Raw genomic sequence first — 72,089 nt, forward strand, 5'->3', positions numbered from 1 at the left:
GTTTAATCCTTAAAACACTACAATGTAGACTTTTTTATAAACAAAAATATAATAGATTTTATTTTTCGGCGGTTTTAGGTTTGCAGAAAATTGTGCAGTAAGTACACAGAATTCCCATATACCGCCTCTCTATCCTACCCCCAAATTTCCTCCTATAATCGACAACTTGCGCTAAAGTGGTATGTTTGCTACAATGTGATAAACTACTATTAAGACGTTATTATTAACTAAAGTTTATACTTCACATTAGGCTTAATACTTTGTGTTGTAAATTCTATGGGTTTTGACAAATGCATAGTGTGATTTCTCCACCATTACAACATCATACAAAATAATTTCCCTGCTCTAAAAGTGCTCCGTGCTCTTCCAGTCCATCTCTCTACCCACCCCTTCGAGCTCCAGGTAGCCAGTGATCCCTCTATTTTCTCTATAGGTTTGCCTTTTTCAGCATATCACATAGTCGGAATCATCCAATATGTAGCCTTTTCAGATTTGTTCCTCCTACTTAACAACATGCAGTTTAACTCCCTCCAAGTTTTTTCCTGGCTTGATGGCTCATTTCCTTTTATCACTGCCTAATATTTCATTGAATGCACGTACCACCATTTGTTCATTTGTTCATCCATTCACTTATTGAAGCACATTTTAATTGCTTTCAACTTTGGCAATTATGAATAAAGCTAATATAAGCATTCATGCTCAGTGGTTTGTGTGCCCGTAAGTTTTCAACTCACTTGGAGTGTGATTGCTGGATCCTGGGGTCAGCCTATGTTTAGCTTTGTAAGAAACTGTCAAACCACCTTCCAACGTGGCTGTACCATTTTGCATTTGCCCTAGTAATGAATGAGAGTTCCTGTTGCTTTGCATCCTTGCCAGCGTTTGGTGGTGTTAGTGTTTGGATTTTAGCCGTTCTCATACATGTGTAGTGATATCTCATTGCTGGAGTAGATTTTTCAATGACTAAAGTGGTTAAAATTAAGGGCTTTAAAGGAGCCAGAAGTCTGGTATTGCATTTTCTCTCTGATACTTCCTACCTGTGTGATCTTAGGTGAGTTCCTTAAAAGCATTATGACTCAGTTTCCTCATCTGTAAAATAGAGTTAATGATACTATCTATTTCAGAGGGTTACTGTAAGAAAGAATGAATTAATACACTGAAAACACTTAGAACAGTGAGTGTCTGGGATGTCATAAGTCTCCACTGTTATCACTGGCATGGTGTAGCTAATTTTGAGATAAGAAACAAGTTAAGTATTTTGCCCAAGTTTACCAGTTTAGAAAGTGGAGCAACCAGGATTTAATTTCAGGTTTGTCTCCTGAACTTATGTTTTTTCCAATATTCCGTGAAACTTCTAAAGTTGGCATGTACGTAGAAAGACAGTGCCCCCGTTTTCAAAATTTCTTGGCATTTCTAGTCAAGCGTGAAGCAATTAAGCCACAGCTGTACATTAATCCAGAGCTCAAGTTGCCTGAAAAAATGAAACCAACAGAATGCATCTTTAGGACCCTCTCTTCCTCTTTTCTTGCTAACTTGTATCACTGATCTGCCAGCAGTTCCGTTCCACATCCCTCTCATCCCTCCCCTTCTGGCTACCCAGAAAGCCCGGTTGTTCCTGTATATATTATACATTTTAAACAGTCACTGAAGATTCTACATACAGGTGTTTTGCTGTTATTATTTTGATTTTATTCTAAGAAGTTTCACAATAGAAAATAATGCCACCCTTCTGCACATATTTCAAGCTTGTTAATTGTAAGTGTGGTTTCAGTAAGTTTAAATGAATACATTTGTCTTGTACGCAGAAGACATGCCTAGAAAGCTGGGTTTAAATCTTCTTTATTTTTTTACCACACTGTACCTGTCCCATCCCCCAGCATACAGCAGTCACATGTATTTGAATGAACACATGACACAGTTTGGGCCCACCAACTCAGGAGGGATATGCGAAATCAATCACACACATCAAAAGTGGGGGCCGTTCCTCCTGAAGAGATCATCAGAACACAGAGGACCATTGGGTTGCTAGGACCCGGCATGGGAGCGGTCTTCTCTTCCAGCTGGACAGCCTAAGGAGCTGTTAAACTACAATTTTCTGTGGAAACTTCATAGATTGCTCCTTCGACTCCATCATCAGTGTTGATTCTTTGTTAAGTTCTTAAGGTTCATTATTTTTATTGAAAAATCATAAGCTATTGTTTCAATATATGTTTGTTTGTAATTCATTTTTCTGGCTCTTAAAACATTAATTTGAACTGCATTGCACATCATTTACCTGTTATATTTGTGCTTTTACCAAAGAACTGGAGCTCATCTCATCAAAAGTATCATTATTTTTTTGTTGCTGCTGTTGCTGTTCTAATACTTTTAGATGAAAACCTCAACTATGTAATGCAATTACCTGCTTGTTTTAGGTGGACTACTCCAAACGCAATTTCAGTTTTTATCAGTGCCCTGAGGTTATCATTTAGAACAAGTTATTTCAATGTGTGGTAAGACAATGGCTATATCTTATTACAGTATGTAGAACAGCTTGTTTACCACCTAAAAAGACACAGAATCTTTTCTTTGTAGTATTTACTTTTGTGTGTGTGTGTGCACAAGTGTGTGTGTGATTTTCTTAATTTCACCTTCCTCGTGGCTTTTTATTGTTACTAATGTTTGCCTTGTACCAACTCCCTTTATCTTGTCTTCTAATTATTTTAATATGTTAAGGTTTGAGAAGAAGGTATAAAATGCTTATAAGCCCCATAGTAAATAAACCAAATAAACAATTTCTATGCTATCATCTATCTTACTTGACCATGGACTTACTTTCCTCAGAAGCATTGGAATATACATTGCAATATAACCTTTGGAATATACAGTTTAGAATCTTGGAAAATATAAGAGCTTAAGTGCTTAGAAGATAACCTAAGCTTAGAGCGAAAGATGCTTGTCCGAACTATAGCCTCATCATTTATGAGGTTTGACAGAATGGCTGTAGAATTTGCTAACCAGTAGTTGATATTATTCTCCCTATAAGTATATTCGCTTTAGCTGTCTTTTGAGGAAAAAAGCTTGTGCTGACAGTCTAATGGTTTTGTATCTCTATTGTGACTGCCAAGGAAGACAATGTATGGGACAGTCCTCTGTAAACTACAATAAAGCACACACATGTCACACTTGTCTATTTTACCCTTTCATGTAGCTGGCCCTCTTCCAGAGTTTTGAAGTTGCCAGAAATTTGATGTAAAGGTAAATAGATTCTCACAGGGCCATGCGTTTAATTTGTACACATAATTTGACCTTGATTTGTGTTGTTTCCGAAATATGCACTTTCTTTGAAGCCTGGGAGCCTAGAAAGAAAAACAAAATGACATCATCCCTCCTTTCTTCTCATTTCTTCTTACTTGATTAGGGCTTAATGGGGTCATGGATATTGGATGCTGGCCATGGCTGTGGCCTGCTAAGTGGCCTACTCTGCTGAATAAATCACAACAAATTAGGCCAGTGCAGGTGTTCAGGAAAGGTGAGAGAAAACACATTCCTCCTTGACTAGCATCTTTTTCCAGTTGGCCCCAGGCCAATATGGCAGTTTGTCAGTCCTGTGGCAGCTGCCATCAGGTGCTATTGCTGGGCACTAAACTCTGTGGGCTTCTGGCTCTAATTCTGCTCCTGCTGTGGCTTCCACTCCTGTGAGCAGCCCAGAACAAAAGGGGCTTTCTAAGAGTAACTTATACAGCTGATCACAAACTTATGAATCATTAAGTCTCAACCGATTGTCTAGTTGGAGCTTTGCCTTGTTCTAAGTGCTGAGCAGATTAGGGAATAAGTTGTCCCTACATGTACGCTCAATGGTATGTTCAGGAGAAAGAGGTAGACAGTTATGTAGAAAAATAAAGTGCAAATTGACATGATTTAGACAAAAGACTTTAGTTTAATTTAGATTGAGCTGGATTAAAGTTCTGGAGGAAAAAGCAATATTTGAGCTAGAAATTTAGGAATTGGACAAATATGAAGAAAGAATGAGTTCCGAACCCTCCATGCCACTGAAGGTCTTTATCTCCAATACTCAAGTCATTTTATAAGAACACATTGTTTTTTGATTGACTTCTTTAGACTTCTACTCCCTAATTCTCTTAGCAATCTTTCCTACTCATCTAAACTGTCACACATGGCATTGCCTTCACATAACAAAGGTGACTCCATAGCCCAGCTGTTTGAGAAGATTTTAGCTAATTGTCTAGGACGTAAAGATCAATGGCTCATTTCTTATTCCAGGACTATTGGAGGCCCTGACTGCAGTGAGATTTGGCTTTCAAGAGTGTCTCGGCCTCAAATCATCACTAAAACTGAGATTCTATTCATTTTATAAAATCTCCTAAGCATGATTCACTTGAGAAAATTTATCCTTTTCCCTTGAGAGTCCAAATCTTCTTACAAATATTTCATTGAAATATTTCCTATTTTACTTTAAGTCTGTCTTGCTTCTTCTTCTCTAATAGCCTAAGGGATTTGAGATTTTTCCTTAATCACTTAACCTCGCATTGTCTTATGATAATCAATAATCTGTGTCTTGAATTTCACTCCACTGCTCAAGCTCACACATTCCAAACAACAATCGAACAATGTTCCTTTACCTCTGTGTGTGCCGCCTCCCCTCTGTCCTTCCCTGCCTGCTGAGTATTCTGTTTCATCATGGCTGCCTTTCAGTATTTATAAATCCTTTTCCCAGGTAAGCTATAGTTTCAGTATATTATCTCTGTGGGTTGTGTATAGGAAACTACAGAATTTTACCCTGGTTGTTGGGTATGGAGATAATTAAGCAATTCTAAAGACTTTAGTATGAGTAGATATGAAAATAAGAGACATCTTTCAAAACCATTGGTTGTCAGAGGATGCAAACTCCGTGAGGAAAGGGACTAGGTCTCTTACCTTAGTCCCTATTAGAGTGAATTACTCATATTACATTTAATTAATATTCGTTGAATTAAAGAATAAATTAAGACAAAGTAGACAATTCAACTAGTTATTTATTCAAATGAGCAAAGTACGGAGCAAAGTATGGATGGGAAGGCCAATTAGGCAAATAGATTTAAAAAAAGAAAATGAGGAGAAAGTAAACAATGTTAAAGGAATGGATAAGAAGAAATGCCCAGACAAACCCTTAAAGTCTCAGAGCTCAGCTAAAGCTGTTATTTTTGGACTTTCTATGAGGTTAAAGGTGGGGAGGGATTTATTAACCGTACTGACCTAGCAAGGACACTATCTTGAAATCCAAATTATATTTACTTTTTAAACTGCTGCCCAAATGAAACTGGATTTTTCTACTCTCTTCTCACATAGATATAATCTCTTCTTCCTTTAATTTTTATACCCCAAAGATTGACATACTTGTCTTATCTTGCCTCCCAAACTATAAGATCTTTGAAGGCAAGTTTCATGACTAATCGATCTTTTCTTTTGCCTCTTCCTTTCCTCTGTGATGAATGGTTCGGTGCCTGTCCAACGATATGAGCATAGTGAGTGCTGCTGAAGCTGAGGCAGAGGAATGGCTGCGGCCCTAAGGAGGAGAGAGGCTAAGTGTTCTCAGACAAAGCATGATTAGGAATGCATCAGAACAGGGCCAACTTCCTAAGGAGACATGCAATCTGGTTGCTGACTGACCTTCAGTTATGTCAATCTCCTTCTCCCAACACAAGGAACCTGAAAAGATATATACTACCTTTGATTAGTTTTTAAGGAGGAGCCTCATAAAAAGTAGGTTAGATGTGCCAAACTTTTTACATGAAATATGGTGTAACTGATGGCTCTTCATTAGCGTTTTATTGGTGCTCTTTAAAACACTTACTGGGCAAAACATCCCAGAGATTCACTCTCTCTGGTGTATATCACTGCTGTGCCAGACACCTAGATATTTTACTAAATTAAACATACGATTTTAAAAAATGTACTCTTTTGAGAAATACAACTCCTTTGGTGTAGGTGTTAAAATAAATGGATCTTGAATTTCTGATCCATTCAAAGTTTTTAAGTTTGTATTTTAATGTACTAAGCATCTAAGGGAATAAAACATAATTTTGGTGCATTATTTACTCATAAAAGGTATCCTGCATAATTGAATAAAATATCATCTCTTTAGTAATGCGTTGATATACTTGTTTAGTTATTGTATTTCTTACAACATCATTTCTGTAAATGTTGAGGGTCATTGATGAGTTTGAGCACCCAAAAATCAACCCTTTCTGTGCTTGTGAAGAGTTCATCTTTATGTTTCAAAGGGGGAGAGTATAATACTGACTGGCTTCCAGCACTTCTAAAGTACATGTCTTGCACCTACAGTGAGTTGATTTAGCCTCTTTGGCTTCAGTTTCATTATCTATAAAATAAGGACCATGATATCTTACTTCATCAAACTAAAGACATCACTTGGCAAAATGAACCATTAACTCACACCACTAATAAAAGGAAACCAAACAATGTCAATTAAAATACGACTTACTTTTTATTTATTGTAAAAATATAAATCCAAGAAAAGTCCCAACACCAGTCTGATCCCGTGGCAGTTTGCCACTGCTTGATAGTAGTTTCCTACTCCTGTAAAAATATCAAAGGGAACATTTCCAGGGTATGTGGCTGGCTGAGACTCCAGGGGTCATTTTCATCAACTTGTGCTGATGGGAAGATTGGGCCTGGAGAACATGAGTGCTGTGGAGACCCAGCCTCTGTCTATCCATATTTGGAGGGGAGGTGGCCTGTCAACTAACTATCTTTCTCATATCAGCGAGAATATAAGACTTCAGTCATTGAGGACCAGTGCAACGCAGAGAAGAGGAGCTAATTATCAATCTAACTATATCGGTCCTAAAGTTATCAAGGAATGTGTTATCCTAAGGTTTTACCATATGCCTAAAAGCACTAAATGGACATTAAAATCAATAAAGATGTGGAGAAACTATAATGCTTATATCCTATTGATGGGAATGTAAATAGGTGAAACCACATTGGAGATGTGTGTAACTATATCTCATAAATCTCACAATACTGTATCTAATTACATATCAAGGATAGAGTGATGAACTGTCCTGGTTTACCTGGAACTAAGGGATTTCCCAGGTATGAGAATTCAATGCTAATACCAGAAGGCAAACTGCGGCAAGTTGACTATCTTAAGCCCTGGGAGAATTCTGGCCAGTGAGCTCAAGGCATCATGAATACATGGGCCCATGCCAGCACTGTAGATAATAACCAATATTGTCAATAACTTTAATATTCATTAATAAAAAGAATGAATAGATAGTTATGTTAATAAAATTAAATAATACAGAGCAGTAAAAATATAACTGACAGCCACATATAAAAACACGTTGAGGGGCTGGCCCGGTGGCTCAGCAGTTAAGTTTGCACATTCTGCTTTGTCAGCCCAGGGTTCATCGGTTCGGATCCCAGATGCGGATATGGCACTGCTTGGCAAGCCATGCTGTGGCAGCCATCCCACATATAAAGTAGAGGACGTTGGGCATGGATGTTAGCTCAGGGCCAGTCTTCCTCAGCAAAAAGAGGAGGATTGGCAGCAGATGCTAGCTCGGGGCTGATCTTCCTCAAAAAAAAAGAAAACAAACCACGTTAAATTTCAAAAATAAAATATTGAATGAAAAAATAATATTAGAGACAATGGTACAAATGGATAAAATCCATTTTAAAATATAACATTTTAAAAATTGTAAAAGAATACTCTGTTGTTTAAGAAAACTAAAGCATGTAATAAAAGTATAAATAGTCATTAGCCATGACAAAGGAGAATGAAAATAAAAACTACAATGAGAAACCACTTCACACAAGCTAAGATGGCTGTTCTCAAAAAGACAGATAATAACAAGTGTTGACAGAGATATAAAGAAAATGGAATCCTCATACACTGCTAGCAGGAATGTAAAATGGTGTAGTCACACTTGAAAACAATCTAGCAGTTCCTCAAACAAATATAGAGTTATCATACGATCAAACACTTCCATTCCTAGGTATACAACTGAGAGAAATGAAAACGTGTCCATGCAAAAACTTGACCATGAATCTTCATAACAGCAATATTTGTAATAGCTAAAAAGTGGGAACAACCAAAAAATGTCCAGGCACTGGTGAATGAATGAAGTGTGGCATATTCATACACTCAAATATTATTTGCAATAAAAAGAAAGGAAGTCCTGATACATTTTAGAACATGGTTAAACTCTGAATACAACAGACTAAATGAAACAGCTTAGTCTCAGATGAACACATATTGTGTGATTCCATTTATATAAAATGTCTAAAATAGGCAAATCTATAGAGGCTACAAGTAGATTAGTGGTTGCCTGGGGCTGACGTTTGGGAGTTTATAGCTAAAGAGTGGGAGATTCTTGTTGGGGTTAACCAAAGTGTTCTAAAGTTGACTGGTGATAGATGAACAACTCAGTTAATAAACTAAATGTCATTGAGTTGTATACTTTAAATTTGTGAATTGTATGGTATATAAATTGTATCTGAGAAAAGTTGTTAAAAAATATAAAATGACACAGGGATAAAAATCACTAACACAAGAACAGTAATTACCTCTGAGACAGAAGGAAGAGAATGCCAGCGGGGGTGGCTTTATATACTTGGATATTTGTTCTATTATTCTGTATAATGTTTTGTATGTTCCAAATATTCTAATGGACATTTTAATGTCCATCAGATTTTTGTCACATTGATGGATTACAATACTGCCTCTTACTAAATTTTTTCACTCTGTGCCATTTTCTATGGATAACATTTTGGAGACTTTCCTGAAATTACATAGTTCTTAATCTTTCATGTTTGTCACTCTTGTCTTTGCCACATGGGTATAATTTGTTTTTTAAGATGAAGAATAGAAATTATGCATAGCCACCTAAAAACATGGGTAAAAGATTTGAATGAAACCAGTTTCTATATTTTGAACAGCACATGCAAATACATGCTATTCTACTAAAATGTCTTCCTTTGTCTTCTTTTATTTCAAAATGATCCCTTCCCTTGCTTTTGGAATTTCTTCACAACAGTGATACTTTCACTTTTTAATTTTAACCCTAATATTATGGCTCATAGTGACAAGTACAGGGGAAAAAAAAGAAAGAAAAGTGTTGGGATTAATGAATAAAATGAATTCCATTAATAGTATGGTAATACTGAAGTAGCATAACACTTCAAGAAATTTATTCTTAAATACCATATGACCCAGCTATCCCACTACTGGGTATCTACCCAAACAACTTGAAATCAACAATCCAAAGTAACATGAACCTTTATGTTCACTGGGGCACTATTCACAATAGTCAAGACATGGAAACAATACAAGTGCCCATCAACCGATGATTGGATAAAGAAGATGTGGTGTATATATACAATGGAATACTACTCAGCCATAAAAAGACAAAATCATCCTATTTGCAACAACATGGAAGGACCTGGAGGGTATTATGCTAAGCGAAATAAGCCAGATGGAGAAAGAGAAACATCAAATGATTTCACTCATATGTGGAATATAAACAAACATGTGGACAAAGAAAACAGTTCAGTGGTTACCAGGGGAAGGAGTGGGGTGGAGGGGAGGTAGGGGGTGAAGGGGAGCCCTTGTGTGGTGACAGACAAGAAAAACTGTACAACTGAAATCTCATAATGATGAATCTTATGAATCTCAATTAAAAAATTTTTAAAAAGAAATTTATTAGAATTCTTTTAGTAGTATATAGATTTAATGAGATATATTTCAATAAAAATTTTGTATAAATTGCTCTAATATTTCTAAAGAATAACATAAAATAATGTTGATCTGGGAAGGCAAAGATGAGCATGGTGAAGGGTAGCAGTAAATGCCACCTCCAAATACAGTAATTTGTCATAAGGATTATTTTGAGCTGACGACATTTGAGAAGAAACACAAGAAAAGATCTTGGCTCTCCCCCTACTTGCCTAATAGCAGGACATAAATTTGTAAAGGTGTCCCCCCTTCCTTCTCTAACAGGAAGGACAGAAGTTAACCACTGCAGACAATTCCAGACCTTATCAGCCCAGAGACAGCACCAGAAGAATCTGTATAATAAAACTTGCTAAAACTAGTCCTTAATCACCATTAGTTTCCCCATATATTTTACTTCCCAGAATTTTCCTGCCTAGAAGCTTAAAAGTCCTATTTGTTTGTTTTTTCACTTCTCTAAAAATATATTGTTCTTTTGTTAAGATGGTATATAAGCCAAATTCCAACTGCTCCTTTGCTTTACTCATCACTGGGTCCTCTCACGTGCGTGCATGATGCAATTGGTAATAAACTTCTGTTTGTTTTTCTCTCATTAATCATTCTTTTGTTAGTCTAATTTACAGGGCCACAGCCAATAAACCAAAGATGGGTAGAGAGAAATCAATTTTTCCTTCTCTCCAATAATCTATATTTGCAGAGAAGTCAGCTATAATATATGAGTAGAGTAATAAAATAAAATATGTAAAGAAAAATCTATGGGGCATGTAGGACTTAATTTTCCCCTACTCTATACATGAAAAGACAAGACAATTGTGATAGCATATTTTCCTATCTTTTGTCTTAGTTTTGTAATCCTTAGTATCCTTCTCTACAGATTCTTGGAGACGTCTACTTCACCAACTGGGAAATAGAGTAAATGGATGCTCCTTCAACCAAGACCAGTAGCCTAATCTTGAATACTTGGCATCTGCTTCATTCCAATTAGACCACTAGTCCAGCAACCCATTAGGATCCTTACTGCCACCAAGTCATTAACATTTTAATCCTCTTTTAGGCTAGGCACACTGCCATCCTGTGCCTTTTTCCTATGTTCTGAGGCAATGTAGTAAAGGAGATAAGAACATTCATATTGGCATTAAGAAGTCCTAGATTTAATTCCCTCCACTTTACTTCTAACTAGCTGCAAGACCTTTGCCAAGTAACAATACCTCTTTGAACCTTAGTTTCCTTCTCCATAAAATAGCCCAAATAATATTGACGTCCCTTGGACTGGAGTCTTAAACTATACTAAGGCCAGTGACTTGAGTTCTATATCTTATTTTTAGGGGTTTCACCTTCCTATCTACCTTCTTTTTAACATTTGACCTCTATTCGTCCTAATTCTGAATTCCTCAAGATTTCTGAGACCATTGAACTCTTCATAGCTGTTTATATCCTATCCAACTGTAATTCTATTATTGTAGATTTCTTCTCCATCCTTCTACCACCTTGAGATCAAACAAAAATATTAAACCCATTTGAAACTGCTTCATATCTATACGAAGATCTCTGTCTCTTTTTCTTAACTAGATAGATTTCCCATGACAAGGTCTCAATATCAGTTCTAACATACAGGCACAAGCAAAACTTACAAAAAATATTATTCAGAATATTACTCATAAAATAAGCAGAAGAATAAATTGTCTAAAATCACTGGATCTTTATGAAGAGATAATAATATCCATTCACCCATTCAATGTCAAAATAATTGAGTGTACTTTAATATCCCATTTCAATACAATACTTATAAAACACAAACAATGGAAGCAAAGACCATATCCATTCTGAGCTTCAGAACTTCCATCACCTCCTACTTCTAGACAGCTCAATAATATGGTTGCATAAGTAAATGAGAATTTATTTACATAGTTTTATCTCCAGCAGGAAGTTTCTAAAGATCTTTTGTAAGAGAAATGCAGTGGTAGTGTCCAGGAAAATAACAACAATGACAATTCTTGAGTTTCTTCATTTGTTTTGCCACAAGGGTACTGCCAAGCAAAATGTGCTTGGTTCGTTTTATCTTAATCACAGATCCAAATGTGAAATCCTCAAGGGCATCGTGTGCATTTGCATATGTCTCTTGAGAGTATAAGTGTAAATATTCAAGAGAGGCTTGTTTTGCTGTTTCAGTAAAATGGCTGTGGATTCCATGCCGGGGGAATGAGAGCTGGGGGAATGAGGTCTTAAAAGTTAATCTAGGTTTATGCCAGCAAAGGAAAGAAAACACTCAAAATTTAGCTTCTGAAAGAATACATGAAGTACTTATTCTGTTCCAGGGTCTCTGTTAGGAACTTCACAGGTTATTGCACTCTGCTCCCACAATTACTACACAAAGGGCATGATCTGCTCACTGCGAGACAAAAGCCAATTATCAAGAGGCAAGATGGTGTCAGAGAGAGGGCATTTTATTACAGCTTGCTAGCAAGAGGGAAGATGGCCGACTAATGTCCAAAAGAACCATCTTAAAGGGGACACAGAATCATCAAGCAGTTATAGATCCCAGTGGGTTATAGGGGAGGGGGTTAGGAATGTTGACCCTCTGGTGTTACAGACTGGGAGTTGCCACACCAGATCTTTCAGCTGTCAATGATGATGGCTGTCAGCATAGATTCTCTCTTTGGGGGGTCATCACATTCCTAAGGAACTCAAAAGAACGAAGCTATCGTCTTATCACAGCTGGGAGGTACATGCGCTAGCAGGGGTCATAAAACTGACAGAACAAGTGGATCTCCTGGAGGGTACAAATCCAGTTGGGTTAGTTAGTCAGAGGTCATTCAAAGTTACAACATGGTCTCTTTCCTACAATATGGCTTCCCTTATGTCAACCTTGTGTTGAGCCGGTTTCACTACAACAATCTTGTAAATCCCTCAACTTGTCCCTGCCATGTCTTAAGTAGCTGTAGCAGGTTTTGGAAGTAGGAACTCTGAATTTCAAAACCCACACCACTGCCCTTTAAATACATAATGTATTAGGTTTTATTTTTTGTGTGCTTATTTTAAGTAGATTCTCAACATTCTAAATAAGAAGGGATCCAATTTCTATTGGATTTGTTTTATAGTACCATATGTGATCCAAGCCAGAATATGAATGTGAAGCATGAACTTATTTCAGCTTCTTATTGCTTGGCAATTACTTGAATTTGCACAAATCCTGGGCTTTCTTATCTCTGTAGATCTAAGTCTTTGAATTTACTAATATTTGGAAGTTGGCAATATATTATAACATATGTATAACGATAGTATATAGTAGACCGCTATGTATGCATTACTAATGGGCTGTCCAACCTCATGTAACATAGAGCAATGATTCTCCAAATTTTGCGTGCATCAGAATCACTTGAAACTTGTTTAAACACAGATAGCTGAGCTCCTCTATAATGACTGTTTCTATTCATTAGGTCTGGAAAGGGACCTGAGAAGTTGCATTTTAATGAGTTAGGAGGTAATAGTGGTGTTGCTGATCTAAAAACAAGGTGTTGATAACAACTGGTGTAGAATATTAAAGGGCTAACCTCAAGAAAACTGCTTTTGCTTTTTTTTTTTAATCTGGGATGGGAGGTGAGAGGCATTCAAGGATGAATTGCACAAAATAATCAAAAGGGCCAAATCTCTTGTGGATGAGTAGAAATTGTACAGTGTTCTGAGACATTGTTAAGACCAATGGGAAGAAATTAGAGCATGACTGACTAAAGTGATATGTATTTATCTTCTATGACAGACCTCTGAATGAGTGGAATTATGGCAATATATGTGTTTGGTAGTTTGAACATAGGTTTAATGATATCTCAGAGGTGCTTAAATTTAGGGGATAGTGCTAAATAGTTGGTGGGCTGAGGGGATGTGCTGAATAAGAAATTCAGTTGTGCTAATGCCTGAATGATCTGTGCTGTTGAAACAATACCTAAGCAGAGCAGTCCCACAGGTAACAAGCTGACAAGATCTAGGCAGAATATCTGAGCTCCACTAGGATTCTTTCATTCTCTGAAATCCTATCAGCACTTATTGGGTCAGGATAGATCAATATAAAATCATGGCTCTTGCTTCACACTTTCCTTATTGCTCCCTCTGAAATTAAGCTGGAGAACAGAATACAAAAAGTGAGCAAAATTATAGGACTTCCCACTGCTTGAGTAAATTCTATTTATTTAAATTCTGGATTCAAAATAAAACATTTGAAATATTTCTGCCTATACTTTATTGCTCAGTCCCTCTTCCCTGACCCCAAGAAAAACATCTTTCCAAGAAAGCTTATCTCCAGTTTACAGGTCCTCTGTTTCATTTCTCCCCATAAAAACGAGAAGAAAACCATTCGCAATTTTCAAATACATAATGTGAACATGATTATAGCTATAAAGTGGCAGAAATGGAACCATAGTCTATGCTATTATTTTCCAGTAATTTTCATAACTGCAATTCCCCAGGGTTTCATATTTAACAGGAAAAGAAACAATTCATTCAATTCTTCATTTTCTTTATTATTTTTTCCACCCTTATTTGTTGATTTTCTACTGTTTTTAGCAAGGTATTATATCAGATGGTCAAGAACTGTCTGGTACATAAGACAAAATATCTATGGGGAAGGTATGCAGAATCATATTTCCCCCTTCCTGCTACCTTTTTCAGATGCATTTCAAAATAAGAAAATAAGCTTTTCCTCCAAGTTTTAACCTATAAAATAGCCATTAGAAAGAGCAGATCATCCATATTCAAAGCTTTTTTTAAAGGAAGGATGCGTCCCAGGATAATATTTGGCATTAATCTTATTTAAGGCATCAATAAATACAGTGAAAATGTGCTATTCAGGTGGGAACATAAAAACAGATTAAATTAAAGACCCAAACATTGTCAGAGATCTTAATGGCTAGGGACATTCATATGTGTTTTAAGGCAGAAAGTCTATACTACTCGATCAGACTTCTGATTATCATTTGACCTCCCAACTGCATTTATCTGCATCAAAAAGGATATCCTGACCAGTCATGAAGATAAATAGTTTTTCTTAAAGGTTCTATTTAGCCACTATAAACTAATTTTTGTTCTTTACATTTTTATCTTTTATCAATTTTGTAAGCCTGAATCACACCATGGTGGGGGGGAGCAACCTACTCACACTGTGCCGAAATCAGATTGTCTAAGCATATACTAAGTGTCTGATCCTAGAATATGATGATTACCTAAAGCTGCGTTTTCCCCTTTGTGTACATGTGTGAGTGGCCAGTTAGCAGGTCCGAGATGACACACCAGCACACACTTATTCACCTTCCTCACATTCAAGGTCTCACAAAAAAATGATTGTATAGATTGTGAATATGCCATAAAATGCTGCGTACAAATTGTCCTTTGGCAACAGAGGGGTTCAGGAAAGCTTCTTTAGAAAGAAAACTTTAGTAACAAATCCTGAAGAAGTAATGACATTCAAGAAAATTTTGAATAAGTTGAATGACTGAAGATAAAGTTTTGGAACCCAAACTCACAGAGACCTTATGATGTTTTGAGAGTAGATAATAACCATGAATAAAAGATAGCAGAGATTGAGGAATGAACCTTTGGATAGCTCTACATCTAAGAAGTGAGGGAAAGAATAGGAGTTAGTAAAAGACACACAGATGTATATGAAAGCATATAGAATGATATTAGGGAGGATAGGAGGAGAGGGAAGTCCAAGAAGGGAGTATCTTATATTATGACTACAGAAAGTTCTAGACCAAGCAGATTAAAAATTTTAAAAACATCCCTGAAAACTAAAAAGTAACTACAGTTGGGGCAGGGGGCATACGGAACATCTTCATACCTTCCCTTCAATTTTGCTGTGAACCTTAAACTGCTCTAAAAAAATAAAGTCTAAAAACAACCACACAAAAGAATGAGAACCCAGAGCCAATGACAGTGGGACACAAGCATCCATGCTTCAGTTTTCAAAAGTAAATTACTATCATAATATCTATGACTAGAAGCACTCATTCAGAGTGAAGACAGACCATGTGAATGTCTTGATTGATACTTTTTGGAGAAGGGATGTGGGCAGCAATGTGAAGAGCAGACTATTTTTGTCTTTATCCATTGTATATGCAGTAAATAAATTCTTACTTTAAGACTTTTAAAAAGGCAACAATATATGGATGCCGTAGATAACTGCTGGCATTTTAAAGAAAAAGTTTCAGTATTTGCCTCTCAAAATATTCTTTACATTTCTTATTTCTCTTCCAGTCTTAATTGGGAACTGTTGTCCTTTCCTTTATTCATTTTACGGCATCTTAATCATTGCTACTTCGAAAGTTTCCCAAAAATAATTACATAATATAGGACCAAGTGAGAAAAAAGATCCATAGGGAATATTTCACAGCTTCTCTTGGCAACTGTAATCTCATTAGCTCAAGAAGACATTCATTTACTTTAATAAAGTATGCCTCTCACCTAGCAACTGTATAAAAAAATCAATTTCTCATGTATGGTTGATTCCCATTTATAAACCTTTTGAATCCAAATGTGGAATATTTCTTGCCAGAAATTAATATTTTACTCTCCAAACAAACAGAAAATATCTCCACTTCATAGTTGTTTTTCCTATGAACTCAAAAAAATAGTCCTTACCATATCTTTGATTTGCATCCTTGCTTTCTGTCAGTAACAGGACTGTTTTTGGTGTTTCCAAGTTGTTAAAATGTTTATTTTCTAAAAGCTATAGAACATACTACACTGTTTCCTGCTGAGACCGGAGAGCAATCTGTAGGCCTGGAACACAATCTCAAGCTGTTCTTGTTGTAAGACCAGCCTCCAAGTATTTGAAAAATTCCCCTGAGAATTTCAATTCCACATACAGGGGCCTTGATCTTTTTTAAGATTTGTCTCCTGTTTTCTGAGCAGTTTTGCTTGTGATCTTATGCCCCACTCTGAGAATGTTATAGCTCCAAATGCTTATAGACACGCAAAGAAGAAAGTCATGGGGTGTCTGGCAATGAGATTGGCTTAATGTCAATTAAGGGCAAGTAGGGTAGATGGGTGGGTGGTAAGTGGAACTGCAGTCTTGGGTAGGAACGTATGAGCTGCTGGTGAAGCACAAGACAAACTGATGATTAAGAGAATATCCAGTTGACCCTCCTTCAAAAAAGAATCTGATCTCAAGAGAGGTGGCAAGTCTGATACAAATCCAGAGTAGAAAAATAAAGCATTGCAATAGAACAATGAACAAATACCTTAGTAGTTCTGACCCCCTGAAGTGCAATATAGATGTGGGAATGGTCTTAACTACGACTAAAGTTGATGCATGTCTGTGTGGAAAGTGTCTACAGAGTGGGCTTGTGGGCAACATCAGGCATCTGTTTTGTTTGCACGGAGGAGCGGAGATGTGCGTAGAGTATTAGAGAGAGGACATAGTATATGCAGGGAGGGAGAAAAAGGAGGCGTAGAATGTTTTCTGCCTAACCTGCCATTATGAGTGATGTTTGAGTCCCACAGTGAGAGGTACTGCAGGCAGAATCTTAAGGGTCTCTATTTGTGAATTACTCTCTGAGAGCCAGGTACAAAAATGGTACCACTTAGCTGCCCAAGTAACAAAGTGTGACACAGAATATAGACAAGTCAACCGTCCATGTTTTCAACAATAGCTCTGAACACTCAAGTGTTCAAGTCTTTGAGAGAGTAATCTGGTCATTTTACATGGGTCTTCACAGCCATAACAACAGTGAGAAGTTCCATAGGCCAAGAACAAGAAAGTCAGAAGATTAAGGGAAGGTGTTTACTACATGATGGCTGTCCCTGATGAACTTTTTCAAGGGTAATTATAAGACGTGCTCTGAAGATTCCTGGAAATGCTTTGCAGTCAGTGTGGATATTCTGTATTAGGTTGTGATAAGAAAGAGCTTGTGAAATTAAATTGATCTTGTGAAATGAACGACATTGGCTGTTTCTGTTAGGATAATATCCACTATTAAAATCTCCTTCCAATTTTAGACCATTTCTAGCATTCTAAGACAAATGACAGATCAGTAAAAGTCACTACTAGGATAAATAATATAAATTAAATTGTCCCTGATCATGAGATATTTGTTACACACTGACAGGTGCCCACCCATTTTATTTCATAGACATCCTTTATCTTACAACAATTGGTTTGGACCTCGACACTCGTGTTCTTATACAATGGCACCATTAATAGATCTGATAAGATTGATAGGACCTGATATTACATATTCCACATGTAAATACAAGGAGGAGTAAATATTTTTGAGCAAAGAAATTATGTGATATTCATTAATAAGATTGATCACTAGTTTTCACTTTTTGTTCTCATTTCGTAGTCTTTCTTATACTAAATGTGTAATACATCTTCAAACTTTCAGAGTCAATCAAGTCAATTTTATAGAAAAATGGTTTTAAAGGAGAAAAGGGAAAAACAAGATTTTCAAATACTATCAGGTAGGGAGGGGTTGAGATGTCAGGGCAGGTGATAGAATAGCTAGAGGCGGGACACAGTAGAGTGGTGTGTAGCCTGGGCTTCAATTCCATCAATTAGGAAAGTAACAGGACAAGTATGAAACCATGGGGTGGGTGGACTTAAGGAAAGAAAAGCCCTTCTCAGTAAAGAGTTATAAAGACCATGAACAAATCTTAAAAGTGAAATCTACAAACTCATTTTACATATTTATTGAGGTTACCAATATCTAGAGATTCAACAAGTCATCATTCAGAAGAAACTCTATCCTTCCCAGAATAGCTTCCTGTTGACTACAGAGAACAACAGCTCGGTCTCAGCTGAGTGGCATTTTCTTTAGGAAGGAGAATAGGTGGACTGGGAGGGGCTAGCACAGTCCACAGACTGATCACAAAATGAATTTGCTTTAATACTTTGAGGTATTCTTCATGCAGGACTAGTGCGATCTTAATGTTTTCCCTGCAAACTCTTGTCAATGTTACTTGTGATTTTAAGTTCATCAGATAAAATTCTGAAGACAAGAATGTGTAAAGTTCTTGTAAACCTTCCAAGATACTTTGTGAATCTAGTTAGGGTACGAATCAATCAGTCACTGAATCCTAAATTTTATTTCTTTTGTCACAAATAGCTAACGCATTATTAAATTAATGTGGTATGAAATTTAAGAAGACTGCATCCAATAACTGGAAAGGCATTCAGAGAAAATATGTATTGATTAGAAAAAAAGAAGGAGTTCTATTTGGTGAATAAAACAATTTATAAAGAACTGATAACAAGAGAAGAACTAATGGCTTTAGACAGCTCAATACACAGAAGCTTTAAGTTTACATTCCATGCATATTAGAAACCAATAGATCTATTTAGGAATGTCAGGGAGGAATTAGAATTGAAAAATAGGAAAACAGGTAAAGAGCAACAAGGTTGGAGAATTTTGCTGTGGTTAATGAAGACAAGTTAAAACACCAAAGATTGGTTCAGATAAGACAGAGGAATGTATAACATAAACATTAGTGTTACTATTTCATTAAAGAAAATTAGACATCCCAAGAATTAAAGCTCTTGTTTTTTGGTTTTTTGGTTTTGTTCAACCATAGCTGAGAAATTAAGAATTTATTGACAGTGTTCTTTTACTTAGATTTTCTGAATACTGGAATTGCTCTCTTTTTTTTCATAAAATCTGGGATTTACAGTATATGAAATGACTTAAGTAAACAGATGAAATTCTCCCTCCAAAGTATGAAAATGCTATCATGTTTGTGAGGGAACTATCTTTTTTGAGGGATCAAAAAACCAACTGCAATGGGTGGAACTTACAAGGAAAAAGATTGCACAAAATAATAGAAATGTAGTTTTTGTTTGCTTTTTAAAAAATAATATCTTTCCTGTTTTTGTCTACATGACATATACTCATTATTAAATATGGTTCTCAAAAGAAATAAATTTCAAAGAAATAATCAAGAAATAACTGTATTTCCTATCATCCTGTTCGGTGGCATCTTAGTAATCTGGTTGGTTCTCTGGGAAAAAAAAAAATTATTTTGTAGTGTTTTCCAATTTCTGTGGTGGAAACATTCCCTGCGTGGCCAATTTCTAGCTCTCAATAGTTTAACAACCAGCTCACAAAATTTCTGAAAATTTAGTAATTAGTTCATGGGAGCTGGTATAATCCAGCTCCAGGACACCACTATGTGTATAAACACTTCATGAACATCACCTCAGAAGCCACACAATGCTTTCATGAGAATAGAAGGATGGATAGGTAGTTATATTGGTAAATAAGTAGAATTTTAAAAACAATTTTATAAGAAAGAGTACCGAATTTATTATTGCTTAACTTTCTAAAAAAGATAAAAATGGAGGAATTAGGAAAATTCAGATTACTATTTATATACCATGAGAGGAATGCTGCTTAAAATTAACATTTAAAATTAAGAAAAGACGTTCTGAAAATTATTAAGCTTTTGAAGTAGTCATTTAAAAAATTTTTGTCCAAATTATTAAACAAAATGGACTGCTTTTCTTAAATGAGTAAAGTTTTTAGAATTCTTAGGCTTCGGAATTGTTGTGCTATGATTTTTGCTGAGTCAAGGATTTATATTTTCTTCTCCAATTATATTTCCTTAAATTATTGAGTCTTATTGCTATAATTATATGACATATATGCTCATTAATAATAATTTTATCATAATTTCTCCATTCCTGGATGCTTCCTTTTTAAATTTACTTTAATGAATACCTTGGTTTCCTGGAATTTATCTTTGAAAAGGTTTATTTGGTTTTTTAGAAGGGATGATATATAATAATTGTTCTTATATTTGAATGATACTTAAAGGGAATTTGATTTTTCCTTCATATTTTCATTTCCCTAGAATTTTTAGACAATGCATGTGTGATCTTCTAACACTGAAAATTCCCATAATATGTGAACATTTAAACTGAAGGAAATTTTCAGTTCTGTTATTTTTTCTGATACTGAATGAAATTTCTGGCATTAAAAGCATTCCACAAAAGCAAGGTATGTCCCCATCCCATGAGGTTTGCCTCATATCCCCCTCTCATTAATATGCCTGGGCAGGTAACAAGTTCAGACAGCCCTACTCATTATACAGCATGGCGAGGCTTTATGTCATGAAGTCTCACTTCTATTCCCAAAGTCTGCTTCACCAGATAGAACATTTTTTTAAAGTGAAAATTTTCAGCATTTTTGTCATGCAATTTCCTTCCTCAGAGCATCTGGAGGTGCTAGCGTGGGAGTGTTCCTCATGGGGCATGAGAATAAATGAAGGCACTGCTTTACCACACCAGAACCCTCTTTTTCTTTCTTCGGCTATCACTTTTCAAAGTGTATCAGACTTCTTCCATTTCCAGTTTTTCTGTTGCCAGTTAATTTTTGAATGATTTAAAAACTATTTTGTTGGATTGTCTTTAAAAATGCATTTTATTCAAACAAAACTGTCCACCAATATAACTGGAAGGCAAAGAAAGATGGGCATGCATACTGCGTGTGTCTCTGCTCTGTGCACATGCTCCATTCTTCCATTGGGCTCCGCTTAAAAAACACAAGGTCTGGGATAAAATCATCGACAATTTTAAGATAGTGGCAGCATAACCTTAAACCCATTGTGGGGTCCTTCTTATCAGAGGGCCTTGTGTAACCACACTTGTTACACACCCAGGAAGCTGGAACTGCTAATCACCTTGACAGAATGAAGACACGGGAAAGATGAATTTTGACAAAATTCGAGCTATGGAATAATAATTTTCAGTAACAGAATATAAAGGTAGAAGAAACCTTCCAAATCACCTAATCCAATGTGGTTATCAACGTAGTGACAATACGAGTGCTAAATTCCAGAGATCCTGATTACTATAGTGATTCTCATGTATCTCCTGCTCCCCATGCCCCTTTCCTGCTCTCGGAATCTTGGGGTACTTCTTGTGAAGGATGGGTCTGGGTGGAGTTCCCTAGATTGTCCACAGTAGCTCTAGAAGCAGAAAAAGACCAGAGTCTATGGAGAGATACTTTGAAGAGCTGTGGTTAGGGTGGGGAAGGAGCAACTGAACATGTTTAATTTACTCTAAACTTGTTACTCTCATAGGATTTTTTTCCCTGAAGCTTTATTCTAACTTTAAATCATTATGAAAAAGTAACTGGCAGAGTACCCAGAAAGCAAAATTGAATTTATATAATGAAGGGAAAAGTCATTAATAATGAAACATAAGAGGAAAGAATAAAATAAACATAACTGAAGAGAGGTTATTGATTTCAGGCAGTTACACAGAATTGTACTCAGAGCTGTATAAAGACATAAAATTTGAAAGAAAAGTTAAAATATGTGGAATTTAGATTGAGAAGACAGATAGCATATCTAATAGGAGTTCCAGAAAAGAAGAAAATAAATAAGAGAGAAGGAGAAAGAGTTACTATTCAAAGATAAAATTGCTATTACCAGAAATAGAAGAAGAATATGTGCCTTTGTCTTGGAGAACCACAAGTTTCCACCTCAAGATAAGAAAAAAATTCATATTTAGGCAGATCATGGAAAGCTCATGTGGCATCAGAGACAAAGGGAAAATCTAATTATCAAGGAAAAGAAAGAAGATTCCTTCTATTGGCTTAAATTATATGAGTAGCAGGTGAATTATCAACAAAATGGATGCCATTAAGGAACATGTTCAACTCGAGAATCAAGTAGAGAAATTTCAATTAGAAACAAATATTAAGAATTCTAATAACTGTTTCAAGTTGAAAAAATTATATCTGGGTTTCAGTAGGGAGTTTATCAAATATATTAAAAAATGGGATATAGGAAGCAATGCGGAAATAAGAAATGGATTAATGTTTCAGTAAATCTAAGAACAACCTAAGTGTAAAAAAGTTAATGAGTAACTTGGGGATGATTCCAATATCATCCCAGAGAACAGTAATGTGGAAGATATTGAGGAAGTTGATGTTAACAAAAATTCTATGTTCCATATATTCTTCTCTAGCATGTTAAAGTTCCTGATTGACTCATATTTTTCAGTCAGATATGCCTGTTAAAATATCAAGGATATCTACAAAAATGTAAGAAGATGAGGAAGGAAGAAAAGGAGAAAAATGAATTAACAAAATAAGATAAAACTATGGACAGTCAGGAAAAGTGAAATAAATATGCAGATAAGAGTATTTATATTGAACACACAAACTAAAGTGGTAGAAATGTGTCCAAATATGTCAGAGATAAAAACCAAATTAAATTGACTACAGTTACCTGATAAAAGCTATTGACTTTTACATTGGATTAGAAAAATAAATGCAACTATTTAATAGGCATAACTAAAACATAACACATTAAACATAATAGATATTTAATAGACATATCTAAAACATAACAAACAAAGCTAAAAATATTAACCCTCTGGCCCTTACAGAAAGTTTGGCAATCCTGACCTTCAACCTTTAGGAGAAAATTTAGGAGACTACCAAGATGACATCAGGGTAGAGATGGATTTATTATAAAAGCCTTAACTTTATAAAACATTTTTAAAAGGAGCAAAAATTTTACTACATTAACAACAACCAAACTCTGTAAGAAAATGGTGTAAACTAAGGTAAAAGATAAATCAAAGACTTGAATGAGATATGTGCAATGCATGTAAGCGACAAAGGATTAGTAACCAGAGCATGGATAGAATACCTATGTCATCAATGGAAAGTAGGTAACTGAAATAGAAACTGAGTAAATGACAAGAAGGGCCTTCAAACAAATAGATGGCCAATAAATGTGTGAAGAAATGTCCATCCTCACTGATAAGTAAAGAATTGCATAGTAAACTATATTACCGTGGATCATCATTAGACTGGCCAAAAAATTAAAAATCTGATATGTAGACATTTTGGCAAGAATGTGGAAATGGAACCTCTCATGGGCTGCTGACACAAGTATAAATTGCTGCAATTTGAAGAGGAATTTATCAATAAACATTTGATTGAATAAATACTGCACTCTGACCCTGCAATTCCATTTCTAGGTATATTTAACTTAGGAAAAGTATGACAAAGGTCTAAAGAGAAACATACTTAAAGCCATTTATTGAAATACTAATAGTAGCAGCCAAGTAAAGAAATGGAACCAATTGAATATGTGTTTGATATAATAGTAATAGATATAGTAGCATATTAATGTGATAGAATTCCACAATTATAACACTCAAAATTAATGATTTAATCTATGAATATCTACAAGCATAAATCTCAGAAGCAAAATATTGAGGAAAAAAGCAAAGTGTGATGGCATTTGTGATGCTCCATGAGCAAAGAATTCCTTTGGACCCACCATGCATGGAAGTTCACTGAGACTGAGAGCAAACCCAAGACAAGCATGTGACATCTACAACTCAGTAAGCGGGGTTGCTGAGAGCTCCAGAGGGCCATGCTTTCAGTTCAGATTCAAACTATTCAAACACAAAAAGAAAGTAAAGCATTCTGAGATACACAAATGATCAAGAGATCCTATCACCCCTTCTCTTGAACTGGTATACTTTCATGTATTAGCCAACCACTTACACAGGAAATGATGACATCAAAGGAAAGAGAAAGTTAGAACAACCCATATTTCGTTTTCGTTTCACTTCCTCCTTCCTTATCATCAAGCTGAAGGTGGAGATGGTTGGTAGAATGCGTGTGTGTCAAGAGGCGAAATGAAAACAACTGAGTTAGTTGTGCAGTTTTCAGTATTCTGGAAAGAATGAAATACATATGAATGTGTAAGTTATAAAATACAAATTGCATAATTTTGATGAATCCTATGTGAGTCAAAAGTTCTTACCACTGCACTTAAATCCAATATTGCACAATATAAAGATGAGCAGTAAAATTCACTAACAATTAAAATTTCTATTTTGACTTTTCTGAGAATGACATCAAATAGTAAATTAAGAAACGGCAAGTCAAGAAAGAGACCATGGGGGCCGGTATAGTGGTTAAGTCTGGGCACTCTGCTTGGGCAGCCAGGGTTCTCCAGTTTGGATCCCCAGCATGGACCTAGCACTGCTTATCAAGCCATGCTGTGGCAGGTGTCCCACATACAAAGTGGAGGAAGATGGGCACAGATGTTAGCTCAGGGTGAATCTCCCTCAGCAAAAAGAGGAGGATTGGCAGCAGATGTTAGCTCAGGACTAATCTTCCTCAAAAAAAAAAAAAAACCCTCAAAAATCCAGAAAAAAAACAGAAAGAGACCTTAGAATAAAGGAAAATGCATTACATTTTAGGACTTTTCATGAAATTTTTTTCTGCTTTTTGAATAAGGAATCCCATGGTTTCCTCTTGCTCTGACTCCTGCCAATTATTTAGATAACCCTCATTATCAGTGAGTAGATTAGGCTAGACAAAAAGTTAACACAAAAGTAACAGTAGTAGCTTTTAAGATTTTTTCCATGGACTGCCAGTGTCTCTCAATTTGCTCATGTTTGACTGAGTGCTTTCTCTCAGTTCTTCGATGAAGAATAAGAAGCTAGACCATAACCAAGACTGCTAGCCTCTTCTTGATTAGAAACTGAGCTGAGTGAGACAAGCTTTGATTTTGCCGTATTTCACTGTAATAGCATTATTACTGTCTCTAAAGCACATTGAAAAGAACTTTAAATATTAACACTAATTAAGGAAAACGGTAGGAAATATTTTTAGGCAATTTAACTTTTAAGAGGTCTCTAGAATGACCCTCTTTTTGGTGTTTGTCTTTTGTTATTATCTATTGATTTTTTCTGTAGCATAATTTTTAGTGGTGACTGGATACAGAATCTATGAATTTTTAAAAAGATCCTATCAAAGAGTATTTTTGAAGCTGTGATAGTTAAGGTTCACAAACTCTCTTTACTCTCAGTATTTTTTTAAGTACAGTTATGTAAAATTTTAAACTCCCATAAAATGTTAATATTCTCGTCTACCGCAGCCTCATGTTCATCCCCCTCCAAACATCCTGATCAAAACAGTTTTGAGTTCTGTTTATTTTCTATTAAATGTCGTTCAGTGCTTGGGAATGGACCATCTGCTCATTTTCATTTTGGACTGCCAAGTTCACAGAGGGATCATGAATAGGTAAAAAAGGAGAATCGATTTCTTGTTTTCAAAGACATCTACTCAGATGTCTTTTGTGCCTAAATCTACCAGGTTCAGTCCATAACTAAATGATGTCTGAATATCAAAATTATTATTACTATATTTTTGAAATTGCATAAAGAAATCTGCTAAACTACCTTCTGGAATCATTTCATTCTATGTTCCCAACACTTCCAATTTTGACTAAAGATAGGAGCATCTTTAAGGGGTACTGAATGATTACACATTCTGATTTCGCCTCTAATGAAAGTATCAGTATTGATAATAGTATGGTTAGTAGTTAAGTAGCAATTGTTTTAAAAAATAGCAATGAGGGTCTGGCACAGTGGTGTACTGGTTGGGTTAGCACGGTCCACTTTGGTGGCTCAGGGGTCATGCATTTGGATTCTGGGCATGGACCTAAACATACTGCTCATCAAGCCATGCTGTGGTGGTGTCCCACATACAAAATAGAGGTAGATTGGCACAGATAATAGCTCAGGGCCAAATAGATTTTTGGGAATATTTTTATAGGAATATTGAAAATATAGACCATACTGAGTAAACTTTTTTCTTTGCCAATCATTTCAAAATCTCTCAGAATTATTTTCAAAAGGAATGTAATTATTTAAGCCATCATTTTCTTTCTTTTTACTTTGACCATATTGTAAGTCTTAAATTACAACCTAAAGAACGAATAAGAAATCTATATCAAAGGTATCACATTATACATTGGACCACAGCCTGGAAAAATTTAATTTAGTTAACTAACACCAATTTTACATAGTAAAATAATTTTCCCCACAGTTTTATACTTGCAATAATATACCAAGGTCAGGTACATTCATTGTAATACAACTTGTAAAAGCAAAACATTGGATACAAACTATATATCCATCAATGGGGGCTATTCTAGTAGTTCTCTCAGAGGAACAAAGAACTTTCCTTCCGTGAATTCCACAGAAATCCTCATCTCAGGCCTACTGACATAAATTGGATCATAGGACAATTCATTAATCTGTCATTTTAATCAAAGGAATTCCATGGGCTATTTTTTAATCATAACTTACCTGAACTGATTACCCAGGTGTGAGCAATAGGATAACTCTGAATGAATTAGGCAAATTAGAGACTGCCCCATTGCTGGGACTGGATCAATACTCCCACCCACTTGCCCACAACATGGCAATGAGAAAAGACAAAGACATAGTCCACTACATTCACTCTGCTGTAGTTATTTTGCTCAGACATTCAGTAAAGATCTGCTGTACCTATGCAAATTAAATCTCTCTCTCACACACACACACACCATGCAAATAAAACAAAACTGATCTGAGAATCATAATTCCCATTTAAACCCATAGTTGGCTTTCTAAGAATAAGAATGTGATGGGTGAACTAATGGCTTCAATGTAGAATTTCTTCAAATTTGACTCGAATCTATCACCCTAGTCTCATTTCCTACCAGTTGAGAACTTAGTGATTCGAGATTTCTCACCATGAGGAATGTCCCAAAATGTCATACCCTTTCATGACTCCATGCTTCAGCATGTACTCCTTCCTCTGTTATAAAGTCCATTCTAAAATCATTCTATTTCTGTAATACGTTGTAGTGCTCAAAACTCACAGCATCTGTCCAAATTTACCAAATTCATCCAGTAAAAGGCAGTCATTATTTCACTGAGTCCATATAGATTTGCAAATATGTTTATGGTTATACTTGACAAACTTTATTTCAGATTATTTGCTTTTATATATGTCTCTTTGATTATACTGTAACTTTTTTTATTAACTTGTCACCAGAGCTTAGCATAGTTTCTGGAACAATAGATAGTGAATCCATATTTGTAGACTAAATAAAGAAATAAATATCTCATATTTCAAAAGAATGGTTTTATCTCTTCAGTATTGTTAAAACATGCATAGTCCCCCAAACTGTGAAATGGTTATATAGAAACTCAAGAGAGGAACTTACATAGCAAATACTGGATCATAAGTTTTACCACTTGGATAAAGATTGGACTATATATTCATGCACTGCACAATGCCATTTAGATCAACATCGGACCAAATATACAATGGTGGTCTCAAAGATTAGAACCATATAGCCTAGGTGTGTAGTAGGCTATATCATCTAGGTTTGTGTAAGTACATGCTGTGATGTTTGCACAAGGACGAAATCGCCTAATGATGCATTTCTCAGAAAATATCCCCATCACTGAGAGATGCAGCACTGTAATTAAATGTCACCTACTCTGCATATTCTGTTAATTAAAATATTAATGAAGTTATAGAGTTATTGTTAGTGATTGAGTTCATTTGGAGGATTAACCTTAATGTTTGAATTGCTGCACATATCTTTCCTTATAGATTGAAACAATTGAAATATTCTAAGGTTGTGTTTCATAATTTAAAATATTTCTTGAAACTCAATCTGACATAAATAAGAAGCTATCTGACTTTTTGAGTTTCTTTACATTGTCTGGCAGTTAAAATAACTGGTGTGTGTTAAGTATACATCTACCGAATACATTCTATGTTTCTAACAATATATAAGGGGTTACAAATAAGAATAGGAGTCATAAGTATAAAACTAGTTAACTTCTAACACGACATATGTAACATTGAGTAATCATACAAAATTGTACATACTACTTTCATAAGAGTGGTAGAATCCATAAGTGATGTGAGAATTCAAAGAGGTTTGATAGGGACATGAGTAATTAAAGACATTAAGTCCAGTGATTTGAATTTATAATACATCTTGGGTTTTCTGATTTAATAAAGTTGCACTGTCAAATGATTTTAACAGTGGGAAATTGAGATCACTGCTATGATCATAACTTTGTTAATTGTTCTAAATATACTGATTGAGCCCCTTCAAAACATCTTAGAGAGATTTATTAAGGTTGAATAAAAAATATGCACTTATGTGAAGTGGGGTTGGGTAAACAAATGAGGGTTTCATCAGTCCAAGGATAGCAGGACTAAAAATCTAGGTGTTGTGAAGGTTCACGTTTGTATATTAGGATATAGGGTCTACATAGGAGTGGAAAATTATAGCCCAGGCATGGGAACATGAGTGTGAAATTCGCTTTCAACACCCAGAATCAGTTTATAGGATTAGAGGACATGCGAAGAGCATTAACAAAAGATTCTAGCCATGTTAGAGGCTCAGGGATTCTTATACAACAGAGATAGGGAAACAAAATGGTCAATAGTAGCTTGTCCCAGCACATTGGTATTTAGTGCCAAAATGTAGTTAGAGAAAGGGAGGTAAACGAGAGGGAGAGACAGGGTTGAAACTAGAGCAGAGAGTCCCTTAATTAGCAGATTGGGGAAAAGACAAGTTCTGCATTATTGGGTAGAGAAATTGGCTATTGGATAACTCATCATAAATTTGGGGTATTTATTATCTCAACGTACCTGAGTTGGGTTGCATAGTAGGCTCAAGAGCCAGGGTTATAACTAGCTCAATTTGCAAATGAATGGTATGAGACATGAGAATAAAGATTGAATTGGCATTGGGAAGAAACTAACATGCCTTTAGACTACAACTATACAGAGGGTTGTGAAGCTGATTCGCTGATATGCTTGGAGATTAATTATGAAGACCTTCACTGTGAATCATAACAGAGGTTTGGAAGTTTGGCAGGCTTTGCAAGTCAATAAATTGGTGTCTAATATGCAGAATACATAATGCACAGGAGAGCTCTTAGACGTGAGTCATGAGCATAAAATTTATCTGTTCCTATAGCAATCCAGTGGAACCAATCCAGATGTTCAGAGGGGGATGGACATGAGGTTGGGCTAGATAAGAAATATCGATATTTTATAGGACTGTAAAATTTTACATAACTAGCTCTATGCATAAGATTTGCCAGATTTTGTCTGCCTTTACACTTTTCCTTCTCCAGCCATTTCTGAGAATGCCTGCAGGTTGGGCAAGGCATCCATGCAGTACGTTATGTAATCTTCCTGAATGATGAATGAAGGCATATAATAAGTGAAAAGTGATGTCATCCATTACCAAAATATTGATTCCATTTAGCTTAACACTTGACACGAAGATTAAACGTTGATGGCCTTTCTGTCCTCACATTTTATGTGGAGGGATTATCCATTCTTGACTTACAAACTAGAAACTGAACTGGTGAAAAAAGTTCCAGATCCTCTACAATAGGGTGAGAAATTTATATGTAATCTTGGGACCCACTCTCATCTGGGAGTCTGAAAACAAAACTAGTTCATATGCCATCAACAGACCTAGCTTTTGTGATTTCATGTCTTAAGCATCATTTGCATGAATCCCGTCTATCATAATGTAGCATGTTAGCCAGACTGTGAAATGTGTTGACTTCTAGGGAGAGAAGAAATGAGAGCAATATGTTTAATCCAAACCATACATAAATTTGAAGTTTAGAAAGAGAGTTACTAATGGATTGACATTTGCTTTTAATCAAATCTAAAGAAAACATGTGTCTTTAACAGTTTAGCAAGACTAAAATTAATTTTTAACAAGCTGGGTAAATACGTTGCAGGTTTCTATGGTGAGATTAGAATGTTTTGTAACTCTTTAATGGATGGAATTGGCCCTATAAATAAAATTGACTAGCTCTTCAGTGACTTCCTGATAATGTACCATTATTGACAATGAGTACAACTGAAGCCAACATTCTTTAAAGGGCTTAAGTAGCTTACAGCCTGCTGGACATCTGGGTTGGCACTGGCAATACTGAATGTCCCAAATGTATCTTATGAAAAGCATATCTTACCCTGATGTTTGATTTTTTCTCCTTGAGACTGAAAATAAGATTGAGATTGTCAGGGACCTTTGCTGGAAAGATAGTCATTCTTCAAAAAAATTCAGAGGCAGACTTTCTGAAAGAAACCAGTGTTATCAGTAAAGTGATTTCAGAAAATGTGGGCTTAAATACAAGAAGCACAAAGGTATCAGATCAACATGGGCAGAATATCCAGATGTAAAGAAGTCTTTTTTAATTAATGTGCTACTTCATAAATATAGCTTTTTATGGTAGTGGTGGGTGCAAATTACGTGATTTTGCACGATATGCTTTAAGAAATGTACATGCATGCCAAGTTGACAAGGGATGGACTTGTCAAGATTGACTATATGTCAGCTTGGCTGGACCATAGTGCCCAGATATGTGGTCAAACATTATTCTGGATGTTCCTGTGAGGGTGCTTTTGGATGAGATTGACATTTGAATAGATGGACTTTGAGTAGAGTAGATTGCCCTCCAGAATGTGAGTGAGCCTAATCCAGTCGATAGAAGGCCTGGATGGAACAAAAGACTAATCTCCCCCAAGCAAGAGGGAATGCTACCAGCAGGCAGCTTTGGACTCATCCTGGAGGATGATCTCTTCTTGGGTCTCCAGTCCACTGGCCCACTTGCAAACTTTTGATTTGCCAACTTTTATGATTTTGTGTGAGCCTATACACACACACACACACACACACACACACACATATGCACCTCCTATTGGTTCTATTTCTCTGGAGAATCCTGACTAATACAGGTGGACACTTAGACAAGGAACAGGTATGCTGAGTAGAAGAAGCAAATGTTTGAAGGATTTGAAATCATGTAAAATTCGGGTAAGTGCAACTTGATTTATCACAGTTGTTTGTAATAGCAACAATTTTGAAATTATTTAAATACCTAAGACTAGAAATTTGTCTTAATAAACTGTGGTATGTTTATATAATTTAAACTGAGAAACAGTCAAGAAATGGCTTTAGAGTTTCATTAATATTGAACTCTGTTGATGAACTTACAATTGTGTGATTTGGAAGGGTTTAATTTCTTGAATTCACTGTTACTATATTTTTCTTTTTCAGTGACTATAGATTACTGGTTTAAATGATTTTAATTAAATGGGTGAAAAAAATCCTGTAAAATTGCCCTTTATATTGCTTTCAAATTTTCGTAATTCCTCGCAACTTTTATTTTTTGCTGGCACAAATGTATGAACATTGTGCCTTTTTGTCACAATTTTTCCTTCGTATGTTCTCAGCACTAAAAGAAAGCAGCCTGAAGGTGGTGAAGTCAATTTTGTTTTAATTGTCTGTGAAATTATGAAATGTCAAAGAAAATTATCACCGGGATTAAAAGAAATAAACTTTACAAACTTTTAATTAATGATCTGTTTTCATCAAGATCAAACGTTTTCCTCAAGAGATATCACAAAATTAGATTAATTGTCACATATAATGACTATATTTAATTTTGACATGAAGTGATTTTTAGTAAAAGACTTCAATGTAATTCAACGTAAAACAAACAAAAAATCTTGCTTGCAAATGTTTATATTAGATATTTTTAAACTAGAATGGGAGAAAAACAGCAGCATATGCAAGTAAGGGGAAAGAATGACAGGTTTATTTTCTTCCTTGATACTTGTGTTATTTGTGGCAGTATCAATTCCTTCAATACTTCTTTCTAATAAATTTGAATAGAACTCCTGGGAAATATACAACACTAGAAGCTATATTTGTATTTGAAGATTAGGCAGTTTACCTAAATTCCTAGGTTGACATGCAGGCCACACTCCTCTCTGGCCCTGACATATTTTCAACAATTTCTTTGTCAACTCTCCCTACATTCCACCCAAGCCTGGCTCTTTAACCACCTTTCCTGTACTTCCTACCGTTCTATTCAATGTTCCTTCCCTCCATTGAAAGACATGATCTATGTAATCCAGATAATGCCAGGGAATCTCTGTCACTTAAAATCTAGGGTTATAAAATCCTGTCTGTTCCCATTCTTGTTTAATTTTCAACTTTCTCTCACCACTTCTTTTTTTTTTTTTTTGGTTTCTAGGTAAACCCTTTTGCTCCTTTGGGCTCAAAAGAACTATCTATAATTCTATCATTTATTTTGTATCTGGTTAATCATTTTCTTGTACTAGTCTTTCATTTTTCTCAAGGGGCTAATGGTCAGGGCAGACCTACATTTAAGTAGACAAACGATTCCTAATTGCCAGAAGACTGCTGGCAGCTATTAGCTTAGCTTGTGACACTTCCATTGATTTTAGCAGTAAGGAGACCATGACCCCAGATGGAGGCGGATGGTCTTACTTACACACTGGGAAACAAGAAAAATCAGTGTGGGGTTCGCCCCTTGAGCCACTAGTCTTAGAGGATGACACTGAGCCAAAGGTGCCAGATGGAAGACTACAGCCTATGTGGTGGGAGACATTTGCTCTGTCATAGAGGAGCCAATTCTAAACTATGGATAATCATTTTTATAGTCTGCAGCTGTACCTATATGGGGAGACAGAGACAGACCCAGGCTTCAATAGATCCAGGGAGATGGATGAGAAACTGCTTTATGACAGCCTCCCGCAAGATATGGAAGCAAATGACAAAAGCTCTTGTGACACCTTCTCACAAGATTACTTATCTTGCCATATTCTCGGGAGCTTTATAGGATGTTTCACCAATATTTCAAACAGATTGCAACTGAGTCATGCTTACATGGCCTACTTGAATGCATGCAAGGTCACCAGGCTTCCACGAATGAGCCTTTGTCCTACATGAACCTATCTGCTTACTTACTCACAGTCCTGGTTTAGCCTATTGCCTTTTCATAGTAATTAATAGTGCACTATTTCATTCTTAAAATTCATCATCTTGGACAATAAATTATATTGGCATTCTAGTGATGGTTGTTCTCCTTTATTGGGTTTAAAATTGTTTAAGAGAAAGTACTATGGCTTTTATTTGGGTGTCTTTTACACACCAAGCCTGGCAGTGTTAATTTCACAGAAGACTATCATAAATTCTAGTTAATCTAGATAGTATATTTGGGTTATAAAGAAAAATACAATGGACTTAGAGAATAACTAAGACAGATAATCATTCATTTCTATGGGTCTTAGTTTCTTAATCTGTAAAATCTTGAGGGAGAAAGGTTAATTGGTCAAAGCGGATGATTGCCAACTATCCTTCTAACAAAAAGGTCTATGATTTGATATAAATACAGATGAAAAGTTTGATTTAGCAAATAATTTTTATTGAATGCCTACTTTAAGCATGGCATTGCCACTGCTCCATTGAGCCTGCAGGTCATGCGTTCCTAGTCATTAAACCAAGGAGTGAGTTACCCTCTATGAACAGGGCGACAGAAATAAATTTATAAGTATTTTTTTTGTTTTTTAGGGTTTTTTAAAGATTTTCTTTTATTCCTTTTTCTCCCCGAAGCCCCCTGGTACATAGTTGTATATTCTTAGTTGTGGGTCCTTCTAGTTGTGGCATATGGGATGTCACCTTAGCATGGCTTGATGAGCGGTGCCACGTCTGCACCCAGGATCTGAACCGGTGAAACCCTGGGCCATCACAGGGGAGCGCGCAAACTTAACCACTCACCCACGGGGCCAGCCCCAGAAATAAATTTTATTTGGAATGTTGTCATCTGAAGACTGAAACTTTTTCAAAATTTTTTGCCTTCCTATTTCACTATCAGTTTGTTACCTGTTAAATCTTAGGCTGTACCATTTTACATTCCCACCAACAGTACACAAGACTTCCAATTTCTACACATCCTGGCCAAGACTTCTTATTTTCTTCATTCTTTTTTTGATAGTAGCCATGCTAATGGTTATAAGGTGGTATCTCATTGCAGTTTTGCTTTGCATTTCCCTAATGATTAGTGATGTTGAGCATCTTTTCACGTGCTTATTGCTTATTTGTAGATCTTATCTGGAGAAATGTCTATTCAAGTTCTTTGCTCATTTTTGATTCAAGTTTTTTGATTTTTGTTGTTGAATTTTGGGATTTTTCTACATATTCTCAATATTAATCCCTATTAGATATATGATTTGCAAATATTTTCTCCCATTATGTGGGTTGCCTTTTTACTCTGTTACTTGTGGCTTTTGATATTCAAAATTTTCAAATTTTCTTGAATTACAATTTTCTTTATTTTTTTTTTTGTTGCCTGTGCCTTTGGTGTCATATCAAAAAAACCATTACCAAATCCAATGTTGTGAATATTTTGCCCTATGTTTTCTTTCAAGATTTTTAATTTGTGGCCTAACCTATGACCTATCCTTGGAAATGTCACATGTGCACTTGAGAAGAATTTGTATGCTGTTGTTGGGTACAGTGATCTGTAAATGTCGGTTGTATCTAGTTGGTTTACTGTGTTGTTGAAGCCCTCTATTTTCCTACCTATCTTTGTCTGGTTGTTTTATCCATTATTAAGAGTGAGATATTGAAGTCTCTATTATTGTAGAGCTATTTCTCCCTTCAATTCAATTTTTGCTTCACGTATTTTGACATTCTATTTTAGGTGCGTAAATGTTTATAATTGCTATATCTTCTTGTCATACTGAAACGTTTATTAATATATAATATCCTTCTTTGTCCCTTGTAACTTTTTTGATTTAAAGTCTATTTTGTCTAATATTTGCTTAGACTCTCCTGACCTCTTTTGGTAATGATCTGCATGGAATATCTTTTTCCATTCTTTTACTTTTAATCCATATTTTTCTTTGTATCTAAAGAGAGAATCATGTTTCTTTATCCATTTTGCCAATTTCTATCTTTTGACTGGAGGGTTTACTTTATTTACATTTAAAGTAATAATTTATAATGAAGGACTTCTGCCATTTTGCTCTTTGTTTTCCAAATGCCTTACAGCTTGGGTACCACTCATTTCCTGCATGCTGTCTTATTTTGTGTTTAGTTGATTTTTTGTAGTGAAATGTTTAAAATCCTTTCTCATTTCCTTTTGTATATTTTCCACATTCTATTTTATTTGTGTTTACCATGGCGATTACATTTAGAATCCTAAAGTTATAACACCCTAATTTGAATCCTTCTGCTCTTTTAACAGTTCTGTCCCCAGTTCTTTCAGTTGCCAACATCACAAAATTACATCTTTAAACACTGTGTACCCCAAAACATAAACTAATAATTCTTTTAAATGCATTGGTCTCTTCAAGCATGTAGAAAATAAAAAGGAGAATTACAAATCATGATTACAATAATACTAGCTTTTATAATTGTTCATGCATTTATATTTATTGCTATCTCTATTTCTTTATATAGCTTTGAATTTCTATTGGGTGTTCTTTCATTTCACCCTGCAGGACTCACTTGAGCCTTTCTTGCAGGACAGATCTCATGGTAGCAAATTCCCTTGGATTCTGTTACTCTGGGAATGTCTTAATTTCCCCCTCATTTTGGAAGGACAGTTTTGTCAGATATAGGATTCTTGGTTGATGGATTATTTTTCTTTTTGTATTTTGAATATGTTGATCCACTATATTCTAACCTCCAAAGTTTCTAAGAAGAAATCTGCCCATAATCTGGTTGAGGATTCTTTATATGTTACAAGTCACTCTTTGTTGCTACTTTCAAGAATGTCTTTGTTTTGCTCTCTTTTTTATAAAGTTTGATTATAATATGTCTCATGTGGGTCTCTTGGAGCTCATCTTATTTGGAGTTTGTTGAGCTTCTTGGATGTTTATATTCATGTATTTCATTTAAGTTGAAGTTTTTAGCCTTGTACTTTTCAGCTCCAGAGTTTAATTTTGTTTTCATTTTGTTTTATTAATATTCTTTATTGATATTGTCATTTTGTTTATACATCGTTTTCTTGACTTTCCCCAAAACTTCCTTTAGTTCCTAAGTTTTTCGGTCAGGAAGATTGGCCCTGAGCTAACGTATGTTCCAATCTTACACTTTCTGCTTGAGGAAGATGGTCTCTTAGCTACAACCATGCCAGTCTTCCTCTACTTTGCATACGGTACACCACTACAGCATGGCTTGATGAGCTGTGTGTAGGTCTGTGCCCAGGATCTGAACCTATGAACCCCAGGCTGCCAAAGCAGAGTGCACAAACCCAATGACAAAGGCGGTTTCTGCTAATTTACTTTGTCCTTTGAATGTGCCATAATTTTCTGTTTCTTTATATGCCTTCTGGTTTTTGTTTAAAATTGCACATTTGAATCTAATAATGTGGTAACTCTGGAAATCAGATTCATCTGCTTCCTCAGAGTCTGCTTCTTTTTGTTAGTTTTTTTTCCTAAATTATTTTAGGCTGTCTCTATGTAAAGGTTCAGCCTGAGATGTAAACTTAAGTTTTTCTCAAGTCTTTTCTGAGGCTGCACCTTTCTCACACTTGTTCTGTCACATTCTAATTTTCCCTCACCATGTCGTTGTTTTTGAATGTTCTAGTCTTTAATGTCCGGCTCCAAAAAGCGAACAAAGAAAAAGATTAAGTGGGAAAAAATAGTTTTGGCCCTTTAAATTCCTTGGAAATCACATCAGCTAGAGTGGGAGGGGCTTGCAACAATGAGGAAAAGTGAGACAATTTGCATAAGGTTGGAAATATGTGTTTCTTGGTAGTTTGGCACAACTCTGACAAAAATTTTTTGACCTAAAATTTTCTTTGCGAGAAGGTTTTTAAATATAGATTAAATTTCTTTAGTAGATATAGTAATGCTTTCAAGATTTTCTTAATTTCATCACAGTGATATCTCTCCTCACATCTCTCAGAATGGCTATTATCAAAAAGACAACAAATAACAAATTGCAGGTAAGGATGTGGAGAAAAAAGAACCCTCTTACACTGTTGGTAGGAATGTAAATTAGTGCAGCCACTATGGAAAGCAGTATGGAGGTTCCTGAAAAAATTAAAAATAGCTACTGTAACATTGAGCAATTTCACTTGTGGGTATTTATCTGAAGAAAACAAAAATACTAATTTGAAAAGATATATGTACCCCTATGTACACTGCAGCATTATTTACAATAGCCATGATAAGGTAGCAACCTAAATGTCCACAAATAGATAGATAAAGAAGATGTGGCATGTATATATACAATGGAATGTTGCTCAGCCATAAACAAATGCATCTTACCATTTGCAACAAGATGGATGGACTTAGATGGTATTATGCTAAGTGAAACAAGTCAGAAAGAGAAACAAAAATACTGTGTGATTTCACTTATTTGTGAAAACAAAAAACAAAACAAATGAAACAAAATAGAAACAAACTCATAGATAAAAAGAAAAAAATGGTGGAGTGATGTCAGTATCATGGTGGAGTGAATTGTTCCCTTCGCCTCTCCCTTTTAAGTTACAACTGAATAGGCATTCATTAACCAGCAGAGGATTCCATGAAAAACACAACAGGATGTTTGAGACATCCACACATCTATACATCTGAGGGTGGGAGGACTGGATCCCCAAGAGGCAGTGGAACTATGTGAATGCACCCTTCCCCTCCCCAGGGGCAGCAAGCCAGGTCATGGATCCTCAGCAGGCATGCATGACTGCAAGAGGTGGTAGGGACTGTCTGGTCTGTGTCAATGCTTTCAGAATTGAAGCCTAGACTGTGGGAGTGCCCACTATGCCACGATGACCCTGCCAATGGGAACGCCCTACACCAAGTGGAGGTGACTCAGACTGCACAAGGGTGCCCACTTACTGAGCACAGCTCAAGCAAGAAGGCACCTTGCCTGTGCAGAAGGTGCCCCTGCCCATGAAGCACAGCAACCTGTGTGACACACTGAGTGGTGGCTCAGCCCCCACGTTGGTGCCCCTCCCACCTAGAATGCAGAAGCTCACCCAGCCCCCTGCTGAGCACCCTGCTTCCATCTATGGTGCTCAACCCTGCCTATTCTGCACAGAGGCCCTGTCCACGTGACTGAAACCTGCAGAGCAGCTACAGCCAGCCCAGGAAAACAGAATAGCCCTAGCTGTACAACTTCCAGCAGCTGGGACAGGATCATAAAACAGTTCCTTCTCGCCTGCATCAGTGGTAGGTGGAATCTGTGGCCTGATACTACCACAAATAAGCTGGCAAAGGATCAATTCATCAAACAACATGAAGAACTACTGTAACATTTCAAGGCAGAAGGAAAATGATAAGTCTCCAGAAACAAATCCTGAAGTCACAGAAACCTATAATCTAAGTGACAAAGAATTCAAAACAGTTGTCATAAAGAAACTCGGTGAGTTATAAGAAAACTAAGAAAGAAAGTTCAATGATCTTAGGAATAAAATTAATGAGCAGAAAGAATACTTTGCCAAAGAGAGTGAAACTCTAAAAACAAACAAACAAACTCAATATATGAAGCACATAATTAATGAGGTAAAAAATAATCTGGAAACCATAAAAAATAGAATTGATGGTATGGAGGACAGAATTAGTGAAGTAAAGGACAGAAATATAGAATTGCTTCAGGTAGAAGAGGAGAGAAAATTTAGAGTTAAAAAAAATAAAGAAATTCTTTGAGAAATGTCTGACTCAATTAGGAAAAGCAACATAAGGACTATAGTTATTCCAGAGGGAGAAGCCAAGGGGAAAGGAGTATAAAGCTTGTTCAAAGAAACAATGGTTGAGAGCTTCTTAAACCTTGGGAAAGAACTGGATTTACAAGCACATGAAGCTAATAGAACACCTATTTACATCAATGCCAAAAAAATTTTTCCAAGGCATATAATAGTAAAAGTGGCAAAAATTAATGACAAAGAAGAATATTAAGGGCATCAAGGCAGGAGAAAATAATCTACAAAGGAACCCCTAATAGGCTTTCAGTAGATTTCTCCGCGGAAACCTTACAGGCCAGGAAAGAATTGAATGATCTTTTCAAAATACTGAAAGATAAAAACTTTCAGCCAAGGATACTCTATCCAGTGAAACTATCCTTTAGATGTGATAGAGAAAAAAAAGCTTTCCTAGATGAACCAAAACTCAAGGAGTTCATAGCCACTCGACCTCCTTTACAAGAAATGATGAACAAAGACCTACTACTTGAAACAATAAGGCAAAGGTTTACAAAGCTTTGAGCAAGGAGATAAATAGACAGACAAAAATCAGAAAATTGCAGCTCTTTATCAGAACAGGATAGCAAACACTTAATTACTACATAAAAGATAAAGGGAAAGAAAGCATCAAAAATAATTATAAACACTTAAATTTAGTCACAAATCACAACACCAAAAATAAGAATTTAGGACAATAATAACTCAGAAGTGGAAGAGAAAAGGGATAGAACTCCATAGTCTAATACAAATAAGAGACTATCAAGAAATGGACTATCTCATCTATGAGATCTGTTATACAAACCTCATGGTAACCACTAAATAAAGAGACAGAATAGAGACACAAGTCAGAAATACAAGGGAAGAGAAATAATGGAAATATAGAACAACAGGAAAACTAGAGATAAATGGCAATATTAAGCCCTCATATATCAATAATCACTGTAAATGTAAGTGGATTGAATTCTCCAATCAAAAGACAGAGAATGGCTGGATGGATTAAAAAACAAAACCCAACTGTATGCTGCCTCCAGGAAACACATCTCAGTTCTAAAGACAAACATAAGCTTAGAGTGAAGAGATGGAAGACAATACACCAAGCAAATGGAAAGCAAAAGAAAGCAGGTGCTGCCATACTTATATCAGACAAAGCAGACTTCAAGATAAAAAAGACAATGAGAGACAAAGAGGAGTAGAATATAATGATAAAGGGGACATTCCACCAAGAGGAAATAACACCTATGAATATATATTCACCTAATACAAGAACATCAAAGTAGATAAAGAAACTGCTAACAGACATAAAGGGAGAAATTGACAGCAATACAATAATAGAAGCAGACCTAGACACCCTACTGACATCAATGAACAGATCATCTAGACAGAAAGCCAACAAGGAAACAGTGACCTTAAATGAAACACTAGACCAGATGGACTTAATAGATATATATAGAACATTCCATCCAAAAACAGCAGAATACACATTCTTCTCAAGTGCACATAGAACATCTTCAAAGATAGACCATTTTCTGGGAAACAAAGCAAGGCTCAATAAATTTATGAAGATTGAAATCATATCAAGCATCTTTTCCAACTATAATGCTATGAATGAGAAATCAATTAAGAGAAAAACGGTGGAAATCCACAAATATATGGAGACTAAACATGCTACTGAACAATAATTGGATCAACAAAGAAATAAAATCTATACAAAAGACCTGGAATAGCCAAAGCAATCCTGAGAAAAAAGAACAAAACTGAAAGTGTCACAATCCCTGACTCCAAAATATACTTCAAAGTTATAGTAATCAAAACAGCATGGTACTGGTACACAAAGAAATACACACATCAATGGAACAGAATTGAAAGCCCAGAAATAAAATCACATATCAATGGACAGTTAATCTTCAACAAAGGAGCCAAGGACATACACTGGAGAAAGGAAATTTTCTTCAATCAATAGTGTTGGGGAAACTGGACAGCCACATGCAAAAGAATGAAAGTAGACCATTATCTTACATCAAACACAAAAATCAACTCAAAATTGATTAAAGACTTGAATGGAAGACCTGAAACCATAACATTCTTAGAAGAAAATATAGGCAGTACACTCTTTGACATCAGTCTTAGCAGCAACTTTTCAAATACCATGTCTACTCTGGCAAGAGGAACAAAAGAAAAAATAAACAAATGAGACTACATCAGACTAAAATATTTTTGCAAGGCAAAGGAAATCTTGAACAAAACAAAAAGACAACCCACCAATTGGGAGAAAATATTTGCAAATCATATATATGACAAAGAGTTAACTTCCAAAATATATAAAGAACTCATATATCTCAACAACAAAAAAACAGACAACCCCATTGAAAGATGGGCAGAGGATCTGAATAGACAGTTCTCCAAAAAAAAATACAGATGGCCAGAGGCGTATGAAAAGATGTTCAACATCACTAATTATTAGGGAAATGAAAATCATAACTACCATGAAATATAATCTGACACCCGTTAGAATGACTATAATTAGTAAGAAAAAAATAACAAATGTTGGAGAAGATATGGAGAAGAGGGAACCCTCATGTACTGTTGGTGGGAATGCAAACTGGTACAGCCACTATGGAAAACATTATGGAGATTTCTCAAAAAATTAAAAATAGAAATACCATACGATCTAGTTATCCCATTACTAGGTATTTATCCAAAGAACATGAAATCAACAATTCAAAGAGATCTATGCCTCTCTATGTTCATTGCAGCATTATTCACAATAGCCATGATGTTGAAGCAACCAAGTGTCCATCAATTGAGAAATGGATAAAGAAGATGTGGTATAAATAAAAGTGTTTCTTAAATTTCCAAATATCCACGAATTTAAAAGTTATTTAGTGATGAATTTTTAACACAGTAAAAATAATCCATAAGATTTCTATTTTTGAAATGTTGTCATGACTTGTTTTACCTATTATGTAGCCTATTTTGTGGATATATAATTCAGATTTGTGCAGGATATATATTTTCCAAATGTTGGAGATATTCTTCTGTAAATTATAAATTATTTCAAGATGACTGCAATAGTTTTTCTGACCATTTATGCCTTTAATTAATTTTTGTCTAGTCATTCATTTCATTGTTGATATAGGAATATCAAAGTCTCCTCTGCTATGGGCTGAATTGTGCCCCCACAAAATTCATATGTTGAATTCCTAATTCTCCAAGTGACTATATTAGAGTTAAGGCCTTTGGAGAGGTAATTAACATTAAATGAGGTTATTTGGGGTGCGGTCCTAATCTGATAGAATTGGTGGCTTTATAAGGAGAGGAGAAGAGCGCGCTCTCTCTATCTCTCGGTGAATGCACTAAGGAAAACTATGTAAGCACACAGGAAGAAGGCTGCCATCTGCAGGCAAGGGCGAGACCTCTCACCACAACCTGACCGTGCTGGCACCCTGATCTTCAGTTTCCAGCCTCAAGAACTGTGGAAAAATAAACTTATGTGGTTTATTTGGGTGAGGAAGATTAGCCCTAAGCTAACATCCATGCCAATCTTCCTCTATGTTTTGTATATGGGATGCCTCCACAGCATGGCTGATGAGGGGAGTATGTCTGTGCCTGGGATCCAAACCTATGAACTCGGCTGCAAAAGCAGAGCACCCAGAACTTTAACCATGCAGCCATAGGGCCAGTCCCGTAAATTTACGTTTTTTAAAATGCCCAGTCTGTTATGTTTTGTTATGGCAACCCAAGCTGAATGAAACCCTGTTATTACTGTAGAATTGTCTATTTTTCCGTTCACCGATGTATATATTTTTTAACCTTGAAATTGTATTCACATTGTACTTTTCCCAGAAATTTGCATATTATGATTTTATATTCAAAAGGGCTTTTTAATTATCCTCTGTTTTCTTAGCAGCATATGCATATGCACGTGTGTATTTATAGATTGAGCAATTTTAATGAAAAACTTATTTTATGACTAAACCTCTTGAGTTATCAATTCAAATATTATAAATAGGGAATTGATTCAAGTAATGTAAATATAAAACTTTTTATAAATGATAGTAAAAGTTAAAAGTTTATTAGAAATTCATCTTTGAATGAAATGAATGTTTTTGTTTAATTAATTTATATATCCATGGATACATATGTATGTTATAGGGTTGGCATCTATTATATATTTGTCTTTATTTCTATAAAGTTATGTAGCAAGAAATCTTATATACAAGTAGAGTAAGATGGAGGGAGTTTTGATAAATCTGTGTCACTCAAAATTTTACACTTCTGATCTACTTATCAAAAGTTACAAAGTGACTTCTTCCTAAAACTTATTGTTAAAGATAAGTCTTTAAAATTATGTTGACACAGAGGACTAAGGTCTATTTCAGACAGAAAATGATACTCTGTTGTTATTTACTTTTTCACTTACTAGAAACAATAGCAAAAATTTCTACTAACACTTCACACAGGAGCGTTTATTATATTGCTACCTTTTCACTTAAAAATAACTTGTTTATCCCCATAAATGTAAAAAACAAGTGAGCATTACACTTTTTCAACCCAATATTTTTGCTTTAAAAACTCAATTTATGGAAAATCTCCCGCATGATATAACAAGCAAATTCTATTCTTGATGTTAAAACCGTTGCAAAAGCAAATTACTTTCTGTTTAAAAATGGAAACAAAAACAAAAACTTCTGGTCTAATTTTTAATTAAATACTTGGATTATATGCATTTAAAAATATTATACAAAAACTTTTGTGACATAAAATTATTACTAGTATGGAACACATCTTATAAGCAGGATTACTAAAAAAAATCATGAATAAATATTGTGGATTGAACATAATCAATAAAAAATTTTATGCTATGTTGTAAAAAAATATGTTGTTTCTCATTACTTATCTTGAATAATTTACAATAAGTGTGGCTATGGGTATACGTTATTTATGAAGTAGGAATATGATAAATGTCATGGTATTCCTTTGGTAAATATGTTTTTGAGAGGGCATAGAACTCTGTTTTGATTTGGCAGAAAATACATAGGAATTTACTATAAAATCAGATATAACTCCATCAATTTCTTTATATATTATGGTCAATGTTTTCCTATGGATTTACTAAATTGAAAGTTATATAATGATATAAAAATAATTGGCCTGGAATTAGTGTATAACTATGTTTACATATAAATAAGCTAGAAACTATGAAACATTTTTAGGAAAAACAGATTAGAATTTACTTAGAATAAATATTTTATAATTTAATTTGTTAAAGTAGCTTATTGAATATCCTTTTGAATAGCACAAACTGACTATAAGAAAGTCACATGCAGTTTTGTCTGTGGAATGTATCCAATGTATTTGAAAAAACGTGGTTGTCTCAGAATATGTTAGGTGTTTAAAAAGCTCAGCATCACTTCATTCTTATTGATAGATAGATAGATAATAGATGATAATAGATAGGTAGGTAGATAGAAGGATGAATGGATGGATAAATGACAGATGATAGATAGATAGATAGATAGATAGGTAGATGAGAGAGAGAGAAAGAGAGAGAGAGAAAGATGATAGATAGATAATAGATAGCCAGCTGGATATAGATATAAACAGCAATTTTCAACAACCCTTTTAATTCTAGCTAATGACGTGTCTTATCGAGAATAGCTGAATAACATGTCTTATTGAGAGTAGCTGAAAAGACATTCATACTTTTGAATAAATGGGAAAAAATGCTGAGTTTTAGAATTCAGTATTTTTTACCACTCTGGTTTTCTTTCATGGAACTCTCCTTCAACAGTGATGTATTTCTGGCAAAATGAGAAATCATTAAACACAAATTTGCTTTACACTGAGAATTGAAACAGGTACACTTCTCTGACCCTTCACTAAATCATTCTGAGTCAACATACTTTCCTGTTTCTGTGCTAAACAATATCATAACCAGGGGAAAATAAATTAGCTACTTTTTTCAAGAATACTTGCCCCTGAAATATAAGACTGTGAACCCACTAAAATGCCTTACAATTTAAGATTGAGAGTTTGGTCTTAAATCCTTGCTTCAAGACCCTCAACTTGTGCCCATCTAACCCAAAGTATCATTTCATAAAGTCCGCCCATACCCAATCAGTCTCCACCTAGACAGACTATCTTTTTATTTTTTATTTTTATAAATAAAATGTGTATATATTTAAGGCCAACATGATGACTTGATATATGTATACACAGCGAAATGATTACTAGTGTCAAGTTAATATATCATCTCCTCACATAGTTACCGTTTTTTTTTGGTGATAAGGGCACCTGAAATTTACTCTCTTAGAAAATTGTCGGTGTTCCATGCTGCTTTAGCCATCATGCTGTACATTAGATCTCTAGACTTACTCATTCTACACAATTGCAGCTTTGCACTCTTTGACCAATACCTCCCATTTTCCTCACGTCCTCACCTCTGCTGTTCTACTCTCTGCTTCTATGTATTCAGCGATTTCAGTTTGCATACTGAGATCATGCAGGCCTTTTTTCTTTCTGTGTTTGGCTTATTTTGTTTAGCATAATGTCCTCCAGCCCCACCCATGTTGTTGCAAATAGCAGAATCTCATTATTATTTATTTATTGATTTATTTTTAAAGATTGGCACCTGAGCTAACAACTGTTGCCAATCTTCTTTTTCTTTTTCTCCCCAAATTCCCCCAGTACATAGTTGTATATTTAGTTGTGGGACCCTCTAGTTGTGGCATGTGGGACGCCACCTCAACATGGCCTAATGAGCTGTGTCATGTCCGTGCCCAGGATCCGAACCCTGGGCCGCCAAAGCAGAGCACCCGAACTTAACCATCTGGTCACAGGGCCAGCCCGAGGATCTCTTTATTTTTTAAGGCTGCATAATATCCCCTTGTATGTAAATACATAGTCCCTCCTTATCTGAGCAGATATGTCCCAAGATGCCAGTGAATACATGAAACCACGGACAGTAGCAACCCCATATCTGCTATGTTTTTTCCTATACATAGAATCTATGATAAAGTTTAATTTATAAATTAGGCACAGTAAGAGATTAACAACAACTAATAATAAAATACAACAGTTATTGCAATATACTGTAACACAAGTTACCGTACATCTAAACAACCTGAGCATACAGTTTTTTAATTTCTTTATTAAGTCAAGAACTTCCACCTTTTCACTTAGAGGAAGCACTTGACAGCTTCTCTTCGGCATATCTGGATTGCTAGCATCACTACTGCTGCCCTTTGGGGAAGTTGTTAAACAAAATAAGGGTTACGTGACCACAAGCAGTGAGATAGCTTAACCGTCAATCTGATAACCAAGAGGTCTACTATGTGACTACCAGGTGGGCGGCATATACAGTGTGGATACGCTGGACAAAGGGACGCAGGACAGCCTGAGATTTCATCACGCTACTCAGGACAGCAGGCAATTTAGAACTTATGAATTGTTTATTTCTGGAATTTTCCATTTAATATTTTCAGACTATGGTTTACCTCAGGTAATTGAAATTGCGGAATGTGAAACCACAGATAACGGGGGACTACTGTGCCACAATTTCTTTATCCATTTATCCATTAACAGACACATAGCTTATTTCCATAATAAAGCTGCAACGAACATGGGAGTGCAGACATCTGTTTTAAATACTGATTTGGTTTCCTTTGGATGTATATCCAGAAGTGGGATCGCTGGATCATATGGTAGTTCTATTTTTAATTTTTCAGGAACTTCTATACTGTCTTTCTTAACAGGTACCAATTTACATTCCCACCAACAGTGTACAAGAGTTCTCTTTTCTCCACATCCTCACCAACACTCGTTAGCTTTTCTTTTTTTGATAATAGCCATTCTAACAGGTGTGAGATGGTGTCTCATTGTGGTTTTGATTTGCAAGAAAAAGAAATAAAAATCATTAGAAAGAAAGAAGTAAAATTATCTGTATGCAAATGACGTGATCTTAGATGTAGAAAACCCTAAAGACTACACAAAAAAATTGATTAGAACTAATAAGCAAATTCAGTAATGTTGCAGGATACACAATCAACATACAAAAATCGATTGCATTTTGGGGCTGGCCCGGTGGCATAGGGGTTAAGTTTGAGTGCTCCAATTTGGTGGCCAGCAGTTTGCAGGTTTGGAACCTCAGCATGGACCTACCACCACTCCTCAGGCCACACTGTGGCGGCGTTCCACATAAAACAGAGGAGGATTGGCACAGATGTCAGCTCAGCGACAATCTTCCTTAAGCAAAAAGAGGAAGATTGGCAACAGATGTTAACTCAGGGTCAAGCTTCCTCACTCACACACACACACATACACACACGTACACACAAGTCAGTTGCATTTCTTTACACTAACAATAATCTATCTGAAAAGAAAATCAAGAAAACAATCTTATTTATAATACCGCAAAAAGAATAAAACACTTAGGAATAGATTTAACCAAGTAAGAGAAGCATCTCTATGCTGAAAACTATAAAACGTTAATGAAAGAAACTGAAGAAGACACAAATAAATGGAAAGATATTCCATGTTCATCAATTGTTAAAATTAATAAATGTATTAACATTGTTAAAATGTCCATACTACCCAAAGCAATATATAGATTCAACACAATTCCTACCAAAATTCCAGTGGTGTTTTTCACAGAAATAGGAAAAAGCAATTCTAAAATTTGTATGGAATTCAGACCCTGAGTAGCCCAAGTAATCTTGAGAAGGAAGAAGAGAGTTGGAGGCATCACATTTCCTGATTTCAAACTATTACCAAGCTGTCAACATCAAAATGGTACGCTATTGGCATAAACACACATAGCCCAGTGAAATAGAATTGAGATCCCAGAAATAAACTCACATAGATACAGTCAACTAATTCTCAACAAGGGCACCAAGAAGGCTCAATGGGGAAAAGAGACTCTCTTCACTAAGTGATGTAGGGAAACATAGATAATCACATGTAAAAGAATGAAATTGGACCCTTATCTTATTTCATACACAAAATCAATTCAAAACGGACTTAAAGGTAAGATCTGAAACCTTAGAACTCCTAGAAGAAAGAAAACATGGGGGAAATGCTCCTTGACATTGGCCTTGGCAATGACTTTTTTGATTTGACACCAAAAGCACAAGCCATAAAAGCAAAAATGAACAAGTGTGACTACACCAAATGAAAAAGCTTCTGTATAGCAAAAGAAACAATCAAAAAAATGAAAAAACCCATGAATTGGGAAAAAATATTGCAAAGTATATATCTGATAAGGGGTTAACATCCAAAATATATAAAAAGCTCATACCACTCAATAGCAAAAGAATAAAAGAATCCAAAGAAGATACAAAAAGCCCACAGGTACAATGTTTTAAAATTATCTAGCCCAGGCCCTAGCATCCTATAAATAATCTCAATGGATTTTCCTTTTTTGACACACTATTAGTACTCTGTAAAAGTGGTATTCTCTCTAATGGCTTTAAAGCCAATAAACTTATTTTGCTTGATTAACATGTCTTCTGGTTCCTTTTGACTAAAAGTAGCTGGTGATCTTTAAGATTCTGTCACGATCCCTTCTGGGCCGTAGCTTGACATTCTCAAATTGCAACTGTGTGCTTCTCTGAGGCCCTTGGAGCTCCCTCTTGATAGGTCTCTTTGATCACAAAGTTTGCATTGCATCTGAGCCCCAACTCCTTTTCATTGAGCTCTAAATGTTGCATTCACTTTGTTTTTTAAGATGAGGAATCCTTTCTAGATCATTTTTGATTATCTGATTGGATATAACAATTCTTATGTTTGACAGAAACCTGCCTGTGACTAGCAACAGTGTATCTATTTTCCTCACTGTTTGTTTCAATTCCAAGAGAAGATTTTAGGGAAAAGGACAGTAATAGGTCCAATACGTCCCGCTCTCAAAATGGCCTCGTGGGCTGATGAGTTCAAAGGTCTCCTCAGACCAACATAGTATATATTTCCTTTGGCGTCACCTATTAAAACATTAAGAGAATTTTTCACAGGCATTTTTTGGTTTGTCTGTGAGAATATGATCCAGGGAGAGATCTCTTCAAATCTTATGTCTCTGGGAATTTCGATTTGTTGGATTGTTAATTGGAGATGGCCAACTATTAGGTTATTGACCTGACACTTGAGGTACTCAGGATCACAGCTGACTGACTACTGCGAGATAGTCGTGTTTTCTTCTCAGTCTATGTGCATGACCTTTTAGACCAGACTGTTGCTTCTTACAGGATTCTCTCTATACTCTAACTCATATGCTTGTTTCTTTTTTTAACGGCATATCAAAAATTGGATGGAAGGGGCCGGCCCAGTGGTGCAGTGGTTAAGTTCACATGTTCCGATTCTCAGCAGCCCAGAGTTTGCTGGTTCGGATCCCAGGTACGGACATAGCACCGCTTGGCAAAAGCCATGCTGTGGTAGGCGTCCCATGTATAAAGTAGAGGAAGATGGGCATGGATGTTAGCTGAGGGCCAGTCTTTCTCAGCAAAAAGAGGATTGGCAGTAGTTAGCTCAGGGCTAATCTTCCTCAAAAAAAAAAAAAAATTGGATGGAAAAAAGAAATTCAAAAGAATTTGAGGATACCCTAAGAGACTCTACATTGCTCCCTCAAAAATCATGTTTAGAGGGGCTGGCCCCGTGGCCGAGTGGTTAAGTTCGCGCGCTCCCCTGCAGGCAGCCCAGTGTTTCGTCAGTTCGAATCCTGGGCGCGGACATGGCACTGCTCGTCAGACCACGCTGAGGCAGCGTCCCACATGCCACAACTAGAGGAACCCACAACGAAGAATACACAACTATGTACCGGGGGGCTTTGGGGAGAAAAAGGAAAAAATAAAATCTTTAAAAAAAAAAAAAATCATGTTTAGAGAATAGCATGGCTGTAAATATTGTACAAGATATTTTAAAGACTTGCCATTACCAAAATATTTTCTATGAAAATAGTGACAATTTTAATTCAGTGCTGCAATCAAAGAAAAGATAAGTCTTTCTGAGACTTCAGAGATAGTCTAGTAATCACCTTTAAACAATATTCTGGAGTAGATTGCAAGTCTGATCTGACCATCATTCTCTCTTCACTTTTTCTGGTATAGCCTTGAACTGGAAAAGGTGATTTTAATACAGAAGCAAAAATTGGAATGGGAAATAGCCTCCTTGACAGCTGTATTAGCTTCGTAGGACTGCCGAAACAAAGTACAATAAACTGGGTGGCTTAAAACAGAAACTGATTCTCTCACAGCTCTGGAAGCAAGAAGTCCTTAACCAAGGTGTTGCCAGAGCCATGTTCTCTCTGAAAGCTCTGGGAGAGAATGCCTTTTTGCTTCTTCCTAGACTTTGCTGGCTTCCATCAATCTTTGGCCTTCCTTGGCTTGTAGCTGCAGTATCTTCACTCCAGTATCTTCCTCCATCTTTACATGTCCTTATTCTCTTGGAGTGTATGTCTCTCCATGTCCCCTCTTCTTATAAAGATATCAGTCATTGGCTTTTAGGCCCACTCTAATCCGGTGTGACCTCATCTTAACTTAATTATATCTGTAAAGATCTTATTCTCAAATAAGGTCAAATTCACAGGCACTGGGACTGAGGAATTAAATATACCTTTTTGTATATTGAATAGGAGCACAATTCAACCCACTGCAACAGATTGCCAACTCCTTGCTGAGCATTTTAAAGGAGACTTAGAAAAAAACAGAATAAAATCTTCCAAACTAATGAATTTACAGTAATATAAAACAGTTAGATACATCTATCCAATTCATTAAAACACCATAGAAAGAGCCTGTTGATATAGATCCCACAAATACTGTAAAGAGAAAGAACTTTGAGGGAAAAAAGAAACACCTGCCTGGCCTAATGGGGAGACTTGAGACATCCCAGTGGAAAATGAAAACTGAGGAAGACGTGAAGACTGACTGAGATTTGAAAGTGCCCCCAAAACTACACACAGATCTTTCAACAGAAGGTAAAAATCTCATAGGTTTAAACTGCCTATATATACATATATTTATATGTATGATGTCATGTTCAGTAACTCAGCAAATAAAGGAATCTATAATAAATAGAAACTATAAAAACAGAAAATTTTGAGTTAGAAGATACAATAGTTGAATGAAACATTTACTGGATGAGCTTGATAGCATATTTGGGAAGACAGAACAAAAGAATCAATGAATCTTTGAGAGACCAATACAAATTAACCGATTGAGAGAAAAACAAATTAAAGAAAAATAAGCAGAAACTCAGAGACCTGTGAAGCTATGTCAAGAATACCAACAAATGTATAATGGGGTAAGAAACAAAATTGACAAACCTTTGGCTAGACTTAGTAAGAAAAAAGAGAAAGGGCTCAAATAAAATTAAAAGCAAAAGAAGAGACATTAGAACTGATACCACAGAAATACAAAGATTATAAGAGCCTACTATGGACAATTATACAAAAACAAATTATATAACCTAGAAGAAATGGATAAATTCTTAGAAACATATAACCTGACAGGTCTGAACCATAAAGAAACAGAAAATCTGAACAGACAAATAACAAGTAATAATAGTGAATCAGCAATGAAAAATCTCCCAACAAAGAAAATCCCTGGACCTTATGGCTCAACTGGTGAATTCTACAAGCAAAGAACACCATCAGTGAAATGAAAAGGCAACCTATGGAATGGGAGAAAATATTTGCAAATCATATATCTGGAAAGGGACTAAATATGTAAGGAATTCATACAACTCAATAGTAAAAAGAAAAAAAAACATTAAAAATGAGGAGAGGATCTGAATAGACATTTTTCTAAAGAAGACATATAAATGGCCAACAAGTTGATGAAAAGATGTTCAACATCACTAATTATCAGGGAAATGCAAACCAAAACCATGATGAGCTATTGACTCAAACCTGTTAGAATGGCCACTATGAAAAAGACAGGAGATTTCAAATGCTGGTGAGAATGTGAAGAAAAGGAACCCTGATGCAATGTTGGAAGAAATGTAAATGGTGCATCAACTATGTAAAATAATATGGAGGTTCCTCAAAAAATTAAAAACAACTACCATATGATCCAATAACCCTACTTCAGGATTTATATTCGAAGAAGATGAAATGACAGTCTTAAGGAGATATCTGAACTCCCATGTTCATTGCAACATTATTTACAACAGCCAAGACATAGAATCGATCTAAGTATTTGTCAATGGATGAATGGATAAAGAAAATGTGGTATACATACGTGGAATATTATTTGGCCTTAAAAAAGGAAGAAATCTTGCCATTTGCAACAACAGGGATGGACATTTGGGGTATTATGCTAAATGAAGTCAGTCAGACGGAGAAAGACAGATACTGTATGATCTCACTGATGAGAAGGTGATAATGTTAGTTGATAAGATCAAATTAGATAGTAGAAATGTAGGGGCTTAGTAAACTGGGGCTTCCTACACAGTAGCTAGACACTTTATGTGGCCACTGTTCTGAGGAGAGAGGCTGCTTTTATGTTCTGAGCATCCCCAGCCTCTCTATCCTGATGTTGCAGGACCTTGTAGTGACTCTGGTAGATACAGGCAAATGTCCAGGGGAGCCACCAGGCAGACAGCTGCTGTGTACTCAGCTAAGTTGCTCATGAATGTTTCCCAAACCCACACCCTTGTTCTTGAAATGATTTGGTGACATCCCATGGCTGTACCCCGCCATGACCCTTTCGCCTTCCCTCTGGGCCCTGGAGTCAAGGCCAACTACAGGTGTTCCAAATGTGTAGGTCGTCAAAAAAGCCCCTGAATAGAGGTGATTCGGAGGACTTCCAGCCATAGAAGTGAGTGGACTTTCTGAAGTGGCTGCAAATGACCAAATGATAGAACACTCCCTGGTTGAGATTCACTCCTGCAGGCCAACTAACACAACTGGCTTATTAAAACTGACCGCTTTCTTATCTAGACTTACTTTAAGACTTTCACCTTGCTATGCCCACCAATCCAAAATTAATATTCTATCATTATAAACTCCACCAAATCCCAATCTGTTTCCTGCCTCTCAGGATCTGTCTTAAAATCATCCCAAGGAGGTCCTAAAATCCTATAAAAGTCCTCTCCTGTTCGCTCTAAGTCAAATAAACTTAGATTTGATTTTCTGGTATTTTGGGGAAGTATATAGTCAAAAACTCCCAATAAATCTGACCCTAAAATTTGTGTGGGCATAACAAAATTTCAAACGGAGGCTCATATATCATTTTTCTCCAAATTTAAATGTTATATCCATTACCCACCCACATTCCCATGGAGCACCCATCCCCCAGGCCACTCCCTGGGTTTGCTGACCTGACCCAGAGGCTTAAGCATGCTGGCTGTCCCCTAGAATATCATGCAGCCATCTATCTGAGTGGTAGCAGAGATCTTCTGCAGTGGGGGGAGGGCGGTGGAAACTGGGCTTGCTCTCATGCCTCCTGGGTTGTGACTGGATCTTTCTAAAAATAGGATGGGTATTAACCTATCTAGCTACCCATGGATCCAGAGCAAGCAGGCCCCCTTCTCCAAGTCTTACCTTAATGACTCAGGATTTCTAAGCAGTTTTAAGCACTTCCCACATCTTTATCACTCGAAGCAAAGAACAAAGCGTGTGGTTGTCTGAGGCAGCTGGTCTGTCTAGACTTCCACTTTGGGCAATTTGGAGCACATGACTTTAAACTAAAGCAACTCTTTCCCTGGTTTCCCAGGGGGAAATATGCCTTTGTGTAAATGCTTGTGATAAACAAAGCACCCTAAATCCTTTCTGTTCAAAGTGTACTCCACAAACTAGCTACATCTGCTTCCCCTGGGAGCTTGATAAAAATGTGGAATTTCAGGTCAGATCTAATAAGTCAGAATTTTTATTTTAACAAGATCCCTAGGTGATTTGTATCCACACTCAAATTGGGGAAACTCTGCTCTAAAGCAAGAGGACTACCTACTAGAAGGGCCGCCCTGGCTGGAGTCTAAAGGCATTTCCCACTCCCCGCCCCCACCATTCTACCACATATCAGATTGAAGCATCCACATATTGCTTCACCCACAACAGAGTATGTCTAAGGGAGGGAAACCCAGGAGATAATTCCTGATCGTGGTGCAAATATTAAACATTGAAAGGTTTCCTTTTGTTTGGTAGCCCTGTATGTTTTTAAATTCCGGGGCAAAGCTCCCCGGTGAGATTTTTCAGGAAGAATGGTATGACACTTTTTGTAACGTAGGAGAAGGGCTAGTGTGAAAACTTCTTTTCAGGCAGTTTTGTCTTGGAAAAGGAGTATGTATCAGACCTGAGATGCTAAGGAATGAGGCAGTATCCATTCATCAACCTGACAGAGAATTTAAACAGGTCAAGTATTCTAATCATCCCATATCCTTTGATCAGTCCCACTGTGTTAGTCAGCTCAGGCTGCCATAACAAAATACCACAGACTGTGTGACTCAAAAAATAGAAACTTATTTTCTCACGGTTCTGGAGGCTAGAAGTCCAAGAACGGGGCACCAGCATGGTCAGGTTCTGGTGAGAGCCCGCTTCCTGGTTTGCAGACACCCACCTTCTGGCTGTGTCCTCACAGGGCCGTTCCTCGGTGCATGCACATGGAGAGAAAGAGAGAGATCTCTCTTTTCCTCTCCTTATAAGGCTGCTAATTCTACGGGATTAGGATACTACTCAAAACGACCTCACTTAACATTAAATACCTCTTAAAAGTCTCTATCTCCAATGTAGTCAACATCGAGGATAAGGGCTTCAAGTTCACATGGGAATTTGGGAAGGCAGACAGAATTCAGTCCAAAGCAAAAATAGTTACTCCTAAAAATCAGAGTCCCCATTTAGCCATACAACCATGTTGGAGAATCAAAATAAATTTTTCGTTTTGTCTCAAAAATAATTTGATGAAATACAGCCTCATATTTTCTCCTGAGTTTGGCAAATAAAACAATTTGGCTTTAAACAAGGTGGTGAGCTATGTTGTTTTATTTTTTTCCTCACTAATTGACATAGTCGAGCTTATAGTTTGTCTAGCTCAATTAATCTTCTTTTAGCAAAAATGTCCATTGAAATACATATTTTGAGTATTATAGAATTTAAAATAAAGAATATAGGAGGGGCAGATCATGAAAGCAAACAAAACCAAAGAAGTAAAAAAAAAAACCTCACAGCAAGATGCTACAGGAAAAAAGAAAGCAGTGTTTTCCCTTTTATCCCTTAAAACATCTCTTAGATGAAAACAATGAGCCAAATCAGAATGCACCCAGCTGTTTGTCTATAATTGCAATTGTGTTGTCAGAAGGAATTACACCTGTGTAATAGTTCATTATAGGGTATTATAATTTTGATATTACAAGCAAAATGTCTCATTTCCTTATGGGGAAAATAGAAGTTTTCTCATACGTATTTACTAAACTTCCTAGGAGAATTTCTTGACTGTCTTTAGCAACAACATCATTACTTGGGAAATAAAGCTCAAATGGGCTTGTTAAATACCCATTTTGCCTTTTGTTTTTTCTCCATTTGTTTCCTTGATAAAGTTATCCAGTGGGGATTCCTGAGACTCAAAGGAAGGCTATAACAATTACTGAATCCCTCTCCCCATCTACATTGAAAATTTCTATCATGCACGCAGTTGCCAAAGCGGCAAATGAGCATGAGCTGACTATAAACAAATGCAATTTGGCAAGCCACAGGGAGGGGAATTTCTGTCTTCTCAAAATAACAGGGTACACACAGGGAGTCTTTGTGGAAAAAAGTGACGGGGGTGTAATATCCATGAGAGCAAGAGATAACAGATGTCAAGACTAAAGTGCTACTCCTTCATAGATTTCTCAGAGGGTTTTATCTGTGATCAATATGATTATCAACTTCTGGAAGGTTTAGTTACCTTGATAAGCAGTGGATTACATTCTCCTTGCTTTGCCTGCTGCAATGGCAGGTAACTAATACAGTCAGAAAGAATTCCAATATTTTTCATATTAACTAAAGGACATTCAGGAATTAAAATTGTGTAGCATTTGAAAAATATGGGTTATTATGATTGACAAAGAGATAAATGAATTAATAGTGAGATGTTGATTCTAGAGTAAAAGCTCAAGAAAATTGTGAGGGGAAAAAATACTTTATTTACTGTTAGAAGTCTACTAATAGTCTGAAAACGAGAGTGGCCCTGCTTTCTGGTAGTTGGCAGAGGCTTTATATGTTGTAGGTACTTAAGGTGTCCATGAGACAGGGGAAGAAAAATAGAAATATGAAGTGTGGGACAAGTCAAAGATTAGTTAGTGCTTCCCAGTTCTTGGAAAAAAGTGACTTGATGTTTCAGTTCTATCGTCTGTTTATCAAACACTAACAAAGAGTTTAGGTCCAATGAATGCAGCTGTTTGCTATTTAAGGGCTGCTTAAGGATCTTAACCCTTTAAAGGAAGTAGGATATACAGCCATTATTCTACATCAACTTGTAAGCATCTTTGTCTTAATCAGACAACTCGTCTACTCACAAAATCCATCTTCCAAAAAAATAGTAAAAGGGTACTGGAATATTTTGCAAAAATCTAAAAGTTGTTTTTAAATTGTGTACTACAAAATGCAAAACTATATAAACTCATCTTCAATGTGGCTCCTCTCTCAAAACTCTCCAGCTGTGCTTTTCACCAATGGAGGATACATTTTCTTTGCTCTTTTCCCTATATTAACCAGCATTAATGGCTCTTTCTTTCTAGGTTTCTAAAGTCTTCAGAACCCCAAATCTTTCTTTTTTTTAGTGTATAGTTTTGCACAATTAGCATGCCCACTGCTCTATGGACTTATTGTGCCATAACAAATCATTCCAAAATTTATTATGGAAAAACAATACCAGTTTTTAGACTCATGGTTTTTAGACAGGACTGTGTTCCACAAAGTTTGAGGCCTCAGCTTGGGAACTTAAAATGGTTAGTGGTTTGAATCAACTGGAGGCTTCTTCATTCATATGTCTAGTACCTGAGTGAGGATGAGACTCAGATCGGGCTCATGCAATTCTCTGCTTGAGCGTATGCACATAGATTCTCCATATAGCTTGTGCTTATCACCACATGAGGCTGGATTTCATGAGAGAATGTTTTGAGAGAGGCATCCAGCGAGTGAGCATTCCAGGAGAACAAGGCAGAGCCTATAAGAAATCTGATTCAGTCTCAGAAGTCATATAGCCTCACTTCTGACATATTGTATTTGTTGAAGCAGCCATAAGCCCTCCTAGACTCGAGGAGGAAGTGATCTACCTGAACTCTCAATGGAAGGAGTGTCAAAAGTGTGGTGACATTCTTTTTATCACCTAATTGTAAAACTGCTTCTAAGTGTGTGAAAATTGTTACATCGAGAAGGTAAGTTTTGTATTTTTGTTTCTCTTGTTTTATTCCACAGGTAAAAATTTTCCAGTTACCAGGAATCACAATTTTTAAAAGCAAAGAAGAATGATAATGACAAAAAAAAATGCTTGTGTTCAGTAAGGATGGATAAGTGACAGGGAGTTTAAAGATAGAGGGGAAAAGATGAAATTTGAAGTGGTGGACAATAGAAAATTGTCTTAAATTATTTTTTCCAGCTCATATTCCATCAATGCATCATCTCAAGGAAGAAGCTTGGTTTCGAAATAATACAAATGGCAGCCTAGAAAGAGGAGAAAATGTGAGGAGGGTACAAGTAAAATAGCTTTATATCAAATATGAGCCCTGAAATGGAAACAGCATGGTCTAAAATAATGGCATTGGCAGCAGAAAAACAAGATGAGAGCCATTTTTAAGACAATAAATGAGAGAGACCATTTACAGAGATTTAAAGATTTGATAAATCTTTCAAATAGATAAACAAAGTTTGAAGGAAAATAGGTTTAAAGTTTGAAGGAAAACAAATGAATCAAAGACTTTAAAATTTCTATTCTTGGACACTAAAACCTATTAAAGTAAGCATGCCAATGAAAGAAATGAAATGTTAGGAAAATGTATTCAAAATTGGAAATAATGCCAAAATTTGAGGTCCTTTCAAGGTCAAGTTTTGACATTTTTTTCAGTCGTCTAAGAATATTTCAATTGTCTACACAAACATAACTATTTGACTTTACTATTTCATCTTTGACGTTTCACTTGTAGATTTCTTCCTTCTGGAATAAATAATCCCAAAGATTTTGTTTTACTGCTTTTAGAACATTGGCCAATTTTATATCTAACAGCACTCTCAGTCTCATATTCTTATTTTTATGCCTTCTTTGATGGGTTACATAAACCCTGTTCTTAAAATGTTCTTGGAACCAACTTTATCATCTTACTCGTTCCCTATTTCAATACTACATGGAATAAAGTCTTTGATATGTGTTCAATTCACATTTGTAGAAGTATACTAACCACATTTTGTAGTTTCTGTGTCTGATGTTTGAAATCTGGGGCCTTGCTGACCAGGGAGAGACTGCCTCTGCGAGGATTATGAAAACAAGCCTTTCATAGGTCAATTAACCTACTCAGAGCCCATACCCCCCACCCACCTGCCTGCTTTATTCAACTCTTACATTCCAGAACAGTATTCTCCTATCCAAATCATCCTGGGCCAGGCATCAGACAACTAAGGACAGCCCCTGTACCTGAGTCCACTGCAAATAACTAAACAGTCCTAAACCTGCTTAGCCTGTCTGAAAAACCACAATAATGGCTCTCCAAAAGTTCCCCTAGCTCCCTCTGCCTTTGACTATCTCAGTGTTCTCTTGTGTGGCCCTGTGTGTCGTGATGTGTCCCACTCCTCTTGGGAACTGTGAGTAATAAGCTATATTTTTAATGGCAATCCTGTCTTGATCTGTTGACCTCACTATACCTGAATAAAAACAAGATCTACATTTTAAAATAAGGAGTGTTGTATTTTTAACACTTGGAATATTAGCAATTAACAGTATGAATTATTTGCATAAAAAGGTATTCATTTCCTGGGGCTGGCTCAATGGCACAGTGGTTAAATTCTCACGTTCCACTTCGGTGGCCTGGGATTTGCTGGTTCGGATCCCGGGTGTGGATCTACACACTGCCTATCAAGCCATGCTGTGGCAGGCGTCCCACATATAAAGTAGAGGAAAATGGGCATGGATATTAGCTCAGGGCCAGTCTTCCTCAGCAAAAAAGAGGAGGATTGGCGGCAGATGTTAGCTCAGGGTTAATCTTTCTCAAAAAAAAAAAAGAAAAGGTATTAGTTTCCAATATGTGCATAGTTAGTTACTAGTCTTATGCACTTTTAACTTTCCATTAATAGACATGTTTATACAAAGCCTTAATGTTTGTCTGGAATATTGCTTAGATTTGGTATTTTTCTATTCCAAAAAAGGCTTTGAGATTTCTCTAGTTATATAGTCTGCAGGTCCCAAAACGCAGCTTTGGAGGTATATTTTCCAAATGTTTGTTGCCCAGTCCGAGTTGATCCATTTCAGTGCACCACCTATTTATTCCATTATTTCCCTGCTTGTTTTTCCGTTCTTTCCTATAACAATCACATGAAAGGAGTATTGGGATTTTGCCCACGAGAATGGAGTATTCTCACATATAAAAAAATTTGTGTTTCCAAAGATAAAATAGCTAACTGAGGCAAACATTTATTGAATGCCTATTTTTTTTGACAGGCATTGAGAATACAAAAATAATCAAGGCACAGTTTTTACATCCAAACAGTGAAGGGATGAGTCTGAGTAGAGCAGGAGAGACTCCATGTGTAAAGACCTTCCACCTCCTGTCTTATTCTCACAGTGTGCCTTAGCGAAACATCTAGAACTGCACATAAACAAGCTAATCAGTATCCAATCAGTAACCAGTAAAGCAAATGACTTGTTAGTGGAAGATTTAAGTCCTTTGTCCAATCTTTTCCTTCTCTCCCTGATAAGAAAATAACTCATGTTTTCTTAGATTCCTCAGGAATGTCACATTCAGCAAATCTGAAACTTTTTGCCTATGGAGAGGCGCCCAATGGTCTGCAGTCATCCAACACCTGGCACTCCTGGGCTCCCTCCCCTTTCCCTGCTTCTTTAGCTACATTCATATGAAAATATTGGTTTCTTTAACCTTTGTATCCATGAGCTTCACAACACAAAAAAGAAGTTAGAAATTGTTAAAACCCAGGTGGCCTCACCCAAGGCTCATTCTAAAGTTTTGGCTAATTATGGGTCCCTGAAGTTTATTACAGGGAAAATGATGTCCAGAGAATATCAGGAAACAGAAGCTTCCCAGACCCCAACTCCTCAGCTTCCTGGAGGCGGAATCCACCACCCATCACAGAGGCAGACAACCAAGGACACTCACCTGCAGATTCCCTTATCTTGCCATCCCTCTCCCTACCTGCAGCCACATTCCTCACAACCTTTAAAATCCCTTGCCTCCCATCTTTCCAGTTGATGAATCTGAGTGCTTACTCTTGTCTCCTGGCTGTCACCTGAAATTAAATCTCCCTTTTCTTGCCACAAGCCTGGCTTTTCAGTGATCTTTTTCTTTCAGCCCCTCTTGTGTGGCAGATAAACAAAACTGTTTGTGTTTAGTAACAGGGACACTCACATAATCCCAACTTTTATGTTTCTTCCCCCATAACTTTAGGTACCATCTGGTCAAATCTTTTTGGCAGAATGCCACACTCAGGACATTTATCATTCCTGTCTTATTGGCAGGAATGGATCCTGGCTCCTTTTTCTAAGGGCTTGCTTTCAGATATTAATAAAGAAAAAAATCAAGGTTGGCCTCATGGCCAAGTGGTTAAGCTCACACGCTCCACTTTGGCAGTCCAGGGTTCGCCGGTTCAAATCCTGGGCATCCCACATAGAAGAACTAGAACAACTTAGAACTAGGATGTACAACTATGTACTAGGGCTTTGGGGAGAAAGAAGGAAAAAAAGGGAGGAAGATTAGCAACAGATGTTAGCTCAGGGCCAATCTTCATCACCAAAAGAAAAAGGCATACGTTTAAAAAAATTAGAAAAATAAAAGTAAAATGAAGATATAAACCTCTTTCACGATAAGGGGCTAATGTTTCAGCACATAATATTTTTACATTTGGAAACTGAAAAAAACTTGGGAAATTCTATTTTTCTTAATCTAAGGGAGACTGGTGGTAGAAATTCCAAGAAGTTTGATATGCTTACAGGGGACATAGTTTTGGTAACATGGCAAAAACCAAAAATCTAATAGTGTTCTACAGTGGTCACCAACTATGCCATTTGGCTTAGAGGCAATTGTGCTGAGGCTTTATGAGAACTGAAGTGGAAGGCTATGGATAGGTAGTAGAGAGCATGCAGTTGGCAGGAAACAGCTTTGAGAACATAAAAGGCCATTGTATATTAGTAAAACGAGTATGGCGTATAGTAGATTTTCATGTATGCTACGTAAGGATATATGGGAAGGAAATAAAGGTAAGGAAATCTGGAGATAAGGCAATAAGTAACAATTTCACAAGTAAATTAACATACAGCTCCTCAAAGATGCTGTTGCTCTTTCTTCAATAGCTATTTTCTTGTAACAAATTTAAGAAACTCTTTAATCAATGAGATGAAAGAACTGAAGTCAAACAATTTCTATTGACTCAAGTGTGTTTGTTTTGCTGTTTTATAGGTAAATATAAACAGTTCTGTATTTTCAGTCAGTTTTACAGTTATGATGAATCAGATGTAAAAGCAAATGAAATGCCACCATCAACATTGATTCGGCACTGCATTGAGTAAACCAAGAAAGATTGTAAAATTTCCTTTTTCTACATTCCATTCCTTATCCTAATAGCAATCAGGGTCTTTTTATCAGAAACTATCATTTTTATAATATGAATGTAACTTTTCAAAACATCATCTGTTTTTCAAAATAAAAACCTGTCATTGTTGGTATTTGCTATTAAAAAAGAACGGACAGAATTCCATTTGAGGGTGAGGCGTGGTGACTTTTTAATGCAGGCATTTATATTTATTTGCTTTGATGGAGAAACAGCCTCTTGAGGAAATCATTCCTTTGGTTTACTTTTATTATAAAAGGCATGCACTTTTTTTCTGAATTTTTATTTAGTCAGAGAACGGAGTTCACACTGCAAATGACCAGCCCCTAATTGGAAAGGGACAGGTGAGTAGAGAGAATCACAGTGGAGATCTGCTCAAATGGAGCAGAAACTGCAGGAGCAATAAAAAGGTAGGGACACTTACATGGAATTATCAGACAGGAAATTTAAAATAGACACTATTAATATGTTAAGGACTCTAATAGAGAAATATGGATAAAGTAAGCAGTGAGATGGAAACTCTAAGAATCAAAAGGAAATGATAAAAGTCAAAAACACTGTAACAGAAACAAAGAATGCCTTTGATGGGCTCATTAGTAGACTGGCCAAAGTAAACATCAGTGAACTTGAATATGTCAACAGAAACTGCCCAAAATGAAATGCAAAGAGAAAGAAAGTATGGAAAAACAGAACAGAACATCCAAGAACTGTAGAGCAATGTCAAAAGATGTAACATACATGTAATTGGAATAGCAGAAGAAGTAGTAAGAGGGAATGGATCAGAAGAAATATTTGAGGAAACAATAGTTGAGAATTTTTCAAAATTAATGATAAACACCAAATTAGAGGTCTAAGAAGCTTAATTTTATGTGTCAACTTGCTTGGGCCATGGAGTGCCTGGATATTTGCTTTAACATTATTCTGGGTATGTTCATGAGGGTGTTTCTGGATGAGATTAACATTTGAGTGGGTATACTGAGTAAAGCCAATTGCCCTTTCCAATGGGAATGGGCCTCATCTAATCCACTAAAAGCCTCAATAGAGCAAAAAAGCCTGAGTAAAGGAGAATTTGCTCTCTCTGCGTGACCGTCTTTGAGCTGGAACATTGGTCTTCTCCTGCCCTCAGACTCAGACTTGCACTAGAACTTATGCCATCAACTCTTCTAGATCTCTGAGGACTTCTCAGCCTCCATAACTATGGGAGACAATTCCTTATACTAAATATATTATTGGTTCTCTTTCTCTGTAGAACCCTGACTGATACACAGGAGAAATACTCCCCCAAAAGTCTTAATCTGAACCAAAAGTGCATACTGCTTTGTGAAAGTAGCCAGGCTGAAAGGGCTGCATACTGTATCATTCCAATTATATGACCTTCTGGAAAAGGCAAGACTATTGAGACAGTAAATCTCTCATTTATTACCTAGGGTTTGGGGACAGGGAGAATGATTAAAAAGGTGAAATAAAGGAGACTTTTTAGGGTAATAGTTTCACTATATTCTGCATGATATTTTCATGTGGTGTATGTGACACTATGCGTTTATCAAAAATCATAGAATCAGCAGCACAAAGGATGAAACCTTGTTTATTCAAATAAAAAAAATCATTTAGCAGATTGAGAATCCCAAGATGGAATTCAGGCTCTGACAAAAGAATCTAACTGTATTATAAATGTATGAAACAACTTCCCTGAAGTACACAGTGGGAAAAGTTGTTGACCTAATTAACTTTGGAAATCAGGGGAGTCTGGAAGACTAAAGTTGAAAAGAATTGCACATAAGCACTTTAATGCAGGTGACAAAGTTGTTTCACAGAGTGTATGAGTTAACAATTATGATGCTGCTATACATGTATAGATGTACAAATGCTATCCATGTATTGAACATTTAAGTAAAGAGATGGAGCTAGATTTCTTGTTATTGGAGTGGGAGTTTACAGATAAGCAAAGGGAGGAGGCTAGAAAGATCCATGTGTTAAAGACTTAGAGTTAGATATGAACTTATAATTAGTTTAATATAGATACAGACGGTTACATATAGAAGTATTTATCCATATGGGTATATAAAGAAGTTAGTATACATACATGTATTTCCTCACTCTGTCAGCTAAAGAGGCCCAGAAGCATCAACACACCAGTAGCTCTGAGTATATGTAGAACCCACGTCTTGGTTTCTAGCACTATTCTCCAATAACAGAACCAGGACTCCTTAAAGAAATGGCTGATTCTGGAGAAGAAAATATGCAAGATGAGTCTGAAAAATCTTGGAGTCCCAAAAAGTATGAAAGTGGGAAAAAACCTCAAAAAACCTTACCTCCATTGTGGTATGTCAAAGAGACAAGCCAACTGTAAGAGCCCTCAATGTCGACAGCTGGAAAGATTTGAAGGCAAGAATAAATTAAAACAATTAATTAATTAGTTAAGTAAAATAGACTTCCAAGATAATTAATTAGTTAAGTAAAATAGACTTCCAAGATAAATTCCAAAATAAAATAAATATGCATGAGTCCATACTGACATAAATAAATGATTGGATAAGACAATTAATAGGGGAGAGTGACAAACATCTTGTGCAGAAGAATCCCAAACAATTTATGTAGCTGCTCCGCCCTCAGGGAAGGGGAGCATAAGTTCCACTGCTTAAGTGGGAGCTGTGCACAGTGAGTTACTTCCAAAGAGTACAGTATACAAGGTGGTACCTTTACAGTGTATAGGCCTGTCAAATACCACCCCAGATAGGTGTTGAAGGTCAATATCCACAATGATAAATCATCTTGATGGTACGTACTTGTGATATAATGTAATTAAAATGGCACTTTATCTCGGTGGTCTTCTTCTAATAGTCTATAACCCCTGTTTAACCATCACACAAATTTCAGTGGAGGAGCCTCCTACAAAATAACTGACCAGTTTTCCTTAAAACTGTCAAGGTCATCAAAAGCCAGAAAGTCTGAAAATTGTCACAGCCAAAATGTTCCTAAGGAGACCTGACAACTAAATGTCATGTGTTATCTTGGATAGGATTCTGGAGTAGAAAAAGAACATTAGGTAAAATTAAGGAAATATGAATAAGTTATGGAGTTGAGTTAATAACAATGCATTAATGTTAATTCATTAATTGTAACAGATGTACCATACTAATGTGAAATGTTTATAATCGGGGAAACTGGGTGTGGGGCATATAGGAACTCTCTATATTATTATCTCAATTATTCCATAAATCTAAAATTATTCTAAAATTTGATGTCTATTAAAAATTAAAACAAAATTTGTTGACTGATAACATCATGAAGTTTTCAATGTACATAGACAGCCTTCAATGGTGCTTGAAATTTGTGTATATAATATTTTATGAGGCATGGGTTTCAGAGTCAATATTTGACTCAGATATTTAGAACAGAACCATCCTTTGAAAGTCACTTGAATGCTATGTTCCTTGGATTTCTTTCTTTTTTAAAAAATTCTATTACCAAGATTCAGCTGTCTTTTTTTAAATTTAAATTTTTTCTTTTTTGAGGAAGACTGGCCCTGAGCTAACATCTGTGTCCATCTTCCTCTGCACCCAAAGCGGAACGTGCGAACTTAACTGCTGTGCCACCAGGCCGGTCCCTGTTCCTTGGATTTCTGATCTGTAAAATTTAAGGAGTTTAATTTATCTCAAAATGATATATGAAATGTATCCGTTTAGCATATCCTAAAAGAGATGATTAATGAAGAAGTTGTTATCAATGCACCTGACAGGCAGTACTGTTAGTTCTTTCTTTTATTAAATAGTTTTAAGGACTAGTGCTTTACAAGACGTTATAACATGGAGATGGTAGCATACGCAAGTTAAGATCTTGTGTACACTGGAGCCACACTACTTCTGTTCAAGTCCTTGCTCTGTCAGTTACTAGCTATGCAACATTGGGCAGACTGGTTAAACATTCTGAGTCTCAGATCTACTTCTTACAGCAGTCATAATATTAGTAAACATACCATATAAGGTACTCAAGGATGATTTAAAGAGTTAGTAAATTGAAAACACTTAGAAAGTTGTTTGATATTTAACAAGTTCTATTTAAATATTAGCTCTTTACTATCATTATTAATGATGCCTATAAGGAAGGATACAATTGCTATAGACTTGCTTGGTTTTAAGATGAGGATTCATCTGATTCTTTACTCTTATCATTTTTCCCTCATCTTCATTTATTTTTTATCTTCCATTTCTCTTTCTTATTTTTAGCTGAGAATATCACCCTATAAAGATTTCTCCATATCCAATAGATTTTTCTTGCCTACTGTTATAAGCTTGAGCTCTAGAAGTCAGAGTACAGTATCATGGAATATAACATATTTTCAAGTCTCTGACTTTTTGTGTGTGTGTGAGGAAGATTGGCCCTGAGCTAACATCCGTGGCCAATCTTCCTCTTTTTGCTTAAGGAAGATTTGCTCTCAGCCAACATATGTGCCAATCTTCCTCTATTTTGTGTGGGATGCCGCCGCAGCATGTCTTGATGAGTGGTGCTAGGTCCACGTCTGGGAACTGAAGCTGAAAACCCTCGGCTGCTAAAATGGAGGACACGAACTTAACCACTATACCAATGGGCCAGCCCCACAAGTCTCTGAATTTTGTGCAAAAACTAAAAGTCTTGAGATTTGGGGCAAAAAAAAAAAAGGATTTTATGTCACCAATTTTAAATATTCTCGTTGATTTGTTCCCATACACAGAAATAGTCCAAAGATAAGGGAACCCAAAGACACTAGATAATGTGTCATCTGCCACATTTTCAACCTGGGCTCCCAGAGAGCTCCCCTCACAGGAGCCCCCTTTCCAAGAAGAACAGGAATCATATCTTTGTAATAGTAGAAACTTTCCTTGTGAAAAAATAGGGCTAGGAATCTGAGCTAAGATCTTCTAAGATACCATTCAAAGGTCTGTCTTTTTTCTTTCTCACTCAAGCTCACATTGACCAAACTCCATTTTCAAATAGACAAAAGTACCTGAGGAGAATTACTGGGCACTTGTCCAAAGAACTTGAAATCAATGATCCAAAGAGATTTATGCACCCCTATATTCATTGCAACATTATTCACAATAGCCAAGATGCAGAAGCATCCCAAGTGCCCATCTATAGATGAATGGATAAAGAAGGTGTGATATATGTATATACAATGGAATAGTACTCAGCCATAAAAAGGACAAAATCGTCCCATTTGCAATAACATGGATGGACCTTGAGGGTATGATATTAAGTGAAATAAGCCAGACAGAGAGAGCCAAATACTGCATGACTTCACTTATATGTGGAAGACAACAAATACATGGATACAGAGCAGATTAGTGGTTAGCATAGGGGAAGGGAGTTGGGGGGGAGGTGGGCAAAAGGGATAAAGGGCACATATGTATGGTGATGGATAAAAGGTGGACTACTTGGGGTGAGCACAATGAAGTGTATTCAGGAATTGATAAACAATACTGTACACCCGAAATTACACAATGTTATAAACCATTATAATCCCAATAAAATTACTTGGGAAAAAAAAGTAGCTGAGAAGAGCAAAGGCAAAGAATGAGTGACATAATTTAAATATTTAAACATAAACATTTAAACATTTAAACATTTAAACATAATTTAAATGCCTTCCACATTCAAAGGATCATACACCACGACCAAGTGGGATTTATCCCTGGGATGCAACATAGAGATAGCTGACAGGTATATGAAAAGGTACTCAATATTACTAATCATCAGGGAAATGTGAATTGAAACTGCAATGAGATATCCCCTCACACCTGTTAGAATGGATATTATCAAAAAGACAAAAGGCAATGAGTGCTGGTGAGGATATGGAAACAGTGGAAACCCTTGTATGTTTTTGGTGGGAATGTAAAGTGATGCAGTCACTATGGAAAACAGTATGGAGGTTCCTCAAAAAATTAAAAATAAAACTATCTTATGATCCAGCAATCCCACTTCTAGGTATACATCCAAAGGAAATGAAATCAGGTTTCTAAGAGATACCTGCACCCCCATTTTCACCACCGCATTACTCATAATAGCCAAGATAATGGAAACAATTTAAATGTCGGTTGATGGATGAACAGATAAAGAAAATGTGGTATATATATACACAATAGAATATTATTCAGCCTTAAAAAGGATATCCTGACATGTGTGACAACATGAGTGAATCCAGAGGACATATGCTAAGAGAAATAAGTTAGACAAAGAGAGACAAATACGGCATGATCTCACTTGTATGTGGATTCTAAAATAGTCAGACTTAGAGAAGAAGAGAGTAGAATGGTGGTTCCCAGGGGCTGGAAAGTGAAGGAAATGGGGATATGTTGGTAAAGGGGTACAAAGTTTCAGCTATGCAAGTTGAATAAGTCCTGGAGATCTAATGTAAAGAAATGTGACCATAGTTAACAATATTATATTCTATATTTGAAATTTGCTGAGTGTAGATTTTAAGAGTTCTCACCACACAGACAAAAAAGAAAGAAACAAGCAAAAGAAAAGGGTAACTATGTGACGTGATGGATATGTTAATTAGTTTGATTGTGGTGATTATTTCACAGTATACATGTGTATCAAAACATCAAGTTTTACACCTTAAATATATACAATTTTTGTTAATTATACCTCAATAAAGCTGGAAAAATAAATTAAAAATAAAAATAAAGCAATGCATTTCTAATTGTTCAAAGAGAGAATATGGAAGAAAGGAATTTATCTGCATACGGTTCAGGTAAGAAAATGCAAGAAGTGAGCACAGTTGGAGCTGCTGTGCCCAAACCAATGAGACCCAGAAGATAATCCCTTCAGCCGTTACTCTTGGTCATCAGAAAATAAGAGCTTTCCAGCACTTCTCAAATGTATTATAAGATGTTTCAAATATATTTTTTACTTTTGATTAGTTTGAAGGAATATATTAAAATCTAGTTTTCAACATTAAGGTCTTGACATGCAATGTCAACCTACAAAGATAAGACCTACTTATTTTATATACTCATTTACCAACATGGTTTATTGAATGCTGTTCGACCCAAAAGAACAGCAAATTTTATTGCTACCTTGTCATACAAACAATTGCATAGGTACACAATGCAGTACTACTAGTCACTTCTTCTCAATACATTGAAATTTTAAAGTCGTTTCATCATAAAGCATAACCTTTCAAACTGTACTGATTATCATTTTGAACAATAGAATATGTCTCCAGAAGGAAGCTGACTTCAGTTCAGGAATTGTCAAACTTTAACTTACAAATAACTATTATTCTAATCCCTGTCTATTCCTCATAAACTCCCTCATAAACATAATAACATGTTTCCTTCTTACTGCTATCTTTTGGCATGTGTTAAATAAACAATTGCAAGCATTTCATATTTGGGGGAAAAATTCAATAAAATAGGAAGTACATGTAATTTTTTTTCTCTGCCAGAAAAGCTTTTAAAGCTCAGTTTTGCACTGTGAAGCTGATTTGCGACAAAATACAAATGGTGGTTGCATTTTTTTCCAACACAAGAACAAATTTAAACAAGAGACATTTGTCTAGAGCAAGCACATTGTGCGTAGAAATCAATCTAAACGTCCAGATCAAAATTGTATTTTTGAAAAGGCATTATGCAGCAGGATTCCTAATGGCATGAACATTCTCCCTTTAGATGCCATGAATACAAAAACACTCCTGCTATTTAGACCATGAACAATCCAGGTACTTGGACTGAATTGTGTATGATTACTAGCTTTCCTCAAAGCTCTCACTGCTCTACTTAAAACGAAAATAGTTTTCTAAAAGAAAATATCTCAGTCATTTTCTTTTTCTTAAATTTATTTAGGATGACTTTTTGAGAAAGTAAGGAGTGAGGGTGAGTAGAACCTGTAAAATGCCCTTTTCCATCTGTGATTGGCCTTTCCTTGGTTGGTAGAGTAAAAATTTCAAGAAAGTTGGTCACCTTCCAGTTATGTAGGGGTAAAAATGTCAATGTCTGATGTACGGTAAATGATTATTGTTAGACCAAGCCTTTTCCAGGAGCCTTTTTGTTGTGATTTTTGAATTACTTACTTCACAAACAAAATTCTGTGCATTTGTTAGTGCTTTCGTTGTCTCTAGGTTTTACCAATTTTTATCAAATATTTCTGAAATTCTTTCACTTCAATTATTATTACTCATTTTACTTTGTCATATCTTTCAGAATGTATAGTCGTTCACAATTTTCTCACTAATGTAGTTTGAGAGGCTAATTCACATATGAAGCTATGCATTGTTCAGCTGAGTTTGCCGTATTTTATTAAAACTGATACATTTATTTACATAATTTTGGAATAAATACTGATGGACATAAAATTGCATGTGATTTCTTTAAACACTGTTTTCATTTGCTTAATAACGAGTGAAAAGTTTTGATAAGGAACTCATGTCAGGGATGCTTTATAAATGAAAATCTATCATTACTAAAATATACACAAAACCTTCTTTTCAGCTAATGCTATCTCATCCAGCCTCTGAATTATCCCTAATTTCTTTTCTCCTCTCTGTATAATTAATCACCAAATCTTCTGATTCTGCATTTAAAAAATAAGTTTTCAACAAATACACCTTAGTGAAACTTTCCAGGTTTACTACTAACATTTTAATCATAGATTTTTTTTTTAACTCATTACGTGTACATTAAAAAATGTTTAACCAAGCATTTAGTGTAGGTTTGGGTGTGTCATAAACACAAAACTTTTGAGAACCACTGTCCTTGGCTTCTGTTTTAATCATTAATTTCTTGAACTATTGGGGAAATATATATTAAATTTCCTGCTAATCTCTTTATATCCATGATTCAACCAACAATATTTATGGCAGAGAGAAATTTCACTTTCTTTCCGAAGCTTGCAAGCATCTGATGACATTCAGTTGCCTACAGGAGCCAGCATCTATCTCTGAAGTACCATTCCATCCTCTAGTCTACCCACTCACCTTAGTGTGGCCCAAATGATGGCTTTAAAAGTGGACAGAACTGAGTTCATCTTCCTATGTGACTAACTGATTCCATTAGACACTTATGCAATCTCAAACTTGGAAACAAAGCATGAGGACGGCTGCGTGTTCTTTTCATATCATTTTTTTAATTATTCAAGATAACACATCTGAATTTGATCTTGTTTCTTCAAATTTCTTTAGAACATCGAAATAAGAAATTACACGTTAATTTGTAAGTTTATATCTGATAGAAAAGATAATCACAAAGGTTAGAGATTTTTGCTCCTATAAAACAGTTTTGTATCTATTAGCAACTTCATTTTAGCATTTCTTTCTTTGAATTCCATATATGTTTATCTATTCCAAAAATTCTTCTTTAAATTAGCTTTGTTATCTTACTGGTTTCCTCATTAATTAATGTGTTGAATAACTTTATTTACATATGTTAATTCTATATTTGATGAAATCATGTTTTAACTCTTTGAAAATTATTTCAGTAGAATAAAGGTTTCTTACTGACAGAGTATCAATAATGGCACCTACTTAGATATGGTGCCAGAAGTAGAAGTTCTGGGCTTAGACTATGTGAGGAAATTCTCTTGAAAGAACATGAATTTAATATTGATCTTGAAAGCCTCTTTATCTGGCACAAGCAAAATCTCCCCCATCCCAATATCCAATTATTTAATCTATATTAAATTATTAATTCACTAACTATCCAGACATGAATGTATGTTTATTAATTTATCAACAAAACAATATCTGTAATTATTCTAAGTTCTGACCTAGAAAAACTTTGTCATCAGATGATGAATGTTTCTTGTTTTCTGAAGAGCTCAAAACCAATTTCATATGATTTTTCCTGTTTCCTCGGTAATTTAATTGTCAGTAATCTTTATTCTTCTACATCTGAAGTCCATTCATTACTATCAGAGTCAATATTGCAACAGAAAGAAAGTAAGAGACAAAATTAGGATAAGGTAAGAAATGTTTTATTGAACATGCCCACTCAATGCTTTCAATGTTATTTTTTAAATATAATTGAAAAACATTTAAATAGTCAGTTAAGCAAGCAGGACTAATTTCTCGGTTGCAGTCTTAAATACTCTGCGTCTGGCAATCAGGAAAAAAACCAAAAAACTGTTGCTTTCTAAAACTATTTTTATATTGACTCCAATTGTCAAGCCTTGCCTGACTAATCTTCTATGCATTCCTGTTTCAGAAGTCTGTGGTATGTAGCAGCTGTTGTTAAACTTACGTGTTTTTTTTATAGCTTTATTTTAGACTTTGTGATTCTTCAAGTAAA

The sequence above is a fragment of the Equus asinus genome, chromosome 6 (genome assembly GCF_041296235.1).
Source record: "Equus asinus isolate D_3611 breed Donkey chromosome 6, EquAss-T2T_v2, whole genome shotgun sequence".
Classification (NCBI taxonomy): domain Eukaryota; kingdom Metazoa; phylum Chordata; class Mammalia; order Perissodactyla; family Equidae; genus Equus; species Equus asinus.